At 37.8% G+C, this 72,089-nt stretch overlaps 2 protein-coding genes across 5 annotated transcripts; both read right to left on the minus strand.

The window, feature by feature from the left end:
- Positions 1-25,333: 25,333 nt before the first annotated feature.
- LOC149178494 (putative disease resistance protein At4g33300) lies at positions 25,334-37,106 on the minus strand. Of its 4 annotated transcripts, none has more exons than XM_089420351.1 (5): positions 36,580-37,106; positions 34,966-35,321; positions 34,612-34,817; positions 32,506-33,905; positions 26,295-26,512 (listed from the first exon to the last, which is right to left on the minus strand). In XM_089420351.1, exons 1-4 carry the CDS (start codon positions 36,595-36,597, stop codon positions 33,850-33,852), a joined length of 636 nt encoding a protein of 211 aa, XP_089276477.1. In that variant the 5' UTR covers positions 36,598-37,106; the 3' UTR covers positions 26,295-26,512; positions 32,506-33,849. The 4 variants fall into 4 exon arrangements, with proteins under 4 accessions (XP_089276478.1, XP_089276477.1, XP_089276476.1 ...); XM_089420350.1 differs by having other exon boundaries at positions 34,612-34,820; XM_089420349.1 differs by lacking the exons at positions 34,612-34,817; positions 34,966-35,321.
- LOC149178495 (ACT domain-containing protein ACR3-like) lies at positions 29,625-31,896 on the minus strand. The gene is made up of 5 exons (XM_089423880.1): positions 31,584-31,896; positions 31,213-31,419; positions 30,352-30,975; positions 29,868-29,972; positions 29,625-29,732 (listed from the first exon to the last, which is right to left on the minus strand). Exons 1-5 carry the CDS (start codon positions 31,584-31,586, stop codon positions 29,625-29,627), a joined length of 1,047 nt encoding a protein of 348 aa, XP_089280006.1. The 5' UTR covers positions 31,587-31,896.
- Positions 37,107-72,089: the final 34,983 nt, after the last annotated feature.

Consider the following 72,089-nt stretch of genomic DNA (forward strand, 5'->3'; position numbering starts at 1 on the left):
ACAAAAATGAAAAGAAACATAGAGACAATGATGCCAATGAAAATTCTTAAACAAGGACTTGACTGGACCCCTACTATCCATGACAGGAATTTCGTAAAACATATCACAAATATGCATTCTACAGGTTTAAACAATAGGTCTGAGCATGGGGGTCTCATACTTATCTAAGAATCACTAAGAAGCATTGGTGCCTTATCACATTAGTTGCATTATCATCTATTAGGTCATATATTCATTGCTCATTCATTCACAAATCAAAACATGATGACAACCATACATTTTCACTGTCATAAAACATATTCATAACCAACATATAAACAACATAAATAATGAGGATACAATTACCATTAATTCCACATATAATTCAGTACATTTGCTCATAAAATAACAAGGAAAGAAACTCTTATTAATGAATGAAAAATCCAACCCTGTATGGGACTACCACAGTTCCACCCGACCGTAGATTGGCTGAGCCAAGTCTCTCTTCATCCAATCATCCCCGTGCCATATTCCAAGCATGAACGTGGGACTCAAACCAAAAGAACCAATCAGGTCTTCCCAAGGCTAAACCACCTCACCCTCATCAATAGAATCAATCTTTACCATAATCCTCACTGGATCACTAGGCCATAAACAGGCATGGATGCCACCAGATTTTCCCACCTACACCGTGAGTAATTTTCATGTCTCCTAGTCTCTGGGCTTTACCGCAACCCACAATTCGATCCAAGGGTTACTAGGCCATAATTGAGACACCACCCTCCAGGCTTTACTGTATATCCTACAATTCACCGGCAAGGATTACTAGGCCTGATCAAGGGCAACCACCTCTAGACTTTATCGTATATTCTGCCATTCACCAGTCGAGGATCCCTAGGGCCACCGAGGCACACAATACCTGAATTTACCACAACCCATAGTCTGGTTCAAGGGTCACTAATCCAGTGGATTTACCGTGATCCACGGTCCGATTTAGGCATCACTAGGCCATGGGTTCTTTAATTTAGAGATCCACCTCACTTAGCTTAGAATCCATCTGAAAATCTAGCTCAACCAAAACATGAGAACCCCATCTCACCATGGCTATCTGGAAATGGAAAGGCAAGGCTAAAGAACATTGTAACACCTAGAAAAATCCATGCCCATGACAGAAAGAGAACCAATAACACACATGCATAACCATGCATGCCAAATCTAGCAATGAAATCACACATGCAAATTGATGCCTGCAAGTAAACCCATTGTAGCTGCTTGATCCTGCTTTTCCTTGCTTGATATTTTATTCCTCTTTGCCTTCTTTGCCTTTCTTGATCCAATGTTGAAGTGCTCCAAGAAAACTCAAAGTGTCCAAGAGTGTGATAGAGAGAGAATAGAGAGAGAGCTCCAAAACTAAACAGACAAAAGGTACCAACTATTCCTCAAAAGCCTTTTTATTAATGTGGCCTCTATTTTCTTCATTTTCTATTATTTCCTTCATTTTCCTCCTCACATGCAACCTATGACCTTTTACCTTCCTTTTCTCCTAATTTCCGTTATTTACATAAATAAATCGCCAAAAATGCCATTTTGCCTTTCCAAAGCCTTTGCTATTTCCTTTTGCATAATAAACCAAATGAATGCCCACACTAGGATGTTTTTCCCAACATTCAGCTTGGAATAAGTGTCCCATAATTATGGTTATTATTTTTCCTTTATTAAATTTATTTACATGGAATTTTCACCAGCGCTGTTACATAGACCTTCTATTAGAATAATTTTTTTTTTGCAGGAAATAAAGATACATAAAACTTATAGAAATATGAGATGACTCTTCCATCCACCTTGTCTCTCCTTTGATGAGTCTGTTGCCATCAAACAAGTCATATTCTTGAACTCACTGAATGATGAATCAAAGGGAAAATTATGACAACTCTAAAATTTATGCATACCTCTCCTCACAAAATATTCTCCTCTTCCTTCATAGGCTCCTTTCCTTTTTGTATCCATTCAAAGCAATTAGGGAGGCTAACTATCTAAGATTTTTTTTTTTAGCATCTTTTGTTATCATTTGGTAAATGAGAATTCTAAAGGAAATATTAAAATTTAATTTAATTTTTAATTAAATTTGGTACATGGGGGACCCTCATATACTTTATAAAATTAATCATTCACTTGTGACTCCCGACATATCATGTGCTCATAATAAAAATAATAATATAAAATATACAATATGGAATATATTGTTCCTCCCATGTATATCATCAATCAAAAGTGTGTGTGTGTGTGTGTGTAATAGTAAAACATCCAGATAATATAATTTTGTGCCTCATAAAAGTAGCCACCATATACAACTGTACTATAAAAATAATCCTTGTGCCTCCCATCCTATGGACTGCAAAAGAAAATGTATGCATCATGAAAAATATCCATCATACATAATGTTTCCTTGAAAATCCCTTGTATTTCCCATCAAAATATGCATGTGAATGACCATAAAGCTCAACATATAAATATAACTACTTAGCCATTATATATCAACACATATCTCCATTAAATTGCATGTCATCTACCATAAATATATCAATATATAGTGTTGTCATTAAAAAAAACATCATGCTGAAACTATACTATGAAGTAGTGCTTAAAGTGTGCCAAAATTTGGAACTATTGTGCTGATAGTGCATCATATACATATGCTGGGAGAAAAATTAAAAATTTGTCACTATGAAACACATGCTAAAAAGAAAATTGTATGCATCTCAAACCATGTAAACTATGAGAGCTCAAGATCCTTGTGTATCTCCTTGCCTTTGTTGTTCTCTCCCTTACCCCAAGAATGTATTTCGAGGGACATATTACTTATAGAATTTTCGCTCTTTTCACTTTTCTTTGCAGTGGAGGTATGTGAGTGGGATGACGTGGCTCCATATGAAGAGTGAGCAAGGGTTGCAAGAGGGGGATGAAGCTTATCAATGACAAACTCAAGTGATGGTTGCAGAGCTTGATTATGTGGTAATATCATAGCTCGTGAAGCTACAGAGGGCGCATGTTGTGCAGAAGGTGAGTGTGAATATGAGTGATGGGAAATGGAGGACCATATTGCATATCTTGAGGGATGCCCAATTGGATTTGCGTCCCATCCATTAAAGGTAAGATCTTACATTGTGGAGCTAAAGGCTATTTTAGAGGCAACTCTATAATGTTTGGATGCAGAAGAGGAATATTTTGTCAAGGTTGTGCGGATGGTTGGGGTTACAGACCTCCCAAATACAAATGTCGAGTTTGTGTAAGTTGATTGAATTCCTCAGAATCAACACCAAGTGAATGGAGAGATCAATCCTCTTGTTACGTTATTGTTTCCACATAACATTTCCCAATATTCCTTGGCCCCTTTTGTTATTATAACACCTCCTTCTATGAAATCTCATGATGCATGTATAGTATCCCACAATAATATGCATGTAAATGGTTCTGTCCATGTAAATGCATATACTAGCAAAGTATGTCAGTTTTTAGATATCATTTTTTTTTGTAGATGTTAGATACATAAAAAAAAAATGCTCACAAGCAAATGATGAAAAGAAGGGAAGGTAAAAAAACTCATGCATGTTGGAAAAAAAGAAATAAATAGAGGTGTGTCATATCATGAAAAGGAAAATGGAATATGCTTTTGAAATTCTGATTCACAAAGGCTACTTTAGGAATAGATACTTCATAATAGTTTTCTGCATGTCATCATGTCCCCTTTCATGTAATGAATCAAGAAACATATATCTCATTAAACATATACATCTTATATATATATATATGATTCTATTAATTTTTACCAATAATTTCATCTATATAATTATTCTAACTATTATAAACAACTATTTAATTTATATAATTACTTTAATTATATAATTATTATAAACAACTTAAATTAAATTAACTAACTATTATAAACAACTATTTAATTTATATAATTACTTTAATTATATAATTATTATAAACAACTTAAATTAAATTAATAAAAATTATTAATTTTTCACTTCACTACAATTTAGTGGATTTCCCAAAAAAAAAAAAAAAATGACCTTAACTTTCATTAAATTTTAGTTAAAATTTATTTTGCATACATAAAATGTGTTGAGAAGCTGATAATTATTATAAACCACTTAAATTAAGTGAATAAAAATTATTAATTTTTCACTTCACTACAATTTAGTGGATTTCTCAAAAAGAAAATGACCTTAACTTTCATTAACTTAAAATTTATTTTGCATACATAAAATGGGTTGAGAAGCTGAAAGGTATATTAAGTATTTTAATGTTAATATATGTGTAAATTGTATTTTATATATGTTTTTACGTTTATATGGCCAAATTTGTTTTTATAATGCTGTAAAGGTGTTATAAAAATAAAATATATGAAAATGTAAAATTTATCATGCAATTTTGAAAATATTTAATAAAAATACTGATAATTATAATTTAGATTTCATTTGAGTTAAAGTAAAAAACAAAAAAAATAGGGTTGGGATGCTCTCCACATTTTCTACTCTTTACATTTGGGTAGGGGTGTGGTGAGACCTTTGGAAAATGTTTTCATAAATTTTTTTAGAGGATATTTAAGGAAATGTTTTTGTAGAGGATATTTAAGGAAATATTTTTGTAGTATGGGGGACACGTTTTGGGTATGGATGTGATGAGATCTTGGGAAAATGTTTTCATACATCTTTTTTTGGGATATTTAAGGAAATATTTTTGTAGTATGGGGGACATGTTTCCTTAAAAATGAAGCATCTTAGCATCCTTTGATTTTTGGTCCAAATCAAACTAAGATACAATGAAAATAAGGATAAAGCTTTCAAAGTGTTGACTTTGCTATTAAATTGTAGTATTAATTTTTTAACAAAACAATATTCACATTTATCTTACTTTTCATATTTTTTGAATTCAATTTTTAGAGTTTGAGAGTCGTTCCAACTTTAGGGAACTTCATATGGATAAAGTAGAATTTGATATTCCTTTTTAAGAGATTTAAGAGTATCAAGATTTTAGGATTGGTAGAATTATAATGTTTTATTTAATTGGATAATGATGAATTAATATTGGCATATAAAAACAAAAAAACCATCGAAAATGTCAAGTGGATTAAATTTTAAGTAAAAAACAATATCGTACAAATTTAAAAAAAAAAATATCTAAAATATAATTTAACTTTTGGTAAAAAAAGAGTACAAGATCACAATATAAATTAACATTGGCATATAAAAACCAAAAAAAACCATCGAAAATGTAAAGTAGATTAAATTTTAAGTAAAAATACAATATCATACAAATTTAAAAAAAAATATTTAAAATATAATTTTAACTTTTGGTAAAAAAGTACAAGATTGCAAGTTAATTTTAATTTTAAAATATATTAATAAATTTTTTTAAGTTTGGTAGGATTACATCTTTATCATGTCTAATATACTACCTTAATTATGGCAGGGAATTAAACTAGAGACTTTACATCAAGAAGTACTTTACATAGCATCTCATCACCATCTATCCAAAACCCCATAAACAAATACATAATTAATTTAAATAACATAAATAATTTAAATAAAACCAAAATATTAACTTTATTAATTAAAATATAATATGCTAAACACATGTACCATAATTGATTTCAAATAACTGCCTTAAGACCAATTCAAAGAGAAAAATGAACTATAGCTACATAAACTATCTACTTAGTAGATAAACATTAAAATGATTAAAATTTACATATATTACTATAATAAATTTGCATATGAATTTTACTATTCTAACAAAAAAATATTTAACTAACTAGCTGTTCCTACCTTTGAATGTAAATTTTATTATCATTATCAGCGTTCAAGTGGCATGCCATATTCTTGTCATTTAATAGACAGAGTGGCGGTAATCAAATTGACAATTATAAATCGGCTTACTTGATCTTTAGGGATATACGGTAGAGTTCAGATTGAGTTTACGTGGGACCATTGAAAACAAGTAGCTTGTTTATGGATATTAAATGAACCAAATTGTATATATTTATTATTAGATTTTAACATATTAATTAATAAATATATACAACCTCCTATTAACCAATTGTATATTTGTTTTTTATTTTTTTTTACAACATGGTGAATCGGTAACTGTCTGGCCTAATCTAAGGGAGACCTCAACGCTGCCACTATAACACCAAGAGCATAACCAACCACCTGCAAGTCGGGTATACTAAGTCTCTATGATTTTAGCAAGAGCAGACTCACGGGATTTTGGCAATTGTATATTTGTTGCCATGACTTTCCAACATGACGTGATGGACGGTGCCTCTCCCTGTATGAATGGTTGGTCCTGGAGCCTATAATAAGATACCAACTTTATGAAAACAGTGGCAAAAATGAATTCTTGGCAATAGACTAAATTGTAATGTTGTTTTGATTGTTTGACGTGGTGACAATTAGGTTGATGGTACTACGTTATTGTGAACTGACACTTCGTAAACAAAGACAAAAATTCTTAGCCACTACCTGAGTGGGGAGGTAGTTTCTGTAATGCCTCCTTCCACATTATCTATTTTTACAAAATCTTTAGGGTATCACTGTGATATGACCTGACCTCCAAGTTTCAGTTATGGAAGTGGGACCTATAATCCAGAAACTTACTAACATCCCTTAGAGACTACAGATCACTCAGGAGCCTACCAACCACCACAGGTGATTAATCCCTAAGATAGAACTCTTTTTCATTAGGTTTACTCCCCAACCGCACCCTTGACACATTGTGCATGTGGTTATGAGGCTCCAACTGCACCCTTGACACACTATGCACGCAGTTATGAGGCTCTAATCGCACGCTTGACACATTGTGCATGCAGTTATGAGGTTCTAACTGCACACTTGACACACTATGCATACGGTTATGAGTCTCCAACCGCACCTTTGACATACTTTGCATGCAATTATGAGGCTCCAACCGCACCCATAAACCTGCCTTCTTGCAGTTATGACTCAAATTTTCTTGTTCAGTGCATGCGTTCCCGAGATCTGTGCCACTTTTTCAAACTAGCCCCCAAATCACTGCCTAGAACTACCTATAACTTTCCATAATCATGACAATGATGATAACAATACTAGACAATCAAAACTTGAGCAAGAGTTTTACCAATACATTCTTGATACAAGATAAACATTTCATCGAACATATGAAAAACATATAAGCTCTAGGTCATGGATTCATATCTAATCATAAACTTCTAAACTTCATCTGAGAATCACCAATAAGGCTCAATGCCCTCTCAAACTAGTTGCATCAACACTTGTTAGCCCATGCATTCATCAACCAAGATTCATGGTTAAAGAACATCATAAAACCATGCATATAACTTGAATAGAAACTATGAAAAATCATCAATAAGATCGCCATAATAACCAATACAAGTGCTCATAGATCAAAATAAGAAAATAACTCATATTAACATATGAAATTTCCAACCAAGTCAAGGAATTCCACATACCACCCAACCATAGATTGGGCTGAACCAAATCTTTCTTTTAGCCAATCACTCCCGTGCCATATTCCAAGCATGAATGTGGGATCATAAGGGTTAAAGCAAAATAGAACCAACCAAGGCTTCTAGAGGCCAAACCACCTCAACCCTCAAACACTGTGATCTCACCTATATGGCCCAGAAACCACTAACATCAACTAAATCGGTCTCTTCCCAAACTCTCCAAGGCTCTAGGAACTAGTAACTCAACCCACAACCTCCAGGGAACCTGAGTTGTTTCACGGCTACAGAGAATTTGTCCCAACCTATATGCTCTAGGGACTAGTAACTCAACCAATATCCTCTAGAAATCCCATTTCGTTTCAAAGCTCCAAATAATTTGTTCCAAACCACAAACATAGGAAACGTGAGAACCCATTGGAAAACCAAATGGGAAAACCCACTACATCATGGCTATCCAGGAAATGGCAAGGCAAGGCTGAAACCATTGTCAATCCTGGCAAATCTCCATTCCAATGACAACACATAACCAAGGAACCACATGCATATACCATGCATCCAAAAACTAACAAGGAGATCACACATGCAACTTGTTACCTGCAAAGTAAGCTTGATGTAATTGTTGATCCAACTGTCTCCTTGTGCTACCTTGCTTTCCTTTGCTTGGTTTCTCCAAATCCAAGTGAATGCTAGAGTGCTCTAAGAATGCTCTAAGTGTGCAAGAGTATGAGAGAATGAGAATGTGGAAGGAGGGAACCAAAAATTAATTGACTAAAGTTGTAATGATCAAAGGCCAAGCCAAAAGCTTTGAACGATTTCTCTTATGCCTTTTTATCATTGATGTCCCATTTTTTTTTCGTTTTCCTTCATTTTTCCTCTAATTTCCCTTGCATGCAAATTTGTGTCTCTTCACCTTCCTTTTCTCCTATTTTCCTTTATTTTCATTATTAAATGGCATTTATTGTCTCTTTTCATTTACCAATGCCTTTGCCATTTTTAGCCATTATTAAACCAAAAGTGATGCCCACTATAATGTTTTCCCACCATTCAACTTGGAATATGTGTCCCATAACCTTGGTCTTATTTTATTTACATAGAAAGTCAACCAGGGGTTGTTATAGTTTCATTTGGGTGCGATAGTGAATACAATTTTGGAGCTAAACATTAGAAAAACCTTGGGAAAATTTGTTGCAAAGAAAGGTCGTCTCAGTTGTGGTAACTACCTAGAACTACCTCTCATCATCATTTTAAAGGATTGAGAAAATGTATGCCTCTGTCTCCATTGCACGTGGAAAGCATACGCAGTAATCAAGCATGTTAGTATATGTCAATAAGGGTTAATCCCTCGATCCTTTTCCCCTTCCATTTCATTGTGTCTTTTCATGCTTTGTAAGTCTAAAACAAGAGATATGGTGCATGTTGCCAACCTTCAACTTTTATATTATTTACTAAAGCTAGCATGAAAAGTATATATATCGTTATTTTCTTATACCATTAACCACTAATAGCTCAGGTCTTTTATCGTACACATGAAGTGAGTATTTGTCTTTGCAACATTGTTTCTAGAATGGTTAGTATTTAAAACGTCCAACCTCCAATATATGCACAATTCTGAAGATTAAGCCATGTCTCCTTGCAGATATACAAATATTTAGACTCGTTTTTAGTCAAATTTTGTAGCTCCTTTTGCAATGCCTTGCCAAAAAATTATGACCATGCAATGTTTCCTCCTACTCGTCCTAACTCATCTGCCTTTTTTATTGATCAGAAACCCACTCATCATATAATAAATCATGAATATTCATCTATATATCGAATGTGGCATGATAAATATCTCTTAAGCTCTAATTAAACATAATTATATATATATATCTATCTTAGGCTCTAACTAAACAAAATAATATATATATATATATGAAGAACATGTTTATTTAAAGCCCCATTATAATATATACATGTCCCAGTGATCTTAGCACTATTGAAAGTCCAAGTTTCTTTCATAAATAAGTGGCATTTCATCTCAGTTTATGAATCTTTAGTTAGCTGATGAACTCTATTATTATTTTTTTGTATTACTATGATATTCCCACACTTGATGTTGCTTCTCCCCTACTCCTTTGCAAAAACACAAAAGGGGCTTATTCCATCCAAACATTGTTATTTTAAATTAATGGTATAATAATCATTTTCCCATAGTTGACATCATCTACTTCTTAACATATGATTATGCTTCCCTCTCATCTCGAGTCCACTAATGATAATGATGTCATAAAGTTTTGGAAGTCACCACTAACTCATCATCAAGTTGTGAATTACAACCTAACCACCCCACAACTCTATCTAGATATTATGGCTTCCACCCATGATGTACATTTTATCTTTTTGCAGTCTTCATTCTCACATATGAAGCTCCCGTTGTTGCACAAAACTGATGTGAATCCAATATATGATGACAAAGGAAACTACTTTTCCCGTGTTTTCTGTATAAATTATTCTAACAATTGATACATAGTTTCGAATAATATAGTAAGCATTTCAAAACAATGGTCTATAGCTTTCATAAGGCCCTTTCATAGTATGACACATTGTATCTCAAAATCAATCAATTCTTCTTGGCATATAAGAGAATCCCCCCATTTCAGTATCACATTAATTCAAATCTCATAGCATGTATAAAAGGAATCATTTTTCGAGCTCAAAAAACATCATTGACTTGTCATCGGTGTTGAGATAAAACTTTGTGGCTCTACGATAATATCCTCGTTGTCACATATGGCATATATTTATCTATTTTCCATGTTTGTTCGAGGTCATATTGTCATATGCGTAGCAAAATCATTAATGCATGGTCAAAATAAGATGTATATGTTTAATGAGATATATGTTTCTTGATTCGTTACATAAAGGTGATGACATGCGTAAAACCATTATGAAGTATCTATTCCTAAAGTAGCCTTTGTAAATCAGAATTTCAAAAGCATATTCCATTTTCCTTTTCATGATATGGCACACTCTGTTTATTTCTTTTTTTCCAACATGTATAAGTTTTTTTTACCTTCCCTTCTTTTCATCATTTCCTTGTGAGTGTTTTTCTTTTACGTATCTAACATCTACAAAAAAAAAAAAAAATGATTCTAAAAACTGACATACTTTGCTGGTATATGCATTTACATGGACAGAACCATTTACATGCATATTATTGTGGGATACTATACATGCATCATGAGATTTCGTAGAAGGAGGTGTTATAATAACAAAAGTGGCCAAGATTGGGAAACGTTATGTGGAAATAATAACATAACAAGAGGATTGATCTCTCCATTCACTTGGTGTTGATTCTGAGGAATTCAATCAACTTACACAAACTAGAAATTTGTATTTGGGAGGCCTGTAACCCCAACCATCCGCACAACCTTCACAAAATATTCCTCTTCTGCATCCAAACATTATAGAGTTGCCTCTAAAATAGCCTTTAGCTCCACAATGTAACATCTTACCTTTAATGGGTGGGATGCAAATCCAATTGGGCATCCCTCAGGATATGCACTATGGTCCTCCATTTCCCATCACTCATATTCACACTCACCTTCTGCACAACATGCGCCCTTTGTAGCTTCACGGGCTATGATATTACCACATAATCAACCTCTGCAACCATCACTTGAGTTTGTCATTGATAAGCTTCATCCCCCTCTTGCAACCCTTGCTCACTCTTCATACGGAGCCACGTCATCCCACTCGCATACCTCCACTGCAAAGAAAAGTGAAAAGAGCAAAATTCTATAAGTAATATGTCCCTCGAAATGCATTCTTGGGGTAAGAGAGAGAACAACAAAGGCAAGGAGATACACAAGGATCTTGAGCTTTCATAGTTTACATGGTTTGAGATGCATACAATTTTCTTTTTAGCATGTGTTTCATAGTGACAAATTTTTAATTTTTCTCCTAGCATATGTATAGGATGCGCTATCAGCACAATAGTTTCGGATTTTGGCACACTTTAAGCACTACTTCATAGTATAGTTTCAACATAATGTTTTTTTTCAATGACAACACTATATATTGATATATTTATGGTAGATGACATGCAATTTAATGGAGATATGTGTTGATATATAATGGCTAAGTTGTTATATTTATATGTTGAGCTTTATGGTCATTCACATGCATATTTTGATGGGAAATACAAGGGATTTTCAAGGAAACATTATGTATGATGGATATTTTTCATGATGCATACATTTTCTTTTACAGTTCATAGGATGGGAGGCACAAGGATTATTTTTATAGTACAGTTGTATATGATGGCTACTTTTATGAGGCACAAAATTATATTATCTAGATGTTTTACTATCAATCACTCACACACACGCACACAAGCATATTTGATTGATGATATACATGGGAGGAACAATATATTCCATATTGTATACTTTATATTATTATTTTTATTATGAGCACATGATATGTCAGGAGTCACAAGTGAATGATTAATTTTATAAAGTATATGAGGGTCCGCCATGTACCAAATTTAATTAAAAATTAAATTAAATTTTAATATTTCCTTTAGAATTCTCATTTACCAAATGATAACAAAAGATGCTAAAACAAAAAAAAATTCTTAGATAGTTAGCCTCCCTAATTGTTCTGAATGGATACAAAAAGGAAAGGAGCCTATGAAGGAAGAAGAGAATACCTTGTGAGGAGAGGTATGCATAAATTTTAGAGTTGTCATAATTTTCCCTCTGATTCATCATTCAGTGAGTTCAAGAAGATGACTTGTTTGATAGCAACAAACTCATTCAAAGGAGAGACAAGGTGGATGGAAGAGTCATCTCATATTTTGATAAGTTTTATTTATCTTTATTTCCTACAAAAAAAATTATTTTGATAGAAGGTATGTGCAACAACCCTCGTGAAAATTCCATGTAAATAAATTTAATAAAGGAAAAATAATAACCACGATTATGGGACACTTATTCCAAGCTGAATGTTGGGCAAAACATCCTAGTGTGGGCATTCATTTGGTTTATTATGCAAAAGGAAATAGCAAAGGCTTTGGAAAATAATGGAAATTAGGAGAAAAGGAAGGTGAAAGATAGTTGCATGTGAAGAGGAAAATGAAGGAAATAATGGAAAATGAAGAAAATAGAGGCCATATTAATAAAAAGGCTTCTAAGGAACAGTTGGTACGTTTTGTCTGTTTAGTTTTGGAGCTCTCTCTCTATTCTCTCTCTATCACACTCTTGGACACTTTGATTTTTCTTGGAGCACTTCAACATTGGATCAAGAAAGGCAAAGAACACAAAGAGGAAGAAAATATCAAGCAAGGAAAAGCATGATCAAGCAGCTACAATGGGTTCTTGCAGGTATCAATTTGCATGTGTGATTTGCTTGCTAGATTTGGCATGCATGGTTATGCATGTGCGTTCTTGGTTCTCTTTCTGTCATGGGCATGGGTTTTTCTAGGTGTGACAATGTTCTTCAACCTTGCTTTTCCATTTCCGGATAGCCATGGTGAGATGGGGTTCTCATGTTTTGGTTGAGTTGGATTTTCAGATGGATTCTAAGCTAAGTGAGGTGGATCTCTAAATTAAAGAACCCATGGCCTAGTGATCCCTAAACCAGACCATGCATTGCGGTAAATCCACTGGATTAGTGACCCCTGAACCGGACTATGGGTTGTGGTAAAGTCAGGTATTGTGTGCTTCGGTGGGCCTAGGGATCCTAGACCAGTGAATCGCATAATATACGGTAAAGCCTAGAGGTAGTTTCCCTTGATCAGGCCTAGGAATCCTTACCGGTGAATTGCAGGATATACGGTAAAGCCTGAGGCCGGTGTCTCAATTATGTCCTAGTAACCCTTGGATCAGATTGTGGGTTGCAGTAAAGCCTAGAGACTAGGAGACATGAAAATTACTCACGATGTAGGTGGGAAAATCCAGTGGCATCCATGCTTTTTTATGGCCTAGTGATCCAGTGAGGATTATGGTAAATCTTGATTATATTAATGAGGGTGAGGTGGTTTAGCCTTAGGAAGCCCTGATTGGTTCTTTTGGTTTGAGTCCCACATTCATGCTTGGAATATGGCATGGGGATGATTGGATGAAGAGAGACTTGGCTCAGCCAATCTACAGTTGAGTGGAACTGTGGTAGTCCCATACTAGGTTGGATTTTTCATTCATTAATAAGAGTTTCTTTCCTTGGTATTTTATGAGTAAATGTACTAGATTATATGTGGAATTAATGGTTATTGTATCCTCATTATTTATGTTGTTTATATGTTGGTTATGAATATGTTTTATGACAGTGAAAAGGTATGGTTGTCATCATGTTTTGATTTGTGAATGAATGAGAAATGAATATATGACCTAATAGATGATAATGCAACTAATGTGATAAGGCACCAATGCTTCTTAGTGATTCTTAGATAAGTATGAGACCCCTATGCTCAGACCTGTTGTTTAAACCTGTAGAATGCATATTTGTGATATGTTTGACGAAATGCCTGTCATGGATAGTAGGGGTCTAGTCAAGTCCTTGTTAAAGAATTTTCATTGGCATCATTGTCTCTATGTTTCTTCTCATTTCTGTGAATTGCATGAAGTTCTTGGCAGTGACCAGGTCATCGCCCTAGAATTTAGCCTTAAATCGCGCAGTCATTGGCATAACATTGGCATAAAAAGGCTACAGTTGCACTCAAGCAAGCTCACGGGAGCGACCGGGACCCTCAGTCTCTTGGAGGTCTTGGCAAGGGAGCGACTGGGGCTATAGGTCCTTGAACTACTGAGTTTCCTCAGTAGTTTTTCACTTGGAAAGGTCGCGTAGCTCTTGGAGGTTATGTAGGATGGTCTGATTGGTTATGTTTTGTTGGTTCCGCTTCCTTAAGATGACCTAGGAGGTTGAATCAGATCATAGTAACCTATCATCACATGTTTACCCTGGTTGGATGATTACTTGGGTAGATGTGGGAGGAGGGTGTTATAGAGTGGTATCAGAGCATGGTTCACCCTTTGGACTAGATTGGCAGTGCATTGGTCATGAATTCATGTCGGTTTCATATGTGTTCTCATGCTTGTGGTCTACGTGCTTGTTGCATATGCATAATGTTGGTTATGGTTGCAGTGATGTCACCATGTGAAGGTTGATGGTGTTGTTGTGGAATGTGTCGTCATGAGTGTATGATTGCTTGTGTGTTGTTTATGCATGTCAAGTGCCTACATGTTGTTATGCATACATTGATATGGGTGTAGTTGTCATGCATGAGGTCATGATGTGTGGTTAATATGGTCATGCATTGATGACTGTACTATGGTTAGGATGATATCTACATGTTGTTATGATTATGTTTATACATGTATTGTGTTAATCTGGTTGGTCTTGCAGATGAGATATCCTCCCCGAGTTATACTAAGGTACGTTTGTTTGTTTATGATTTCGTTTAGATGACATAAGATGCTTTGCAAGAAAGAGATCAAGATGAATAGCAGGATGGTAGACTACAAATATTCTCCCTATGAATCAGATGAGCAGCATGGTGTTGGGTACTCCTCTGACTTAGTAGACACATTGAGGAGTTTGAAGGAAGAAATAAGGAGTTCCAAAGTAGATAATGACAGAATCATGTAGGCACAGGAGAAACAAGAAAAAGTCAATGCAGTAATCCTTCAGAGTTTGTTAGACTTGCAGAGACAGGGACCACTTTGGATCAGCCATGGGTAGAAAGACGAAACTAATGGTGAATATGGAAGTAGGTCTCCTGGTGGGTACAGGTCAGATAGAGATGACACGATCAGAGATGGCAGGTTCTTGGACACTCCGGATAGGAGAGATGATAGACACAGGTACCATTCTAGTTTTGGTTCTGACAGGAACTATGATTGTCATCATTATCACCCTTACAAGAGGAGTGATAGAGGGTACTTATCAGATGAGTTTAAGATAGTGAAGCCATCGAATTTTAATGGAGAGTTGAAGAAGCCTGAGGATGCAAAGGCTTGGTTACTTGGTATGAATAATTTTTTTGAACTGCATGAGTATACAGAGAATATGAAGGCCAGAATAGTTATCCTCAGCCTAAAAGTTAAAGCAGACATCTAGTGGGAAGACATAAAATGGGTCAAAGACATCAAGATAAAGGAGTTGAGTTGGCATGAATTCAAGGGCATCTTCAGAAATAAGTATTTGTCTAAAAGATACTATGACAACAAAGTCAAGGAATTCTATGAGCTCAAAATGGGATCGATGACTGATGAGGAGTGTACGACCAAGCTCTTGGAGCTATTGAGGTATGTATTATATATTACATATGAAAAGGATAAATTTCATAGATTTGTCAGTGGATTGTCATTAGAATTTAGAGATCGGAATGAATATGATGAGCCTTGATCACTTGAGGAGGTTATTGGGAAACTAAAGCATTGTTATGAACAGTCAAAGTGTAAGAAAGAATATCAACAAGGATGGAAAGGGAAAGATACAAGTAAAGGTAAATGGAAGTCGAAAATAACAAGGCCTTAGAATGCAAAAGAGAAAGAGAATGTTGCACAACATAAGAAGTTCAATGCAGCTAGATAGGGAGATGGGTCACAATAGCAAAATAGAGGTGATGGTACAAAGTAGTTGGAGTGTTGTACATGTGGTACGAAGCATCTTAAGAGGGATTTTCTGCGAAATCAGGGTGGTAGGCCTCAGATCTATAGTGCACAGTAGGCACAGGATGTAGGGGATTTTGGGCAAAGCATTCCTCGTATCAATGCAACGCTGGTTAATAGGCAGGAAGATCATTAGGCATCTATCATTGAGATGGACAGTAAGCTTTGTGATCAAGTTGTTTCTATTTTGATTGACCCTGGATCTAATTATAGTTATATTAGTTCTGAATTGGTGGATAAGTGTGGTTTAAATAAATAAGTGCATGTATAATCTTGGTTAATATAGTTGGCTATAGGTACAAAGAAGAGAGTTCATCATTGGGTAAGAGCTTGTGCATTCGAACTAAATGGTATGCCTACAACAACACATCTGAATGGATTACCATTAGGGTCATATAGTATGCTTTTGGGTATGGAGTTCCTATATCTTCATAGGACCAAAGCGGATTGGTATGACAAAGTCATTGAGTGCTTATATGACAATGGGGAGCAAATACTCTTGCAAGGTAAGATGAAAAAAACATCAGTTAGAATGGTGACAGCTATGTAGGAAAAACACAGTCGCAGAAAAGGGTGTGTGTTATTTGCAGTACACATTTCTAGTGATAAAGGTAAGGAGGATGATGATGCAAATATATTGAGCAGGTACCCGATCTTGCAGCAGTTTCAGGGTGTGTTTCTAGCAGAGATTTTAGAGTTATTGCCTCACAGGGATGTATACTTTTCTATTGAGTTGGTACTAGGAGAAACACTAGCATCAAAGTCACTGTACAGAATGAGCACTCCAAAGCCAGTAGAGTTAAAGTTGCGGTTGAAGGAAATGCTTGACAAGGGATACATTAGGCCAAGTGTATCACCTTGGGGTGCACAAATATTGTTTGTGAAGAAGAAATATGGTACTCTCAGGTTCTGCATTTATTACAGGCAAACAAGGTGACCATCAAGAACAAGTACCAGTTGCCGAGGATTGATGACTTATTTGATCAACTAAAGGGAGAAACGTTGTTCTCAAAGATTGATTTGAGATCTGGATATCATTAGCTACGCATCAAGGAAGAGGACATTTACAAGAAAAAAATTTGGACCAGATATGGGCATCATGATTTTGTTGTAGTTCCATTCGGTTTCACTAATTTCCTAGCTACCTTTATGTGCTTCATGAATAGTGTGTTGCATCCTAGCAGTAGTGTTGAGATTGTTGAGAGAGAATTAGTTGTATGCTAAGCTCAGTAAATGCATCTTCTTTCAAACATAGGTACATTACTTATGACATGTGCTCTCCAAGGAATGCATAATAGTCGATCCAGAGAATATAAGAGATATCATGGAGTGGTTAGCTCCTAGAAATGTGGATGAGGTAAGATAATACATGGGACTAGCAGGATATTATAGGAGGTTCATCAGAAACTTCTCTCGGATTGCATATCCTATTACGTCATTGTAGAGGAAAGGTAATAAATTTGAATGGACAAAGGAATGTGCAACAAGTTTCAAACAGTTAAAGCAGTTGTTGACAAACACTCCAGTGTTAAACATTACAGACCCAGACAAAGAGTTTGTAGAGTGTACACATTCCTGTAAGAGAGGACTTGGTGGATTCCTCATGCAGGAGGTACATGTAGGATTCTATTAGTCACGAAAAATGAATGAGCACGAGTAGGACTATCCAACACATGATCTTGAGTTGGCAGCGATCATTCATGCATTGAAGATGTGGAGGCGCTATTTTCTTGGCAGGAGGCTTGTATTGATGAGTGATCATAGTGGGTTGAGATACTTGTTTGACCAGTCGAAGTTGAATATCAGTCAAGCTAGATGGTTGGCCGCGATTAGTGAGCTTGACTTTGAGATCATGTATATCAAGGGTAAAGAGAACAGGGTTGTAGATGCTCTTAGTAGGAGAATACATGTAAACCACATTGCAGCTATGAGTTCTTATCGGACAGACTTACATGATTGAATTTTATAGGCAGGTCAACATGATGACATGTATAGAGAGCTTATGCAAAGTTTATAACAGAGTAAAGGTACAGGTACATGTAGTGGTACAGATATAGGTATAGGTGCACAGGATTTGGACTATCATACCTCAGCAGATGGCTTGATTAGATTTAGGGACATGATATATGTACCAGACAACAGTGAGCTCAAGAATATTTTCTTGAGGGAGTTTTATGCGAAACTATATTCAGGTCACCCGAGTTACCAAAAGACATTGACAACAGTAAAGAAGTTTTACTATTGGCCGAATCTGAAGAAGGATGTGGCAAAATTTGTGAATAGATGTTTGAGCTGTCAACAGGTATAGGCAGAATGTAAGGATCCAGGTGGACTACTGCAACCAATTGTGATTCCAGAATGGAAATGGGAGGTCATTTCCATGGATTTTATCATAGGTTTGTCAAGGACATCTAGACAATATTATTCTATAATGGTGGTGGTGGACAGGTTGACTAAGGTGGCACACTTCATTCCAGTGAAGACTAAGTATTTAGCTAGTGATGTGGCACAAGTGTTCATTAGAGATGTGGTCATATTGCATGGTGTTTCGAAGAATATTGTGTCAGACAGGGATGAAAAGTTCACTTCCAAGTCTTGGAAGGAGTTTTTTGCAGGTTTGGGTATAGAGTTGGCCTCCAGCGCAACTTATCATCCATAGACATATGGACAGATAGAGAGGGTCAAAAAAATATTGGAGGATATGTTGAGGATGTATGTGATGCATCAACAGTGAAAGTGGGAAGAGTATCTTCCACTAGTAGAGTTTGCTTACAAAAATGGGTACCAGGAGTCTTTAAGGATGAGTCCGTTTGACGCAATCTATGGGCAGAGTTACAATACTCCCATCAGTTGGAGTGATCCAATGAATAGGGTGTTGATTGTATTAGATATGTTAGAAGAAATGGAATAGGAAATGCGGGTGATAAAAAAAAATCTAAAGGCAACATAGGACAAACACAAAATCTATGCAGATCAAAACATGTTGTTTAAGGAGTTTCAAGTTGGGGAACAAGTGTACTTGTCTATCAAGCCCAAGAAGAGCTCCCTACGAATTGGGCCATGTGCCAAGCTGGCACCTCATTTTTGTGGACCTTTCAAGATCCCTAAAAGAATTGGACCAATAGCCTATCGACTTGCACTTCCTCCGACAGTGAAAGTCCATGATGTTTTCCATGTGGCAGGTGCAGCCAGATGGAGAATTCCAGTCGGAACCTCGGTGTATATTGCATAAAATGGTTCTCATGCTCCAGAAATGAGAAATAGAGCAAGTTAAAGTGCAGTGGAAGAACTTTGGGCCCAATGAAGCTACATGGGAGATGGCGGATTAGATGCAGGCTATGTATCATTTTTTATTCGTTGGTTGAGGAAATGTCCTTGATATATGTTTTGGGTATATGTACATATGTATATGGATGCAAATACCGCCATGAGTTGTCTTATAAAGCTCCAATAAGCGGTATGGGTGTCATGTTGTTATGTTGTCATGTTGGTTTTCTTCTAAGGAGGTTGATCATTGTAAATACAGCAATGAGTTAAGCCATAAAGCTCCATGACCAGTATGTTTTTCTTTCAACAGTCTTGTTGGTTATAGGTGTCGTTGAACATTGAGGACGTTGCTCCCCCAAGGGGGAAGGTTCTATAACAGCCATGGTGAAAATTCGATGTAAATGAAGTTAATAAAGGCAAAATAATAACCACAGTTATGGGACACTTATTCCAAGTTGAATGTCAGGAAAAACATCCTAGTGTGAGTGTTCATTTGGTTTATTATGGCTAAGGAAATTGGTAATTGCAAAGGCTTTGGAAAGGTAAAATGGCATTTTTGGTAATTTATTTATGAAAATAACGGAAATTAGGAGAAAATGAAGGTGAAAGGTCACAGGTTGCATGTGAGGAGGAAATGAAGGAAATAAGGAAATAATGGAAAATGAAGAAAATAAAGGCCACATTAATAAAAGGGATTTTGAGGATTAGTTGGTACCTTTTGTCAGTTCGGTTTTGAAGCTCTCTCTCTATTTTCTCTCTCTCTCACTCTTGGAAACTTAATTTTTTCTTGGAGCTCTTCAACATTGGATCAAGAAAGGCAAAGAAGGCACAAAGGAAGAAAAAATCAAGAAAGGAAGAGTAGGATCAAGCAACTACAACGGGTTTACTTGCAGGTATCGATTTGCATGTGTGATTTCCTTGCTAGATTTGGAATGCATGGTTATGGATGTGTGTTCATGGCTTTCTTTTTGTCATGGGCATGGGTTTTTCTAGGTGTGAGCGTGTTCTTCAACCTTCCCTTTCCATTTCCGAATAGCCATGGTGAGATGGGGTTCTCATGTTTTGGCTGATCTAGATTTCTGGATGGATTCGAAGCTAAGTGAGGTGGATCTCTAAATAATTCTTGGGGCCACTTATAGAAGAATTCCCTTCGGTGAAGCCAAGTGGCTTTGGCGACGGTTTGGTTTTAGGGATCCCGAACTTCTAGTTCTTCTTGTGCGCAACTAAGATGTGTCCTTCTATATTTTTTAGGCGAGGGGTTTTCTGCAAGTTCTAAAATGGATTTGTGATTCTTTCACGATGATTTTGGGTCGAGATGAACAACGACACTGACTTACCTTGCCTTTTTTTTTTGTGTGGAATGCTAGGTTTCTGGTGGAGGGTGGCTAATTGGTAGTGTGCGTCCTTTATGGGTGTGTGGTGTTAGGTTTGATTAGGTGGTCCTTGGTGTGGATTGGGGTTAGCCTTGGGGTTTTGGGTTTCAACACGGCCACCAGCATAAATCCAAGTCCACGATCCTTGCATGCCCCTGCTTAGGCGAAGGCGGAAGCATCCCATCTTGGGGAGGGGTCAATTGTGTCGAATGGAGTCTCGGGTGGTGGTGTGAGAGAAGATGGTGATAGCAACAACTAAGGTGCCAAAATTTTGCACAACTTTGTGCGTGGGGGTTGTCGAGCACGTGGTGGGTGAAGGTCTTCGATCGGTCTTGTGGTTTGTAGGGGTAGCAGGATCCTGGATTAGAGCGGCTATGGAGTAGGAAGCAAGCGTAGGGGAACAGGTCGTGGCCGAGTCTCGAGCAACGGGGGCAGAGCAACAATCTGGGTGGTGTGGGGTCAGTTGGACGCACATCTCCTAGGCATGCTGGGAGAACTACGACGCTCTAGGAAATGGTCCACTCTATCATAGACATGTTGGAATTTCATGATAAGGTTCGGAGGGAGGAACACGAGGAATTTATGGCCAAGCTGGAGAAAATCCATTATTTTCAATGACATGTCCACGAAAGAATTGTGGTTGTCTGGCATGAGCAGAATTTGTTGACTAAGAATATCGAAAAGATGAAAGCTTGACTTGCTCACTTTGAGAAACATGCCAAATACATGTACCCTCCTCCTCCTCCTCCTCTAGGAACGGTGCCAGATAATCCCGCTTCAATCATTTCTGATGACTGATTATGGTAACCATTGTCTTTCTAGTTCTTTTTGTTTTCTAGTATGTAAGGCCTATAAGCTTGTGGATCTCTTCGTTGGAAATTTTTCTTTTTGTATGTAGCATGGTATTAGAATTCGCAAACAAACCTGGTTGGGGTAAAACCACATGCATTTTGACATCTTTTTATATGTTTTTTGAGTAATGAAAAAAAATTGACTTACCAAATATATATATATATATATATATATATATATATATATATATATGGAAATATCTAGTTTAAATGAAATTGATTTATTTAGTTGATGTGATAATTTTTCCATCACTTGAATGTTAACATTGCTAATAATTTTTCCCTGATTGGGGTGTGAGCATGATTGAGCAGGCCCCGCCCTTGCCAGCCAATTAACTTAATGATGTTGACATGGTACTCCACCACCATCCACACGCACGAGGCACATGGAGCGGTGGCTTCTCGCACGCCTCTTATCAATTACATTAATGAAGGTGGAAACAACAACTTTGAAAGGAATGTTGCGGGTTTTGATTCTGATAAGTTTGGTCATTTTTCTGTGTTATGCAACCAGCTCATAAAATAGAAGAAAAGATAGATCAACGACTTCAAAATCAACCTCTTCAAGGGGGAAACCTCCTTTACATTACACAAATGAATAATTCTTGGATGACACAAATGACAAAACCTCCTTTCTATATATAGGAGTCTAAGGGGTCACAATATAATCAAAGCAAAAATAACAATAATAATATAAGGGCACAACAATAACAATAGTGGGCTTCTATGGGGCACACTAATAACAATATGGGGACAATAGGGGCACAATAATAATAATAATAAGCGATACAATGAAAATAGTAATGAGGGAATCACTAGTATTATAGGGACCTAACATGCCCCTCTCCTTCAAAATAATGTTGTTCTCAACGATTGAGTAGTTTTGGATGCTTCTGTATAAAATTCTCATCCTCCCATGTGGGATCTTCAATAAGTAAGTTCTTCCACTTGATGAGATACTTTGAAATTGATCGATTTCGTTTATGTCAAGTTCTAATTTTTGTGACTGCTTCAGGTTCCAATATGATTTTTCCTTCCTCGTCAAGTTCTGGAAATATTATTTGAACTGGGAGCTTGTCATCTATAACTTGATTTAAACATGAAACATGGAAAACTGGGTGCACTTGGGAAGCTACAGGAAGCTCCAATTTGTATGCCATAGTATCAATCTTTTGCGACACCTTGTACGGACCATAACACTTTGGTGATTATTTATTATCCTTCTTAGCTTGCTTGAGGGAAATTTTTTTATATGGTTGTAGCCGTAGAAATACCTAGTCACCTACATAAAAGCTTCTTTTCCTACGATGTTGATCTACCTGTTGTTTCATTATATTTTGCGCCAAAGTGAGGTTATCCTTTAAGAGTTGGAGAACTTGTTGTTGATGCTCGATGTGATCTTCCACTGCTTAAACCTTAAAATCTCCTCTTAAATATGATGTGATGGATGGTGGATGATATCCAGAAAGTGCCATAAATGGGGTCATTTTTGTTGCAATATGGAAGGAAGTGTTATACCAACATTGAGCCAGAGGCAACCATTTGACCCATTATGTCTATTTATTAGATACAAAGCAACGAAGATATCATTCCAAACATTTTTTTACAATCTCAGCTTTCCCATCATATTGAGGATGATAAGATGAGCTATGAGCTAACTGAGTACCCAGACACTACAACAAAACCAGCGATTTGCGCCAGATTTAGCGCCAGATTTTAGTGCATTTTTTTTGTAATTGTGATGAGAAACCTGGCGCTAAATCTGTCTCTATTGTACAATTTTTAAAGCGTCCTTTTTTGCACCTGATTTTGCATCCTTTTTCACGCTAGATTTTGCATCATTTTTTACACCAAACTATGCATCATTTTTTGCGTCAAATTTTGAACCAAAATTTGCATCTTATTTTATGACAGGTTTTACTTCTAGTTTTGTGTCATTTTTTGCATCTATTTTTCATTCTCTTTTGCTTCCTATTTTGTGTCATTCTTTGCTTCCATTTTTGCACCATCATTTGCATCAAGTTTACACTATATTTTGAATCCAATTTAACGTCTTTTTATGCATCCATTTTGTGTCAGTTTTTGCATCTAGTCTTACGCCAGGTTTTGTATCTAGTCTTACACTAGTTTTTGCTTCTATTTTTGCACCAGCTTTGGTGCCTATCTTTGCACCATGTGTTGAATTTGATTTAGCACCAAATTTTGCATCCATTTTTGTGCCCATTTTTGCATCTTTTTTTGGACCATTTTTTACATCCACATTTATGTTTGATTTGTCTCCATTTTTCCCATCTCATTTTGCACCATATTTTGCGTCATTTGTTTCATCCAATTTTGCATCATTTTTAACACCATCTCTTGCATCTAATGTTACATCATTTTGAGCATCCAAATTTGCATTTATATTTGCATCTTATGTTGAGTCATGTGTTGTGTCCACCTTTGTATCTTATTTTGTGTCTAATGGTACATTCAATTTAGAGCCATTTTTTACGTTTACTTTTGTATTTGTTTTTGCACCAAATTTTGCATCCAATTTTAAGCTATTTTATGCCCCTTTTTGCACCATTTTTTTATGTCTACTTGTGTCCAATGTTGCACCATTATTTACACCGACTTTTTCATCCAATTTTGCATTTTTTTGGTGTCTAGTTTTACATCGTTTTCACCATCCAAATTTGCATCTTTTTTTGCCTCATTTTGTGTCCACATTTGCATATAATTTTGTGTCTGAGTTCGAGCCTAAATTTGCATGTGATTAGGAATCATTTTTTACATCCAATATGGCATCCTTGGTTTCACCTTTTTTCAGCCCCATTTTGCATCTTGTTTTTTGTCTTTTCTTACATCCTTTTTTTTTCTTTTTTTGCACCCAAGTTTGCATCCCAAATTTACACCATTATTTGCAGGAGTAGTCTACCTAGGCGGTAGAATGGCCCGTTTTCCCAGGGGAGGGTGGCGGAGAAGGAGGGTGGCGGAGCTAGGGGAGGGTGGCGGAGGACGGAGACATTCCTGGTGGCCGGAGCCGGACGATTTTCCGGCCGGTGACGGAAAACGGGCCATTCTACCGCCTAGGTAGACTACTCCATTGATCAATTATATCATTACTAGATTCAATGACTAATTATATCATTATTTAGCATAGTGAACTTTCATATATACTAAGTCAAATGATCAATTATATCATTGTTTAGTATGGTGAATAATTTTAAATTTATGGAAAAAATAAATTTTTAAATTAAACAAGCACTGCTATTTATGATATTAAAATAAATAAAACACATGAACCTTTTCTTGCTGGTAAAAAAAAAACGATAAAACACACTTTAAATACAAAAAGCTGGGTATTTTTTACCCATCAAAAAAATCTTGGAAATTTTCATTAAAAATCGTTACCCAGCAAAGCTTTTTAATATAAAAGTTTTCGGAATTTCGTTTAAAACTTTGTACAGATCCTTTTAGAAGTAAAAAAAACTTTAAATTCCCTGGAAGAAATGCACATTTTGTGCATCGAACGGAAGTAACCACAAAACCAAATTTGGGTCATGTTTAACCTCTCATAACTTATGGGTTAGATAGGTTAGCTTTCTGTGAGCCTCACTTTAACTAAAAATAAAATATTCTGAATTGTTACGCTGGTTAAACGTGATTGTTGGTGATTTAAAAAAAAAGGTCACCACAAACCAAAGAACACTCGTTGCAACACCGGTGAAGATTGTATGATGATTTTTTTCATTTCAGCCTCCATTTAATTTTGGTTGTTAACTAAACCAACTTCATCATCTGTGAAATAGGAGGAGAAGAGCCTAACATTATATTAAATACAGAAAAGCCCCCTCTCTCCCTGTCACAATTATCAGATTAACTATATGCAGAGTGGGATTTGCTGCCCTTCTTAGAATCTTCCATAGAGCTCCAAGAACGAGCCCGCAAAGAAAAGTATATCGATGATCTCGAGTAATGATCACAGATAAATGCTTATAACTGGCAGCAGCACCACGTACAATTCACAATAACATGTGGTAAACTGAACAGCAGCAAACAAACAAACAATATGCTTTTGTGTTTGTGGAAAAATCTCAAAGCCCAAATGCAGAAAACATGGTGCTATCCCATGACAAAATCAAAATAAGGATCAAAACTTGTTTATACAACGTCTGACACAACTAAAAAATCCCATCTTCCTGACACAGTTCCTTTCTCAGCGTCCGTGAGACTAGCTGGCAAGCATCCATACTCAGATCTACTGCTGCTGCCAAGGCCACAAAGACTGCAGCATCTTCCATACAATTAACATGTCTCATGGCTATTTGTACAACGGGCTTGTTGCATTGACGTTCTCCCTGAACAGTAGAACTCATCACAAAGCCTTTATAAACAGGATAGGGGAACTGGCTGAAAGAAAAATCTCCACTGCTGTGAGGACTTGCAACAGGAGAATTGAGGGATGAACATCCTGACCGTCCATTACCCATGTCAATCAGAAACTTCCCTCCCTTCTGGGAACTGATCACTGATTCTGCAAGCAATATCCCATTATTCATGCCAACCAATCCACAGCCCTCTGCCACAAGCTCAAATCTGCAGCCCAAACCGTCACTACCGCCGCGTTCTTTCCAAGCTTCCAGTCGACCCCATGGCGTCCAACTGCCTTCTCCCATATGTCTAAGAATAAGCCAAGCTCCAGGGTTAGAGCGGCTAACCCTATCTGTACCAACTGAAGGAACAAAAGGAGTTACCATTGATGCAGCTGCAACTGGAGACCCAGAAAGATCATGTATCATAACCAACCATCCTTTCCGTACCCTTATATCTCTCTCCCGACTACTACTGCAGGAGCTTAACCAGCCCCTATTACTTGAGTCACATTGGATCGATCTGTGACAGATAAAAAGCTGTAATCAGAATCAAAAGAAATCAACAAATACAAAAACAGTCTCTAAACCCCTGCTAATAAAACAGAACAAGAACATGCAACCATCCACAGAAACATCTACATACAAAGGAAAAACAAAAAACAGACAACAATCCCTTCATACAATCCAAAACATGACAATCTCTTTCCACAACAGAAACGCACTCTCATGGTACAAAACCTTAAAATCTGCTAAAGCAGTTCAACTTTCAAATTTCAAATTTCAAACAAACCACCTCCAATATCCTCCACAAATTTTACATAAAAAAAACATATAAGACATCACCAGGTTTGCTACGGTGGTTAGCTCTTAGAATTTAATCTAAACTGCAGGACAGTCTGACATTAAATATCATAATGGGCACTCTCAACAACCCATTTCCTTAAAATCTGCTAAAGCAACTAAAATTTCAAATTTCAAACAAACCACCTACAATAGCCTACACAAATTTAAAAAAAAAAGGACGACATCACCGGGCTTTGCTATGGTGGTTAGCTCTTAGAATTCAATCTAAACTGCAGGACAGTCTGACATTAATTTTGATAGCATATATACAAATTTTGCATGGGTTTTGATAATGGGTACTCTAAACACCCCATAACTCACAATCTACGCCAGAAGACAGCCAACATTCCACCTGATCCACTCATTTATTCAAATTTTAAATTTATGGTTTGATTGGGAGTGGACCACTGGATTTATAGATCAGAAAAGTCACTGGAAATGGGGGCATTTGAGTGTCTAGTATAAGGGCTCGGTTAGATGGTGAAGTGGGAGTGCTTCATATCCCTGTCAAGGTTCACATCCGAGTCAATGTCATCCCTCATGCGCTGTCTTGCTCAAGAAAGCAGGCTGCTTCGAGTGGTTAAGACCAGTTGCATGTATGGATGACTTTGGCAGAATAAGATACCCACCTAGGTGAAGAATTTCTAAGCCATCTACATTCAATTGGAATATTGTCAGATTGGGAAAATGCACACTTGCCACACATTGATACCAATAATAATAGAAAGTCAATTGTAATATTGCCAAACTGGGAAAGGTGCTCTTGCCACATATTGATGGCAACAATAATAGAAAGCATATTGTGATAACAAATAAGGGATTTAAATTTCACACTAGCGTTCTTTTTCATTCAATTCAAAAGGAAATCCTGTATACCAATCTCTAGCTACATACAAAGGAAAAACAAAAAACAAACAACAATCCCTTCATACGATCCAAAACATGACAAACTATTTCGACAACAGAAACACACTCTAATGATACAAATCCTTAAAATCTGCTAAAGCAGTTCAAACTTCAAATTTCAAACAAACCACGCACAATAGCCTCCACAAATTTTTATGTAAAGCAGTTCAAATTTCAAACAAACCACCTACAATAGCCTTCACAGATTTTACATAAATAATATATAAGACATCACCGGGGTTTGCTATGGTGGTTAGCTTTTAGAATTTAATCTTAACTGCAGGACAGGTTGACATTAAATATGATAGCATATATAGAAATTTCGCATGGGGTTTGATAATGGGCACTCTAAACACCCCATTTCTTTAAAATCTGCTAAAGAAATTCAAATTTCTAAGTTCAAACAAACAACCTACAATAGCATACACAAATTTTACATTAAAAAAAAATATAGCAAAATAACAAACAGAAAAAAGACACCACCGGGTTTGTTATGGTGCTTAGCTCTTAAAATATAATCTAAACTGCAGGACAGTCTGACATTAAATATGATAGCATATATACCAATTTTGCATGAAGTTTGATAATGGGCACTCTAAACACCCCATTACCCGCAATCTATGCCAGAAGACAGCCAACATTCAACCTGATCCAGTAGTTTATTCAAATTTTAAAGTTATGGGTTGACTGGGAGAGGACCACCGAATTTATAGATCAGAAAATTCACTGGAAATGGGGACATTTGTGTGTCTAATATAAGGGCTTGGTTAGAGATGTTGAAGTGGGAATGCTTCATATCCCTGTCATCCGACTCAATGTCATCCCTCATGGGCTGTCTTGCTCAAGTAAGCAGGCTGCTTCAAGTGGTTAAGACCAGTTGCATGTTTGGGTGACTTTGGCAGAATAAGATACCCACCTAGGTGAAGAATTTCTAAGCCATCTATATTCAATTGAAATATTGCCAGAATTGGGAAAATGCACACTTGCCACACAATGACACAATGATAACAATAGACACAATGATAACAATAGAAAGTCATTTGTAATATTGCCAAACTGGTAAAGGCACGGTTGCCACACATTAATGGTTGATAATAGAAAGCATATTGTGAAAACAAATAAGGGATTTAAATTTCACGGTAGCGTCCTTTTTCATTCAATTCAAAAGAAAATCCTGTATACCAAGCTCTAGAGATTCTGCACAATGTAGTTGAGAGTAAATAATGCGTAGCTAAGAATCAGAGCACCAACCGTGATCTAGAATTCCTGTCGCGGCTAAACTTGTAGCTGAAAATTGGTTGCCGAATATTGCCCTGAATCTGCAAGACCTGCGGACTGCACTCGGGCTCGCCGTCAAACTGGAAAACAAACCTTGGCTCAGGCTCTGCCCGGACGTTCAAGTGAAGCTGAGGTCCCGCTTTCGAATCTCCGGCTGAGCTTTTTCCCAATAGACACCCGCTTTCGGAAAACCTATAATTTTTTTAAAGTAACTGCTACTTACGAATCATAAGTTTTTTAAAATAAATTCTACTTAGTTTCAGATTTTTAGATTTTTAAGGGGTTTTACCGACCCAGAAATAGAGATTCAATAAATGGAAGAGAAGCTTACTGATGGTGACATCGCCGTCGGGGCTCTGGAGCATCTTGTCCATTCCCTTGGGGCCGAGTGAGGTGCGGAGGATTCTCGCAACGGACCTGGCGGCCGCAATGTTGGCCTTCTGAGCATCTAAGCCTCTGATTCGGGTCTTCTGCTCCTGCTCCTTTATTATGATAAATGGCCTCCCGTACTCATCAAATGCCAGCACCATCCCTGCATGAAAGATTATATATTTTTAATGCTTTATAGAACATGAAAAAATAGTATTGTTTGTAATGTTTTATTTTTACGTTACATCTGCTCTTGTCACTGAGAGACCATTTTCACGGAACATGCGAGTGACATCCGAAAGAAGGCCTACTCTATCGCTTGCACACAGCTCAAGACTCAGGCCCTGTTCAGCAGGAGCTAGAGGTTATTAGATTCAGCAGCAGAAGTAGAGATTCAGATCTTCAGATCAACATCTCAGTGAGCAATTAGTTGGATAAAACTTGAAAGATTTAAAATATGGAAGGCAAAATCCACTGACCTCAGATGCCCTGCGTTCTATTGCAGCCTCCAAGCACTTGACAACTCTGTGTTTCTCATCTTCTGTGTCTAGGGTACAACCATCCATATGCCGAATGTAATATTCCTGTAAGTGCAAATTTTTTTATTTAATTAGAATTTATTTTTTTGGGTTAAGACAGATGAGAAGATGAGTTTTGAACTAATAACCTTAATATTAAGAAATGCCTTAACAGCACACCTAATCACAATATATACAAATCACAGTATATACCCACTAGCCCAATCAGAAAGACTGAACACATTATTGCCACACATTAATTAAGGACATGTTTATGTGTTCAGTTCTTGAGGGAAAACAATTTTGGGAGGGTCAAACACCTTCCCTCACATACAAAGGGCAACTAAGATTTGAATTTGAACAGTTTGCATGCTGGCTCCCATCTCAATCACTAAGCCACAGCCTAATGGAAGAAAATGCATATATTTTTACCTCTTTAACTTACCTGCAATGCATAAGGTAAATTGCAAGTGATTGAAGCATGAAAGACAACATACTGCATGTCTGTCAGAGTACAGACTGTATCAAACAGCAACTTTGGCCTGTCTCTACACTGGATATTAACCACAGAATAGCCTTTTTCATTGCAGTTCTCGATGGTAATGACAGGCTTCTTGTTTTCATCCAACAAAGTGGGGTCTGAGGAATCAGAAGAACACTCATAGTCCCTGTCAGCAAACATCAGCTGGTGCAGACGCCTCTCTCGGTGAGTTAAGCCCGTGGAAAAATCTGTCTTGACTCCTTTGGTGCCATTGTCATTCCCTTTAAGCACGTTTGAAAGTCGTTCCTTAATGGTAGACAGACGAACTTCATCCTCTATAGGCCGGTTTGATAATTCATCAGTTACATATACAACACATGCTACTCTCATATTATGGGTCCAAGATTCTGCTGCTACTACATTGCAACCAAAGCTTGTAAGCACTGCAGAAATTTCTGAAAGAAGACCAGGGCGATCTGTCCCAGTCAATTCTATTGTTGTGTATTCTCCAATGGATTGTACACCTACAATCGTGCCTAAACAAGTCTTCACCTCTCTACTGGAAGTGACACGCTTTGGTCCCAAGGACTGCAGCAAGAAAGTCAACAAATATTAATGAGTAAATTCTCATAAACAATTCCAACAAATCCAATATACCAACAATCTGCACAGCATCCTCTTGTTAAAATAATTTAATTTCCAACGTCAAGCTAAAGCTACCTGCTGTATGTATTCAATTATGCTTTCATCTGTAAGTTTATCCCCTAGCTGGTCTGTCACATGAAACGCTAACACAAAAGTAAAACTTGAATCATTCAATCAAACAATTGGCTGAGTCCCCTGCAATGTCCACACAGCAGCATTTGCAGAGATGAAAAGGGAAATGTTCAATGATAGATCTAAAGGAGCGAGCTTACCATCCATAAACCATCCACCATCTGAAGAAATATATGCTTTCGAAATGGTTAGATCTAGATCAGTCAAAAGTTGGACCACTTCAAGAAGTATGCCATGCTTGTTCCTACTATCCACCTGCACAGAGATCATCCACAACCCCAACTACTGAGAGAGAAGCACATCATCATGACAAAATTACTAATAGCCTGCAGTTGCACAGGATTTTCTTCAGCCTTGGGCTGAAGCCAGCAATCCTTCCATCCCCATGAGGACAAGCATAGGTGGGAGGGGTTTCTTACCATGATTGGAAATAGCCATTGTAACACTAGCAATGCCTTGCCATGGCAATGGCCTCCATGATCTAGTTAACCAGCACAATAATGAACTCGAAAGAAATTTCAAATGTGAAGATCAGACGGAAACCCCAATAGAAGGAAATTTCAAATGTGAAGATCAGGCGGAAACCCCAATAGAGAAGAAACATTTTTTGAAGTTTAAAAAGAAAAAAAAGGAAACTCACCCGTAAACCTACAAATGGAAGGCCCTGGAGAAGCAATGAAAAACCCTTACCTGAAAAGGGGATCTCTTTCAAAACCAATTTATCATTAAGAATGAGCGGAAACCCTGACGATGGTTATTACCTCTACAAATGTACCATGGAGATAGAATGAGTGCAGAGATTTTTACAAGATCTGGATTTCATTCTAAAAAGGTGCGCAAATGGCGGTGTTTTCGCTGCTTCCCGTGGGTCGTTACCCTAACCATGCCTCAACAATCCTGAGTCGTCATCTTGCAGCAAAGAAGGGATTCCCTCACTCCCATCCGCGGCCCTCCTCATCCTCCTGCGGCAAAGAAAAACACGAGCGGCCCTCTTCATCCTCCTGCGGCAAAGAAAAACACGACGGACGAGGCTGGTAGGTAACATAATTAATTAAATTTTTAATTAACCAATTTTATTTTAAAAGTTTTTTTAATGTTTTTTAATTAAATTGGACGGCATCCGATTGTTGAATCGTCTAACAATGCATCTGACGGTTAGCATTAAGACAGAAAGGCAATTAGGGGAGTTGATTTCAGAGGGAAACGCCTTACGGCGTAAATATCCATATAATTTTTATTTCTTGAGTTCATTCACACATAGACAAGGCCATAACAAAAATAACTATTTTAATTATTTATAAAAATAAATATATATTACCAAAATAGAGATGAAGAATTTACCAGAGCTGTTGATAATTAGGGCTGTTGTGCACACACATACGGGAAATTTTCATAGGACTTCTACGTCCTCCCGAGAATATCTGCATGGAGGATGGTGACAACCGCAACAGTAGCTGATCACTTCATAGAACTTGCTCCGATTGGAATCTGTGACCTCCCTAATAACCAGACTCTAATCTTAAATAGACTATAACCAGAGACTTCACGGTGAATTCTGCCTCAAACCCATTGGGTTGACCGTGTAAGTATGTCTGGCTGGATGGCTTGGCGCTAATAACTAGCAAAATTACAACATTCTGACAGTACGAGAATCAAGGTTTCTGTTATTTACTTCCCCAGGCAATTGAATTTGTCACTATCAATAGTTATTGAAGAGGGTTGCTATCGGTTATCTTATATTTGGCATACACAGCACATCAAAGGATAATTAGAATGAAACTACCTACAGTTTGAACATCATCTGAGAACGAAGTTTTCATAATAGGAAAATACAAGCTTGTCTTGATCTCTTATCAGTATAAGCTGAAACTCCTTACATCTGCATTCTGTCTAGGTAGGATGTCAACCATCCAGCCAATCCAAGCTGAAGTGTGCTTCTACAACTTCAACTCTCAGCTCCATGAGAGCAGAGCTCTTGACCTGCATCCATTGCTGCCCAATCTGCTCGTCACAGAGAACATGCTTTAGAGATTTCAGTCCTCCAACTGACTCAGGCAGCTTCCTCAAGTGAGAACATTCTCTCATGTCAAGCTCCTTGAGTTTCTTTAGTTGCCCTATTTCCTCTGGAAGTTCTTCTAAGCACTCACATAGCGAAATGTCGAGATATTCCAGCTTCCCAAGTTTTCCAATAGATGCTGGAAGCTCTTTCAGACCTAGACAAGCCAATAACCTTAACATTCTTAAATATATGAGCTTTCCCAAGTCATCAGGTAACTTTTCAAGGAGGTGACAGTTAGTGATAGAAATTTTTTGAAGTGAAGTCATGTCACAAATTCCAGCAGGAAACTCCTCCAAATCACAGCAATGGTCCAAGTTAAAATCTAGTATCAGGGGAAGCTCTAGGCTTGACTGGGCACTGTTGAACCTGGACATATTTCCAAGCCCTTCACATAAGCTCAAAGATAGCTTCTCTAAGTTCAGTAAGGCTTGACTGTGCTCTTGAAGTGGTGCAACAATTAACCTCTCTAAGTGGATAGTCTTAAGCTGAGTGAGAGAAGATAATGCTGGTAGACCATTCACTATGGCTCTCTTGGACCCATAATTTAATACTATGAGAACCTTCAGTTTTCTCATAGAACTGAAAAACAGTGGAAGAAAGTATTCGCTTGCAGAAAAGTGTAAAATTTAAGCCTCTGCCTCAGAGAAATTCATATTGCACCACTGAGTCTCTTCCATGGCACCTACATAGATAAACCACACATGCAAAGTTCAATTAGAACATATGGGTTATTGAACATACTATGAAATCACTTTCTAAGATTTTTGACATAATGGCCAACACCTAGAAATTTGTTTGTGATCACTAGATGTAGATCACGCAGTGATCAGCTATTGATTATAAGGTAAGATTCGCAAGTGACATGGACATGTAATCTTGAGCACAAACTAAATATTGTATGTGAATGCAGGTCGTTTATATGCTGGTAGATCAACAGCAATAAATGTTTTACCCTGAATTTAATTGCTTGACACTGCTAGGTAGTGTTTTGCGTAAAAGGAAAGCAGATAATACAAGTATCCAAGGTACATTATTAATTGGTTCATATATATTTTTTCGAAAACATAAAAAACTGTTATTAAACGTAAAAATATTAGCAGAAGCTTTTAGAGAATTTGGTGATTGGATAGTGCAGTTTGGTAGGAAATGCTTAGAAAATAAAAACTTCATTATAAACAGCCCCAAAATATTTTATTCACAAGGTTCTCTGGTTTCTAGGCCTGGCCCATGACAGCCTGCCTGCATCCTTTGTTGGTTCAACTTCTTGCTTAGCAGGAAACACAAGGGCTAGGGAAAAGAAACAGAAATTCCGAATGCAGTGCTTTTGGCTCCAAATGCTTCAAACAAATAAATACATACACTTTAAGCAGGCTGCTAGAATCACCCACCTGTGGAAACGGAAACTATTTGAGCATCAAATGCTTGATCCTCAGGCAGCTTACATTTTCTTGGCAAACTGTGCCCCTGACTAGGCATAAGCAACCTCTTCCTATGAACTATACTGTCTCGGGAAGCCAAATATATGGCCAAATGTCGCATTACATTGTGCTGAGAAAAGTACAGCTCAGAGGCACTTCCATAATTGATGGCTGGTCTGCTATTACATCCAATTAAGAAGAAAACACAATGTATAAGATAAAGGAAGCCATGATCAAAGAGCCTAGCACAACAAATAGTCGAGAAGGAACTTACCCGAGATTGCTTATCAAATTCAACAGATTTCTACTTGCAAAGGCACTTACCTGAGATTGCTTGTCAAATTCAACAGATTTCTACTTGCAAGTTCTAACAAGATGACGAAAGCATCTTGCCAGTCCATTTTTCGCACATAAACCCAAATGTCCAATAATGATTCAGCACAAATTTTTCTATCCTCTGGAAATGATCCCAAGTCTAAGAAGCAAACCCTTGTTTCCTCATCGAGGACATCAATACTAGTTTCCAAGACTCTAAGAAGCCCTTGTTTGTGATAATCTGAGATTGGTTCCCCATTTAAGAGCTTGTTCTTGGCTCTCTCCCATGCCGGGAGAGGCTGACCATGCAAAGAGCTTCCGATTACCTTCAAAGCAAGTGGAAGGCCTTTACATTCTGCTTGCACCTGTGGTTCATACATTAACAACTATAAGTGGAAATTCTATAGATGGACCTTACCAAGTACGGCATTGTCTTACAGGACTCGACCAAGTTGCATATAAACTTGTCGAGTTATACCAATTTTGACCAATCTGACTGATTCTTTCAGTGGCTAGTTTGACTTGGCTCTTTTTTGGTCAAGAGAAGTCAAACTTAGGAGAGTTTGGAAGACTCAGTGGAGTTTTGTATCTATATGGACTCTTGGTAACAACAAATATAAATACCACAACAAACTGCAAGCCATTTGGGATACCCAGGTTTCCGTAGTCTCAACTGAAGAAAGGCTTCATAAAAGAGGCTTTACAGAAGTTGCATCTATTATGGGGATTCGGAAGATGTTGGCTATGTTTCTTGTACGTGCCAATTTGTTAAGAAGGTCTGGTCTTGGTTAGAAAGAGTTTTTACATGTATATTATGCCACAATTTTACTGGTAGAGCGTTCTTCCGGAGATCCTGGATGTTACCACAACCCTGTCTGGAGTGCTTCACAGGTAAGGATGTTCACTCTCTACTACCTATGGCGTAAAATGTGTGTCAAAACGTTTGAAGATTCGTCAAAGATAGAATAACTAAAATTCGTAAATTCTTCATTTTGAACTCAAAAGTGATTCAATGTTCAACGCATCTGATTGCCATAAGAAATTACTGTGAAAAGCCACATTAAGGAGCAAGATCTCAAGGATTTGCTCTACTAGAATCAATAGCGAGATCTCATGGACTTGCTCTACTTGCATTGATGGGTAGGAGGAAGGCTTATTTGATGTGAAGATAACTAATTATGTACTCTTACAGGGATAGCAATCATATCCCTTTTAGTTGCAGGGACAAAAGAGAGGTGCATTCTACAGTTTGGGTAGGGGTAAGGGTGATCCATCAACTTTTGCATGTGTCTGTGTGATAGTATAATGAATTTAGACAGAGCATTGGTTGTATTGAACATGGACACTAACACAAACCTATCTAAACACAGGTCTGAGGTTGTGAAGGATGCATTTCTCAACGTAGAGACATGCAACTTCCGACTTCACAACCTCTAGGTGCATCTCAGACCTGGTTGGATCTGCTTCTGTTAGTAATATAAGTATCAGATTTTAGCAAAAACGAGAGTAAAAGAAAATATAAACAAGATATTGGCTTTTGTAGCAGCTACCCTGGAACCAAAGGAAAAACGAAGTACCTTTTAGGAGAGAAAAATGGTTTCAAAAGATGGAAACCCTAGTTACCTTTAATTTCTTGATCATTGAAGAGAGCTAACGCCAGAGTTGTTTTGCCAAGCCCTCCCATACCTTGCACCCCAACAACTGACACCTCTTGCTGGAGCAGTATTCTCTTCAAATTCGAAATGCTTTTCTCCAACCCCAGTACAAAATCAGACTTTATTGATAATTTATAACTACAGGGAGCCTCATCAACAGCTCCATCAAACAGGTCTTCTACTCCCATTTGTTGAAGCATCATGATATTCTCATGGGGATCATTGCTGACCTTGGCCACATATTTGCACATTCTTTCAGTCATCTCGCTCTCATCCACTGACCCCACCTCGTACAAATGGTGAAAACTCTTGAGCTCTGTTATGAGATTCTTCAAATCAAGCAATATATGGGGAGGCATTTGGCACTGAACGAAGCCACAAATCTCCTTCTCCAGCTGCTGAATTCGAGAAGTATATCTGAGGTTGTGAAAAGTAATAAAATGGCTGGTTTTCTCACACTCTTTTACCAGCTCAACGCCAGGCTTCTTGTTTCAAGCTTTACCTTTTTTCAAAAATGCTAATTTCATAGTGAAAAACAGTAAATACATTTTTTTATTTTCACATCACTAGTTAAGTGGCTATATAATGTTTTTGGTTCTTGGTTAGGTTGGAAAATATTTATAATAATATAATTTTATGGTTGTTGTTTAAGTTTATTAGGTGTTATTAAAACAATAAATACTTTTTTTTTATTTTCACATCACTAAAGAAGTAACTATATAATGTTTTTGGTTATTGGTTAGGTTAGAAAATATTTATAATAATAATAATATAATTTTATGGTTGTTGTTTAAGTTTATTAGGTGTAATTTTTTTTAATTTCAATTTAATAATTTTTAAATGGAAAAATATGATTTTAATTTGGTTGTATTGAAAATATTTATATGTTTTTACATATAAGGTGGGTGCAAACAAAGGAGAATATATAGTAAGTCTATTTAATAGTTAATAACAAGTGTTAATTTCTTAAAATTATATGATAAATTTGAAAGGAGTAGGGTATGTATCTTTTTTCGGGTGAAATATATTAAAATTATTGTGTGAATGGGGTTGTAAGACCCTATATTTTCATCCTGGGAAAATATAGTCCTCTCTTAGCCACTTGCATAGTTTAGATTGTCATAAGCAAAGTAGGTACATTGTCTTAAGATGTAAACATTTCATTTTAAGCAGTGTCATAATGTGGTTTCAGCGAAGCATTAAAAGATGGAATGAGCATGCACATTTGGGATGCTAGTGTTATATTCAGCTTGAGGCATGATTGCACGTCTAAGAAGACTCTAACAAGGGTTGCAGAGGAGAGGTTGGAGGATTGTAGTCTCACTTAGAAGTGTATACAAGCAAGTTAAGCCCTATGAGAAGTTGTGAAACAAAATTAAGGGATTTGACAAGTTGCACGAAGGCAACTTAGTAGTGGTACTAAGTGAGCAATCCTTGATTCAACTTGATACTCTCTCCTTGGCACTACCACTTTGTAAGATGGAGAAGAAATGTGAAATAGATGTGCAACCCACTAAAGAAGTTGAAGGTTGTTGTAATGTATATCGGTGGTTATGTCATGATGTGAAAGGAAGTGTTGGAACTTGGAAGGTGACCATTAGAGTAGATTTACCATGGAGTGCAAGGAGGTGCAAGGATCTGATAAGGAGGGAACTACACAAATCTAACAAGTAGGCCATATTGGGTTAGGATATTACTATTTTGGGACATCCAAAGTTGAAGGTGCATTTTATGGAGGTGCAGTCGAAGTGCTTGGGTGCGTGCCACAGCGTAAGGGTATCTAGGACTTTTAGTGTGTGTTAGTGGTGTTAGTGCATTGTGTTTGATCAACACTAGCTAGAATGTGTTCCATGAAGGAAAAAATCCCACAAATTTGGGATGACTTAACCATTTGGCATTTAAGGTGTGTTATGTCCTAGTTTTGAGGAGACAATTAGAACCATCTTAGAGTGTGATGGGTTGTGCCATGGACTTAGGTCCACTTATATGGGTTGAGGTGTAAAGGTACCGTGTGAGTTGAAGAAAATGATTACAATGCTTACCTATATAAAGTGTTTATGATATAAGATTAATAAGTTTTTGTTGGAGAATGGAAGAGGAGGATAAGAAAAGAGGGGCATTAAGGTTTGTTGTAAATCAATCAAAAGGAACGAACTTGTTAATCTTATTAGCAAGATTGTTCAAGTTGTCTCTTCAATAGGAGTGAATTTTGGCTAGGACTAGGGAGTTAAGCATTGATTGGGTACTCTGGAAATCCAAGACCTAACATATCCAAGCTAGTCCATTAAATAGATTCATCTTGGGCAAGGGTTGTTAAGGCTAAGGTGCAAATATCCCCTCTGCTCAAACTATTTAACATGCAAAGTTGGATCTGATTCTTCAACTTGTCTTGACGATGAACCACACTGGTTGGTTCGAAAGGCCTAAACAAATGATATATCTTGTGATTTACGCTGGAAAAATTTCTCGTAAACTACACATTAAGAAAGTTTGTGCACTCCTATATGGATAAACATGCTTATTATCTTTCATGAGTTTCATCAAATATTTAACATATTATTCATCAACTTTATTTAGATATTCATCATCTCCAATTAACAAATATACATTAAGCAAGTTCATGCACTCTTATATCGATAACATGCTTATTATTTTTCATGAGTTTCATTAAATATTTAACATATTAATCATCAACTTTGGATTTGGCGAGGATGAATTCTAGTATATTACCAAGTGTGTTTTTTTCAATTGTAGTTCTTACTTTCATGATTAATTTGGTTGTAATTTTTACTTCCACGATTAATTTAGTCTAAGTTCTCTAGGTAGTCATTAATGATCTATTCAGTGCTATGTGGGGGTTTTACTTTTCAACAAATATGAAGTATCTATGTTACATTGGGACCTAGTGACCTTGTTGAAAAACCCTAGCAAACATCTTTGAAACCATTTACTAGCACTAGTTGAACTTGAGATATCTCAAAAACTAAAAGGAACAAATAAGGGTTGCTTTGCCAATCCACTCATAACCTAATCCACTTTGGTGTACTTATATTCTCAAAGTGAATCAAATACCAAGAATGATCTATGTCTGCTAAAACCTATAATCACATTGTTTCCCTAATAGCAACTAAAAACTTCTATACCCAGTTGTTGAACTTTTGCAACCAATTATAAACCTTCAACAAGAAGTAGTTTTCTAACGAGAATTATTGCCATATCTTCCTTGGTTTTACGAGGAAAAAGAAATAAAATTTCATTTGTTATCAAAGGTAAACCAAATTCATTATTTGCATACTTCCAAACCTAGGGTTTCGTATCCAAAGTAGATCCTAACCACATCAATGAAACAAACTTTGTTTTTATGTATCATCCAAACATTATGTACAATTACAGACTCACCTCTAATCCATTGTTTATAAAAATGTTGAATATTTTCATACATGATATACTGAACAATTGGACAATGAAAATAGTTGTCATCGCTATTCTTCCATTTATATGCTTTTTGCAACTTATTTGAAAGAGCAATTTTGTCCCAACAATTAGACTTGTAGCATAAAGAACATGGTTAATACATATGATTAGACCAAAAACTAGTTACTACCAAAATTCAACCAAAAAAAATATTACTACATAAAAATAGAATTAAAAACAAAAAATATAAAAACAAAAATTTCCCAAATTAAAAATAAATAAATGATAAACTTTTTTTTACCAAAATTTAGTGATTTTTTTGGTGCTAATACTAACATCACCATTACAACAAGATATTTTTCAAGTGCTAATACTGCCATTACAACAAGATATAAGAGGGATATAATGCAAAAAGTTTAATAATAATATGTATGTAGAAGATGGTCTTCAGACTGGTGAATTCATGATAATCAATGGGACTACAGTCAAAATAATTGGATGTTATTTACTTTTTTACATAGATTGTCAAAATAATTGCATAAATCGGTTTTTTTTAACCAAAATTTAACAAAAACTTTGCTAGTGCTAACATTAGAACCACCATTACAACAAGATATCTTTCTAGTGTTGACAACACCATTATAGTAAGATACCTCAAGAGAGACAGAAAATCTAAAAAGTATGATAGTAATACGTATCCAGAAGATGGTATTGAAACTAGTAATTGTTCACGAATCCATAAGATTGTAAGGTCATTCTCATTATCATAATCATTGTCATCATCATCACATCCTTGTCATTGTTATTGCCATCATTACATTATCATCATAATCACCATTCATGCCATCATCATCATCATTATGGACATTGTTTGCAATTGTTCATAATTGTAGATGTTGTAAGAAATATCATCAACCCAAAAAATGTGATCAGTGCTAGAAAAGGGTTGTTTAGGACACATTGATATACGTAAGAGAAATAACAACTCTATTTTTGAGAGATGATCGATGATGATCATCATCACCACCATTATCATCGTCATTGTCATTTTTATCATCCCCATCATCATCATTAATGTAATTTCTATCGACATTGTTGTAATCATCATCATCATTCATGCCATTATAGTTTTTGATGATGACCTAGATGAAAATGATGATGATGACACCAAAGATAATGCTTATGATTATGACAATGACAACATCTAAAATTGGGAAGATTCGCCAACGTCATTAGCATCGTCATCATCATAATCATTGCCATCATCATCATTGTCATTGTAACCACTATCGTCTTTATCATCATAATCACAATTCATGTCATCGCCATCATCTTCATTTTCATCATTGTCAATATTATTGACATTGTCATCAATTGTTCATAATTGTCAATGCCATAAGGAATATCATCAATGCAGAAAATATGATGAGTGTTGGAAAAGGGATGCAAAAGCGAACATAGAAATGGGGGCAACAATAGAAGTAAAATTGGATGAAAAGTGGATACAACATAAGTAGATGCACAACAACATGAAAAACCTGACACAAAAGTGGATGCAAAAGTAGATGCAGTTGTCAATGCAAACTTGGATGCAAACATGAAGGCAAAAGTGGAAGCAAACATGGGTCCAATGGTAGGTGTAAAACTTGGCACAAATTGTGGTGAAACAAATGTGGATGCAACAACGGAAACAAAAGTATATGCAAAAATGGATGAAACAAAAGTGGATGCAATAGGGGATGCAAACGTGGAAGCAAATGTGGTTGCAATGGTAGGCGCAAGATATGGTGCAACAAAAGTGGATGTAACAATAGACAAAAAATATGCAAAATAAGATGCAAAAATGGATGTAAAAGTGGAAGCAAACATTGATGCAACAGGCAAAACAAAATTGGATGCAAAAAATGGATATAATGTAAGTAGATAATGCAAAAGTAGATACAAAACGAGATGCAAAACCCAATGCATAAACCTGACATAAAAGTGGATGCAAAAATAGATGCAATATTTGATGCAAAAGAGGATGTGAACATGGATGCAAAATTGGAAGCAAACGTGGATACAACAGTGAGTGCAAAACATGGTGCAAATTGTGGCATAACAAAAGTGGATGTAATGATAGATGCAAAAAAAGAATCAAAGTATGATGCAAATGAAGATGTAAAAAGGGATGCAAAAAGTGAAATTTAAAATGGGTGCAATAGTGGATGCAAAATTGTGTGCAAAAGTGGATGCAATAGAAGTCGATGCAAAAGTAGATGCAAAACGAGACACAAAACCCGATGCAAATCCCGGTCCAAAATTGGATACAAAAAGGGATGCAAAAATAGATTTAGTAGTTGATGAAAACCTAGACGCAAATGAGGATGCAAACGTGGATGCAAAATTATAATCAAAAGTGGGTGCAAAAGGAGGTGCCAAACTAGGCGCTAATTGTGGCACAAAAATATTAGATGCAATAGTGGGTACAATAATAGATGCAAAAGAGGATGTAAATATGGATGCCAAACAAGAGGGAAAAGTGGATGCAACAAAAGTAGATGCAAAATTTTATGCAAAACTAGACACAAAACACGATGTAAAACTTGGCGCAAAAGGGATGCACAAATGGATGCAAAAAATGATTTAAAAAAGGATGCAAAAGTCGATGCAAAAGTTGATGCAAGTGTAGGTGCAAAAAGTGGATGCAAATGAGGATGCAAAAGTATGTCAAACAAAATTAGGTGCCAAACTTGATGCAAAACCTGGAACAAAACCTGGTGTAAAGGATGACACAAAACTTGGCATAAAATTTGGTGCAAAACGTGGTGCAAAACCTATTGCAATACCTGGTGCTAAACTTGGTGTAAGATTTGGTGCAAAACTTGATGCAAATTTTGTGTCAAGTTTTGCACCATATTTGATAAATGGATGCAAATAGCACCAAAAATGGGCTCTAGATGCAAAAAAAGAAGTAAAAAGGGACGCTAATCGCTGGTTTTGTTGTAGTGAGACGAGAAAATAATTTTGTCCAAAAATTTCCAGTGAAAATGGGATCTCTATCTCTTACAATAATCTTTGGGTTTCCATGTAGCTTTTGAATTGTTTCCATAAATTCAGTAGAAACTGTACTGGATTTAAATGGATGAGATAATGCACAAAAGTATGCGTACTTGGTAAGTCTATCAATGACCACCATGATGACACTCTTTTCTTCAGATTTGGGTAAACCTGTGATAGAATCCATTGAAACCTCCTCCCAACGTTGAATTGGAATGGATAAAGGTTGTAATAGCCCCTGTGTCTTAATTGTTTCAACTTTATTTTGTTTGAAAACCAAAACATTTCGCCACAAACTTTTGAATATCATATTTAAGGCCATCCCAAAAAAATCATTCTTAACCCTGTGGTAAGTTTTTAAAAATCCTGAGTGCCCTCCTAAGGGAGAGGTGTGCAATTCCATAAGAACCTTTTATTTGAGTTGGGAATTCTTATAGAGGTATAAGTGATATTTGTACCATAACGAATAATTTTTCTAGCTAAATGTATCAGATGTACTAGGATCTTGTTGTAAATTTTTAATGAGTGCCCACACTTCTTCGTCATTCTTCCATTCATCCCTTTCTTCGTTTATCCAATCTGGTTGGATAATAGAAATGGCGCAAAGCAATGCTTCCACATCCTCATCCTTTCTTGAGAGTGCATTTGCAACAACATTTTGCTTCCCTTTTTTGTAGATGATTTCAAAGTCATAGCCCAACATATTTGTGACCCATTTTTGTTGCTCTTCTGAAGATAATATTTGTTCTAAGAAGTGTTTAAGACTATCATGATCGGTGTTTACCTTGAAGTGTCTTCCCATTAGGTAGGGTCGTCATTTCCTAAGTGCATGTAGTATTGCCAACATTTCCTTCTCATAAATAGATTTTTGTAAATACTTTCCTTTGATTGGACGACTTTTGAAAGAAATGTGTCTTTCTTCTTGCATTAAAACAACACCAATTCCATTTCCTGAGGCATCACATTCCTCAATAAAGGTTTTTGTGAAGTCTGGTGTAGCTAAGACTAGTGCTTGGCACATTGCCACTTTAAGATGTTCAAAGGCCTTCGTTGCTTTTGGAGTCTATGAAAATGAATCTTTATTCAATAATGTTGTTAGAGGTGCTTCTATTCTCCCATAATTCTTAACAAACTTGCGATAATACCCTGTCAACCCGAGAAATCCTCTCATATTCTTTATGGATGTGGGGATTTTCAATTCCTTAATGGATTTAATTTTGTTAGGGTCTACCTTAACACCTTCATGAGATACAATATGACCCAGATATTCTACCTCTTATACTCCAAAGAAACATTTGGAGCTTTTTATATATTATTGTTTCTCCTCCAATAGTTTGAGCACCCTGTTAACATGTTGAACATGATCCTTCCAAGACTTGTTGTAGATTAGTATATCATCAAAAAATACTAACACAAATTTTCTAAGGAATGGTTTGAAAATGGAATTCATCAAACCTTGAATGTAGAAGGTGCATTGGTAAGAGTGTTGTGCGAGAGAGAGGTGTTCTGAAGAAGGGAGGTTTGAGCGCAGGTGGAGCTAGGGTTCGTGTCAGCTCTGGTTCTACTGCTACGCCTGCGGCGGCTGGGCTTGCCCCAGGTGGGGCTTCCGTCGCCCTTTGCTTGGTGACTCTCCTTTGCTGGGGTTGCTGCGTCGGAGGGGTTGTAAACGGTTCCGGTTGCCGGTGGTGCGGACGGTCTTCAGTCTTTGCTACTTTTCACTCAGGCTCCTCTCTTCTCCACTGCGCGGATTTGTTCTTTGTCTGCTGTCCCCGGTTTGGTGAGCCTGCCCTGCTTTTATTATAAGCAGAGTTCCGGTTACGTGCTCTGTTTTTGGGAGGAGGCGGAGTTTCTTTCTTTCACTTCTGGGCTTCGGCAGATTTCGGCTCTTTCCGGACTCTCGGTTTGAAGGACCTTCCTAGTCTGTGCTGAACCTTGGTGCGGGGGCGGGGGCTTGCTTGGCCTAGTGGGGGCGAGGTGGCTGCCCCAGCCGCCTCTGCCCCCGGAACAGAAACGCCTCTGCTCTAGTTGGGCCCTGATGGGCTCCCCTGCTGAGCTGTGGGTTTCTTTTTTTGGTTTTTCGATGGCTTACCTGGACAGTTATTGGAAGCGTTGAGGGATCTGTGGTGTGGAGTTTGTCTCTGCACCGATTCGTGCCGTCTCTTCAATGGCTGTTTCTGGTTGGTTTTTCTATGGCTACTCTGGACATGGGCGGTATCTTCCTCTGGCTTCTACACAGCAGGAGAGTTGAGGGGGTGGGGGGTGTGGCTACCTTGGCTGCCCCTTCCCATTTCGTGCCTCTCCTATTGTCCTAGCGGTCATTCCGAACTTTCTGCACATTCTCCAGATGCCATTGTTATTTTTCTGTTTTATTTTCTGTTTATTTTTGCTTGAGATGGGTTGGGGTATCCTCCTGTTGGGGTTTACGATCCATTCTTCTTGCTGCCCTGTTTGAGGGTTTTTGAACTACCGTTTATATACTGTTTTTATTAGCTTGTTTAGAGTAGGAGTTTACTCCTGTTGGGGTTTACATACCCTGTTTCTGGATGCCCTGTCTGAGGGCTTTATCTGCATACTTCCCTGAAGTATTGGTTATTGTAAGTGGTTTTTTGCCACACTACTGCATATGCCTACGGCATCTACAACATGTAATCTCTATTTTCTTTTTAATAGAAATTACGCGCTCCATTTTCCTCGGAAAAAAAGAAGGTGCATTGGTAAGGCCAAAAGGCATGACTAAAAATTCATAATGACCCTCATGAGTTCTAAAATTTGTTTTCAGAATGTCTTCAGTTTTCATTCTGATTTGATGATATTGTGAACGAAGATCCAACTTGGTGAAGTAAATTGATCCATGTAATTCATCCAATAATACAGCAATGACAGGAATGGAAAAATTATCTTTAATAGTGAGCTTGTTGAGCTCCCTATAATTCGGACACATGCGCCATGATCCATCCTTCTTGTGCACCAATACTACTGGAGTAGAAAGAACTTTGACTAGGTTGAATTATACCAACCTCTAGCATTTTTGCAACCATACATTCAATTTCACTCTTTGGGAATAAGGATATCTGTAAGGCCAATTGTTTGGAGGAACACTTCCTGGAATCAAAGGAATAACATGATCATGGTCATGAATAGGTGGGAGGCCTTTGGGAGTCTCAAATACCTTGGAATGATTGTCCAAGAGTTTTTGGAGATTTGGAGAAATAGATGATTTCGATGTGGGAACCTATTGTAGCAGTGACAACCACCCTCTAAAATTTTTCCTTATCTTCGTTTTGGAGCCTCCCTACCGATCATCCTCAGCAGCATGTTTTGCACTGTCAAGCACATCAACTTCAGCTGGTTCATAGAGTCTTATTAGCTTTTGCATGCAATTTTGTTCCACCCCCTTCACAGGATGCTTTCCGGACTTAGTGTCAGTTGCTGGTTGAACAACTCCCACTGGGAATTGTGCAATTCTGGAGGGGAACCAACCTTTCCTCTAGAAATTGTGCAAACCCAGCTAGAATTCAGAATTGCACAATTCTTCCTAATAGTCTTCCTCTCAAAAATTGTGCAATTCATCACAAGATAGTTGCTCATCCCAAAAATTGTGCAATTCTGGGCAGAAGTCACCTGCTGCTCCCAGAAATTGCGTAATCCCTCTGGGACAACCAATGCAACAACCAGAAAAAATTGTGCAAATCCAACCAGGAAGCCTGTTGGGCTCAGAAATTGCACAATACAGTCAGACAGGCTTCCTTGAGAAAAATGATCAGTCTGACCCAAGACAGTTGCTCAACCTAGAAATTGTGCAATCCTGGGAGAAAATCACTTGCTCCTCACAGAAATTACACAATCCCTTTGGGACAATCATCTCTGCTCAGCCCAGAAACTGCGCATATTTTCATCCCAGGCTCACAGACCAATGCACGTGCCTTTAGGTTGACCGGTTCCCTCGGGGAGCGAGAAAAACTAATTTTGCATGCATGGACTGATTTTCCCAAGGCATCATGCAAAGGCATCCCTTGATTTAGGGATATATTTTTAGCAGCTAGAGGTTACATGCAAGGATCATTTCAGAAACCTCCCGCCAAGTGTCACTTTTCCTAGATTTGTGGCATGCGCGTCACAACCTCGATTTTATGAAAACCCATTTTTCGGACGCTACAAAGCTCATTCCTCGCATCAATCTTGTAGCTCTTACATCCCACATCACATCTAGGAGTCATCAGCACATTCAGCTCAGTTGTTTCGGGGTAAGCTCGCTTCGCATGTCTTACACTGCGTTTCTGTCGCTTTTTATGTTTCAGCTTGTGTGAATGTTGTATGCTTGATTTCTTTGAATGCTTGTTGTCATTTACATGCATGTTATCTTGTACAAGTGTTGTTTTAGTTTTCGTTTGCATCTCATTGCTATCACATGCATGACACTGTTTTTGCATCGACGGTCGTCGTCACGGTGACTCGCTTCAATTGCATGCATTTTGTCCTGTTTTCTAAATCTTGCACTCACTGTTTGCATGAATGATCATTCACTCTTGTTTGCACTCGGCCTCACCATGCATTCAAACTTCTCATGTTTTCAATCGCCCGTAGGCGGATCTGGGTTGCCTCGGCCCAGACCTTGCCTTGCCCGGATAGCACTACGCATTTGCGGAAGGGAAGGCTCTGCCTTCCCTCCAGAAATTGCACAAGTATAGTCCAGCACTGACCTCTAGGCTTTTATTGTGCAATTCTTGGTGGCAGTGCCCTGTTGCCCCGAGAAATTGTGCAATGTAGTTTTCTGGTTGCAACTCACTGTTGACTGAAATTGTGCATTGCGCAATTTCAGTCCTCAGCAGGCCAGGTTGGACTGTCCATTGCACAGTTCCAGCAGTCAGTCAGTCTCCCAGCAGCCCAGATTGTGTCTCCTGTAGTCTCGACAGTCAGTCTCATGACCTTCCAGTGAAAATTGCGCAATCTTCACGGACAGTCACACAGGTATGTTGCATGTCAGTCTAGTTTGTTTTGGTTTTCGACTAAAAGATTTCTTGCCATGAGTGTTGCTATGTCTCTAGGTATCATAGGTGTCGCCCACCTCCCATCAGCATAAGTACAATGGCCTTCAGGGGAGCAGAGCCAAAAGACACCATTAAGAGCGCAATTGGGGATGCAGTCAATCAAGTGTTTATGAACTTGCCTATCCATGAAGACATTAAGTTGTTCATGGACAAGGATATCGAGATGAATGGAAACAACATCATAGCAAGCAACACCATCAGCAGGAGCAGAAGGCAACACACCTGCACGCGATGAATGCAAGAGGAAGGTTGTCAACACTATAGAGGCGAAGCAAAGTTGCAAGTTCAAAGCAGATCCACTCGTGACGAAAGCAGCTTTGGAGATTGAGGCTATGAGGTGATGGGGTGACAAGACGATCGCGCGAGGGCAGAGAAAGAGTTGCAGGTGATGAAGCAGCAACAAAACAAGAGTTGTACAGATGAGAGAATGAGTTACAACAAGAATAGGTACAACAGGGGGCGCAACCTGTATAGACGAATGAAACTGCGCCCATATAATTTATAGATCCATTCTAACAGCTGGCACGAAGTAGATATGGTGAGTAGTGTTGGTGATCGCATGCAAGGGAATTTAACATCATGCATGCCATTGTGCGCACGCATGAGATCCCACCCATTTGGTACATTTACCGAGACAAAGACAAGAACTAAGTCTGACAGGGGCTGAACATGCAATTTGACAATTGATGCACATGACCACCAGCACACACTTGAAGATCAGCACATACACTATGCATCAATGTGTTGTCTGTTCAGTTGCACCCAAGACAACCATGCACATGCTATTAGATGAGTTGGACAGAGGATCCATATCAGTGCACCTAGATGCAACAGAGGCAAGAGTTTTCTTTTAGTAGGATGTCACCATTGAGTGCGCGAACACCACCACAGACCACCAAGCTTGGCATTAGTCTGTCACGGTCGACCACCATGAGGATGTCGAAGAGTTGTTCATCCCACATATGTCTAAATCTTAGTGATTTCTTGCATGGTTTGCTCAAGCCTATGCCCTCCCACATGGGAACATGTGCATTGTAATGTAACATCATGTAAAGTGAAAGTCCAAGTGTCGATAGTTGGACGTAATAGTCATGTAGTAGGTGAAGAGTCATGAGGGTAGATGAAGAGTCACAAAGGGGAATGTCAAGGGTAACCCTACCCTTTGCTATAAATAGAACCTCATAACTCATTGTAAAGGTGTTTGGTCAGCCAAGCTTCCGATAGGATTATCTTAAAGAGAGCTTGGACATTATTGTAACGATCCTTGGCTTATCCATTGTGCAGAGCTAGCATATCTCTTTGGAGGAGTAGGCGGCAGTGACTGTAACGTTCCACTGTCAGAACTAGTGGTTGGTTATGGTTGTATTGTATGATTGGGACTTATACTTCTTAATATAATAGAGCCAACACGTTTCATGCATATGTCGTATTGTATTTCAGCTATCTTGTTTAGTCTAAATGGTATATGTAGCTATTTTTTGTATATGTATGTATGAATCTTATTGAAATGTGTTGTTGGTTTAACCATCACTTTGGATTGCTAGCTCACTTGCCTTCCAGTTTGTGATGCATCTTAGCTCGTGTGTTCCCTTCTTAACTCTGTGCTTTAACAGGTTTCCATGGGGCTCACTCACCCCACCCTCTGTGTGTTAGAACCACTCATGCACCTTCCTTGACATGTTGCATATGTCACACTCTTTTACCAACAGGGACATCTTACTTGCCTCTGTGCAAAACCGTGGTCAAGGCGATACCGTACGACCCACTACTGGGACTCCTACACCAAATGGTCTAAGGTCTAGTTGGGACTTCTTACCGAGGAGATCCCTGACATGTTGGCGGGTCCAGCACTGTCAACATTTCTGGCGCTAGAAGGAGGGCCAAATGACAAGTTGTGTCCTCTCATCCTATTTTGAACCTTTGCACATCTATCATGGATTCTGTCACACTCACCCCTCCACGATGTTTTTCGCATGCTGAACCTCTCAACATCATGAGGGATTTTTTTTATCTCTTTTCCGAATTCACGTATGATGGTGAAGGCGAAGTGGCCTGACTTGAGTACTTAGAAGACTTCTATGCATTCCTTGAGAATGTAGACGAGTTCTATGTAGAATAGGTCAGTTTGTTGCTTGCATACACACTTCATGAATCCCCACTATGGTGGTGGTGCAGTCTGCCACCCAATAACGTGCACTCACTTGAGCAGTTCTGTGATCTCATTGAATCTATTTTCCATCATTTTCATCCAGAACCTCTTAACAAAAAACTGTTAGTTAAACGGAAGGCCCCTCAAGAATCACCTGATGATTTTTGGCAATGCATCCGTGTTTTGCAGTTTCAAGCTCCAAAAAGCCAAATGACATTCCAATATCTCATTGACAGATACAAATATTGTCTTATCAAATTTTTCAATCCCAAGAATAAGTTCAAGCTTAAACCCCGCTCAACATACTTCGGTGATGGAGCTGTGCAATCACGGACAAACACGGTCGCTGTCACAAGTGACTTTCCACCATCCTCTCATCAAACAGCTCCACCACCACAAAGTGATGTGGGACAACATGCACACACATCTGTTGAACTGTCAAGTCCTCCCGACATCACTCCTTCCTATTTTCGTACAGACTTGGTTGTGAGTCCCATACATCGTCACATGTATTTTTTACCTCAACCTCCATCTTCGAACTAGGATGATCCTCCTGATGACATTGTCTTGTGTTTTTCCATTCTAGACTCTACACTGCTTGTGAACGAGGATTAAGACATCGATGGAGTTGGTGTTGCACAACAACATGCGATGTCATTCACAAAGAGTATGACTGGTTGCTTGAACATCCACTGACAACAGAGGAACATCCCTGTCTATCCGTACCTCCTCCATTTTTTCCTGAACTCCTTGGTGATCCTGCCATCCTGGATTTTTCATGTGTATCTCCATCCACAGATGCACCCATTGTTGATCATTCGTAGGACACACTAGATGTTAGTCCATCATTTGAAAACGTAGAGGACCAATCATTCTTTGAACATCCACTTTATTTTTCATCTATCTTTTCTGGAAATGCAGAGGATGAACATTCTTGCTTCTCATCTACCCCTCTGTGCAATTCATCAAATCATGAGGATGCCGACCAACATCCTGAGTTTTCTGATCTTGGCTATCGTGATCTCTTTACCCCATCATCCGATCACGATGTTGATTTACTCGTTAATCCGTCTAAGCCATTGGTCTACGATGATCCATCTTTCAACGAATTTGAAACCCCACAAACTGTCGAGGAACTTCAGCCTGAGCTGATGGTTATGTCAAGCCCTCATTGTCCTGAGGTTGGTTTCACTTCTGATCACGAATTGTTCAAACATGCAAGGATCCTCATCACTAATTTGTATGCATTGAAGATCAATCTAACACTCAGATTTCACTTCCTCCACTCAAACTACACGATCCCATCGCTCATGCATTGGAGGAATCTTACACAGCAAGCACACTTGTGCAACGTAGCGGTCTACCTTTCTCGCGTTTATTTGCATGTCACGGTCAAGGGAATGCATACACTCAACATCTGCACGCAGTGTAACATAGAACCATGGCGAGTCCACATGGTGCATGTCATGCACTTTCACTAATTTTTGTTCTTTGAATGCTTCTAATCTCGAAGTGTGTCTGTATTCATCGTTATATCTTTCATACTTGCTGGTTCGTGCAACTACGATGTTCGCAAACCATTCCTTCACCAACATGGGTCGACCAATGCACCGATGACTACATTGGAAGAATCACTTCACGTGAGATGACCCATGCACTATTAGTTTAGAGGTAGGAGTAGTGTTTGCTTTTGATTTGTTTGCTTGCATGCATGTTTGCTTCTTTTTTTGTGTGTTTTCTTTCTTGCTTGTTTTTTTCTTATCTGCTTTGCATACACATTTTCTTCTGCTTCTTTCTTTTATTTTTGGTTTTTTTGCTTGTTTATGTCCGTAGGTTAGTTTCGCATGGACTGTGTGCGACTCTTGAAACAAGATGGGTAAAGTACAAGAGGACTTGTACAGCTATCAACATTTGGTTTCTATTGTTTTCTCTCTTATTTAAGAACTTGTTGTCTTTAGTCCATGATACATCAGTGGAAAATACATACTATTCAAAGTGAACCTTGGTGAAAACACAAATCTTGTGTGCTAACTAGTATCACCTACTATATTTGGTTGTTTTTGGGTTAATTCTTGTTAGCTCGGTCAAGTAGAGTAAGGTGAGGGGGAAAACCTTAACAAGCACGTCGGAGGTATATATAAACTATTTCTCTAAAGGAACAACCTCTTCTGCTCTCAATAAGTCGGTATCCCTCTTCTGCCTTTGAAATGAATAAGTGCTATGCAAATTTATGAAAATGGAAAATGAAAAAATGAAAAAGTGAAAAATTTAGAAAAAAATGAAAAATGAATAAGACGAAAGAAGAGAAAGGCTTCCTATGCAGAGAGGTGATGCAAGTAACTCAGCTGGGGTATTGACCAGGCTCACTGGTAGCGGAGTGATGCTTGTGTTCTTGCGTGACTTTGCTAGGGTAATGTCTAGGCCTACTGGCAGCAGAGCAACACCAGAGATGAAACTAAAACTCTGACGACTATACTGCTTGTGCACCAATATACCCCTCATCCCCAATCGGAAAAACTGCATTGCCTTGGCTTGGAATGTGTGTCGACCAACCAAGGGCTTGGCAGATGCTACATATTACAATAAAGCAAGTGTGGAAACCAAGATGACCAGAGAACCAAACAATACTTCCGGAGGTGTTAGACTTGCTTTTCACGAACAAGGTCCATTTAGAGAGTTGGAGTTCTACTAGTGTGTCGCCAAGTGTTGTAGTGGTTACAACCACCCTCCAAAACTTTGCCTTAGTTTCGTTTTGGAGCCTTCCTACCGACATCCTCAGCATCATGTCTTGCACTGTCAAGCACATCAACTTCAGTTATTTCATAGAGTCTTGTCAATCTATGCATGCAAGTTTGTTCCACCCTCTTCACAGGTTGCTTTCCACGTTAGGGTCCTATAATAATAGGATTCATAATTTTGAATTGGCTATGGTTAGTCTTGTAATATTGTACATACTTTTGCTTTTTGCAAAATGTTTTCCATATTAAAAGTTAAAAAATGTAAAGAGGGTATGTCCTAAAATAAATATCAAAGGACAAAAAAAATAAGAAAAGTAAAAAAATATGAACCCCAAACAAAAACAGATCATGAAAGTGTGCAAATTCAAGTGCCACTACTTTTTACTTTACTGTGCAAAATAATGGTTGTGTGCAACTTGTCATAAATGCCACAGCCCATGATAGTCAAAAAGTTTAATCTTGACTAGTTCATGCTTTAAATTTCATGTTTATAGATAGAGAATAAAGATCTAGCCAAACTGTTTAACCTTGGCAGATCAGTAGTTAGATAGAGAAATAAAATGTGCTCAATAGCTTAATCTGAGCCATTGGAAGTTATAAGGTTAGAATTAGATAGTTTGTTTGACAAAAGAAAAGGAAATGAAGGGTCTGCTAGCTTAAATGCACCTAATGAAGTGAAGAAAAAATGTTAGAATAAGTAAAGGGTAGGTAGAAGAAACATTGCAGAAGTACAAGGTTGTTAAAGCATAAGCACATTTATCATGCTTAATCATATGTTTCAGTGTGGAGGAGCAGTTATGAGAGTAAAAGGATGTTCACAAGATTATTTGATTAACATCCCCTCATTTCATTTCACCCCCACTACATATTTACTAATTTCTCCATTATCCCATCATTTCTTATGAAAATACCATTTTCCTTTCATTTTGACCCTTACTCCTTGGTTTCACACATTTTCCTGGAAAATATCCCTCCAAAACTCATTCCCCTACCTAAAACCCCTTTTCCCTAGTGGGAAACCCACTCCCCATTGGAAAATATCACATTCCCCTTTATTAATTTCCCTAAAAACCCATAAAAACCCTTTATCCTAAGTTTTATTCCCCCTAACTTATTTTATTAACTCCTCAAAGTTATATTTCCTCGACATAAACCTTTTAACCCACCAACCCAGGTACAGCTAAGAAAACCCCGCCACAATCAAACCCTGGTTCCACTCCATAAACCCACTCATTACATTTTTTCCCCACCTTATTCATTAATTAATTACAATTAATTGTAATTAATCCCCTGGGCCCCACAAATATTCACCCCTATTCCCTCCATGAATCTTGACCGCGCGACAGCTGTTAGATCTTTCAACCCCAGATTTGACGGCACGCATCCATATCGCGCTCATTCCCTCTCTGACCTTTACTAGCCCAAGAGCACGCGAGATTCGCGGTTTTGCTTGGGCCCCATTCTACTACGTGGCAGCTCTAAGCGAAATCACGTGCTCTCAAGGAAATACCGCCCGCCTGCCAAAAGTGGTGTGATGGCCTTGAACCCGCCTCCCTGCCAAAAGCCAAAACCACTCAATGTTCATTTATGAACTTCACGCCAAATTCTAACCGTTCCGATTTAAAAGGCCGAAGAAGCCCATTTCGACTCTTTTTGCTCGTTTGCACTGTGAATGCTACCTAAGCCTTCCTGTGCCACCCTGAGCCTCTGCAACTGAAATTGACTGTCGTTTATCTCTTGAACATGCTCCGGATGCCCAATTCAAGCATCCAGTGCATAGCTAAAGCAGTTGTACCCTCTACAGTCACCATTGAAACCAGTTTGTAGCTTGAACCACCAATTTCCAGGTATTTTGAGAAAAAACCAGAACGACCCTCTCAATTTGAAAACATACAATTAATTTAAAGATTAATTAATTGAAATTAATTGATACATTTGCCTAATTGAGGGTATTTCCACCTGAATACCCAAACCCCTCTTTTGCAAACTGCAAATTACCCTCTCTCAGTACCAGACTTACTCAAACCTCACTTCCACAGCCTGTATAAGCCTAATTCACACCTTTCCCCCTAAAAATGGCTGCTCAGACCTCTTTGGACGTGAGACCTATGTCAACCCCTCACCTGGACATTGACCATCTAGCACTAACAGACATGGATTTCGAAATAAGAGACACTGCTACTCTAGCCCACCTTCTGAAGCTCCACTATTGGAGTAAGGACAAATTTCTAAACCATACAAATGACATCCACCTTTGGGAATCCAAATTACCCAAATACCTATTCCCAAAATTTCACCCATTCCTTGATATTGTACATTTTTGTCATGTCTGTTATATCCCTAGCCAAAGGGATATTGTTTCCCCAAACCAACAGTTGTTATTCACCATTACACCAGAGTCCATCAACCAAATGCTACAAGTCCAACCTAGCCCTAATCAAACCCCTATATCCATTGGAGACCTATTGGACTTATACATCACACTAGACCTGGTTAAGATAAGGAAAATCTTCTAGACTTTCATCATTGAAGACCGCCATACTCCTACAGATACTCCACCCTATGCTGCCACCATTTTTTCAGAGACTGGAAGACACATAATCACCATGCTCTCATGCATCTTAGGATACACCTCAAATGAGCATGTGGATGAGGTCATCCTGGAATTCTTGTCCATTTTCACCCCAGGCAAGCCTCCTGCTATCATGTACAATTATGTTCAGTTCATTGTAGACAGAATGCATGAGAAATTCACCAGACTGCCCATTGAAAGAGTTTTCAAATACTCTTCAGTGTTGTTTCATATGTTTTCATATTACCAAGCAGACAAGTTCCCTGTAAGTATCCAAAAGTTGGATACCAAGGGAAAAGAGTGACACCCTTGGTCCAGAAATTTTCCACAGCATTTACCTACAAAGAATTCATAGACTCATTTGTATACCCAGTCATGGACATGCTGACTGGTAACACTCAACCTAGGATCAACCAAGAAATCAAGAGAGTGATACAGTTGACTAAGAACAACAAGGTGGGAGACTGGTACCTGTACCAGAAACACATTGAAATCAGAGTTTATGGCTTCCAATTACCTCCTTATAAGTTTCCCAAATACCTCCCTATGAGGATATTTTCACTTGAGTATTTCAGAAAAATCATCATCTCTCATGAGGTCCACTTCCTATCTGCTAGGAAGAAAACTCAATTTAAGATGAAGAACCAATTGGGCCCATTCATTTGAAATAACAGAGAGGCCGGACCAGAGGATAACAAGATACTACAACAAATGAAATTCAGCAACAGCTTCATGTGGTATTATGACCCTCATGGTGTTATAAATAAGCTAAGACTCAGGGTCAAGTTGGGACCATACATCCACCACCCAAGACCTGACATTGAACAGTTTTCCAACCAATCTGAGTGGTTGGAAAACACATTGATTGATATGGATAGCACAGTTGTGGATGTTGAAAACACATTGATTGATGTAGAAAAGAAAATTGACCAGAGTTCTTTCCTGCAGGTTTCAGAACTAGGGGAACCAATGAATATTCCTCATGTGTTACAGACCCCAGCCAATGAAGAGAAGAATCCAAAGAGGAACAAGGAAGAGGCATCCATCTCTGCCATAGAGACTACAAATGAGCTGTTTGAGCTCAAAAAAAGGCCAATGTTGAATCCTGTGTCTGAACAGGAGGAGAACATTGAATCAGATGAAATAACTAACACTGAAATAATGGGGCATAGAAGCAAAGACACAGTTTCATCAGGTGAAGCACAACAACCTGTTTGGTCAGTTTAGTGTCCTAAATTGTTCTACATAAATTATCAATTTGGGTATCGTAAACTGATGAAGTGTAGTGCACTGATTGTGCTAGATAACCTTTCTTACTTCGTTGTTTTTGTGTTTTATGTTATTTTGGGGGGTTTTTGGTCTTTGAATACCTAATGATTTACAATGTAATTATCTAAAACTTAAATCTAACTTTTGTAAGGACTACTCAAAATTATAAAAATGAAAACAAGGCTTCTAAGAAAAAACAGAGCTGAGATAGACTTGGAAGCAAAGCTTAAGCAAGAAATGAAAACAGAGTTTCTATTCTTGTGTTACCATTATTTCCAAATCATGATTTAAGAACTGAAAGTGAAATTTGTAACTGATGCCTAACTAATTACAGAAATAAAACTAAATGAAATACTTAGTTACTCTGCCTCTCAATTTTGGGAGAAAGTCTCCTTGGGATGACATTTGAGAAATTATGTACTTCATTAATCTAAAAGAAAGCAAATACAGAGATGCAGCAAAGACTCATTGCATAAATGAAATGCTCAACCACTTAGTTTAGGATGAATTATCAACTTGAAGGGTTTTTTAGAGACATTCATTAACACCATGAGTTAGTAAACTTAAAAATAAAATGGCAAAGACAGTAAATGGCATTGATCAGTCTAATTGAGAATTTAAAGACTAGTAAAACAGTGAATGAAGAAAACTAGATTACATTACTGAACTTCATCTTCTAACTACCGATAAAAACTAGAAAGAGATCAAGCAAATGGAAGCTATTCTAAATTATGAACATTGTTAATAAGAAAATGATGGAAACTGCATTATAGACATTGTTAGCAAGAAAGTGATTATGAACACTGTGAAAAAATGATAAATTTACAGTTAACAAAAAGAAGAAAACAAAATTAAATGAAACCTTTTTCAGTGCAAGGGCCCTCTGCAACTGATTAGGCTACACTTTCTTAATCAACTCCAAGGAAACTCCTTTAGATTCTCATAAAACATGCGGTCTTCATATTAAAAACAGGGGCACAAAATGCCCAGAAATTACAGAGTTCAGAACTTGATTTCACAATAAAACTATCACTATCACCACTAACTTCTATGGTCCTTTACATAGGCATTTATAAGAAAAACCATGTAACTATTTATGGAGAAAAACATGCTACAATCAAACACGTAGGAGACAGGTATGCAGAATTTCTTCCTCGGCTGTTGGAGACATAAATCCAAAACATGGTGGCTGTTGGATTTGGTTGTACAGGTGGATGTTGGAGTCCATATGTACAGGTAGTTGTTTTAGACATCGCTTCCCATCACTGTGAAACGTGTTAATTACCATGAAACGGAGTCCTGTAACCTTTGGTCTCTATGTTTGACTTATCCATTGACCGTAGTATTTTGCCATTTCCTTTGTCGACCTGGGCTAAGTGAATAGGACAGGGTCCATGTCACGATGATTTCCAAGCTACCCATGTAGCTAGTTTCTCCTTCTAACACCTGGAACCTGTTAAAGCATGAAGGTAGCTGCAGAATAGCCGATTAGCTGCAGAATAGGCTGCGTTCCGTAGCTAATATATAAAAACTTATTCAAATAGCAAAACATAAAAGCATAATATGTAAATCAATAAATGTCCTCCTTAAGATAGTATATATTGGTCATTGGTGATGAGAATGCATCTTTCTCATGAAAAAAGCAAGGAAAAGCATGAAAAGTGTTGCTATGGAAAGAGCAGTTTTGAGGCTCAGCATACCCCCACTGCAAAATCATTGCATGTCCCCATGAAATATTGCCAAAACTGTGAACTTTTTCCTTTATTGCATCTGCTCAGATACCTCTGCCAATACATCTAACTTTCTTCTCTTGCTTTTCTTTGAAGTAACAGCCATCCTTGGTTTCTTCATGAGAAGTTTGTACTTGAGGTTGATCACTGTTTTATTCAAGTTTCTATTCTTCCTCTTCAACTTCCTATTTTTCTTGTACCATAGGCCCAAGTGCAATATGGTATTGTCATGAATGGCTTTATCCAATTTGCTTTGTTCCTTTAGGGCTTCATTTTCTTTCTTAATATGCCTGTTCAATATCTCCAACTCATAGATTTCTTGTTTGAGTGAGTCAGTCAGAGGTTCTTGTGGATTGACAGGTTGTTCTGGATTGGTTGAGGAACTTGGATCCATTGAAGTATTCATTTTCTCTAATGACTCTATGTAGTCATAGATTTGCTGTTGTATTGGATCTATGCTAGGAGAAGCTCTGCTTGGGCTGCCTTCAAAATTCTGTGGAGGGGAGTCTTGTGGACTGTGTTCAGATGGAATACTGTCAGGAGACTAAACTGGGGTTTCTTCTTCTAAGTTTATAAACTGGGCTTCTTTTGATGTTACCTTCCTAACCTTACCTCAGAGTCTAGAGCTCCTTCTCAGGTTTTGGAAGCTTATGGTTTCTTCCCTTGTGTCCTTCTTCCTCTTTCCTATCCCCTTACTTTTCTTGATTTGCTCCTTAATCTTAGTCAATATTTCAGAGAGTAACTGTTCATCTTCTCATGGTGATGAAGGTTCAGGAATGTCTTCATCGATTTCTTCAACTTTCTCTTTCATTTTTCCTTTCTGTTTCCTATCCTCTGGTTTAGAAGTTGTCTCTACATCATTCTTTTGTGAGGAGGTTTAAATGTTGATCTTTTTACTCCTACTTTTCTTGCCATGATTCTTCTCAGGTGACTCTGGAGCATCCTAGAAAAAATTTCTTACCAAGAAATCTTCCCATGTATCCCCTATACTTCTCAAATGGAATTGAACTAGTATTTTCACTAATCCATGATGATACATAGTTGTTTCTATGGATTCAATTTTCTTTTGAACATTTGTAGCCATCCTTCTCAGACTGTTTAGAAGGAAGAAAGGAAGGTTGATGGTTCCAATTTCTAAAAATTTCATTAATAAGCGTATATGGTAAACATACATAGACCCAAATATTCCTTCACATGTAATGAATTTTTTCAATATTAACAACATTTTACTCCATTTTTTATTGAGTGTTGAAATAGGAATTTCCTTTCTAAATATTGTAACATCCATACTTGGGTTTCTAAGGATCACCTTCCAAGATTCGCCATGAAATTCCTTATTTTTAAACCATATTTCTCCTTGTCTTAGCAACTTTGTTGCTTCTGCTGTGAAGGATTCTATGACTGCAAATTTGATATCTCATATCTCCACTTATGTGCCATCAAATGACCTTGCAAAAGACTTGGTAATTTCCTTGTGGTAACCGTCAAATTTTTCAGTAAAATTTAACCATCCGGCCTTCTGTAGCATTACCTTAAGCTGTGGATACCCCTCCATATACTTTACCCCTATGGGCTCTGTTCTAACAATAAGCCCCATATCCCCTGTTCTCGGTTATCCCCCCTGTTCTCGGTTATCCTTCAAAGTTACTGTCACTGTCTATAAAATGAGTGTTGTGTGTAAGGAAACGAAATGACTATGTAAATATGAATGGAAAGACTATATGTATATGAAATGGCTGTGTGGATATGAGAGAAAAACTTAAGAGTTGGCATGTAATAAATAGACAGTAAGGGTTTAGAGAGTCGTAGATAGGTAGGTCACATCGTCATCTTGACCATTAACATGTGTAGTTGTGGAGGACCGTTTGAGTACAGGTTATGAAAGAATCGTTGAGTCGTTTGTTATTAAAGTTGGAAGATATGGCGGAGACATCGTGGCGGTCAAATCAAATGATGGTGGTTAAGGAGACATGTGATTATACATGCTATACAAACTTATGTTTTCAAATTGCTTTTTGAAATAAATTTTTGCATTTACCTTTGGAACCTTTACCTTTCACTTGCTAAATTTTTTATGTTGATCCATAGGTACCTTGGGCATGATTGGTCTTCAAAATTGATTTTTCTTCAATTCCCCGCATACATGATTTTATTATGAGTTGTATACTTGTGCCTGAACTGATAAACAAATTGTAGCTACAGAATCAGATTAGCTGCAGAACAGAATCAACTGCAGAACGTGAAACAAAAAGAAAAATATGGCTTATGGATCACGAATGAAATGGAAATGGCTATGTAGGAGAAATGAAATGAAATGAAATGTAAGACAAGATGATAAATGAAATGGAGATAGAATGAATACTGAAAAAGGAGAAATTTATTGATGAAATATGATATTGGGATGAAGTGAGACTGTAAAATAAAACAGAGTGGGGTGAGGTGAAATGATGAATTTTGCAGAATCTAAACTACAAAGTGACTGTGGCTTCTTGTCACTACTTATTCAGAAAGAAAATGGAAAATATAGAGTGTCAGAAACCTCTAATTTTCACTCTGTATTTTCTGTATAAGTATGTCAATCAATGATTGGTTTTCAACCTTATACAATTTTGTTTTTATTTTTATTTTTTGAGGGAAAAAAAAAATATTAAGTTAGTGGACAAGAAGAATTCTTCTTCACTAGCTTCATTTTAGAGTTGTCTTGGAAAATCTTAATAAACTCCTCTTTTGAAATGGGTTTCTAATATATTTTTAATCTATGACCATTCACAAGAAGAGGAGTTTTGCTTTCATCTATTGTTCTGATCCTCACTACTCCATTACTAAAGACTTTTTCAATCTCATATGGCCCAAGCCAATGAGTTTGAAACTTCCCTTGAAAATCTTTAAACTTTGAATCAAATAACAACGCCCAATCTCCCTCCTGAAATTTCTTGTCCTTGATATATTTGTCATGACATTTAGCCCTCTATTGTTGGACTATACCAGTCCTTTGAACTGCTTCTTGCCTGATTTCGTCAAGTTCATTTAATTTCTCCAGCCTATGCTTTTGTGCCTATGATAAGTCTAGTCCCAATTGGACTGCCATCTTGAAAGTTTTGATTTGGAACTCTATAGGGAACATAACTTGTTTCCCATAAACAAGTTCATAGGGTGTATGTCCTGTTATGTTCCTCCATGTAGTTCTATAGGCCCATAAGGCTTCAGGAAGCATTTTTGCCCAATCTCTTCTATGTAGATGCACAGTCTTTGTGAGGATACCTTCAATCACTTTATTTGTAGATTCCACTTGACCATTTGTTTGTGGATGATAGGGAGTAGATTTCCTATGCTTGATCTTGTATTATTCCACAAGCCCTTCCACCAGGTTAGATGTGAATTGAGATCCCTGATTTGTCACAATTTCTCTTGGAACACCAAAATGAGTGAAGATGTCCTCAAAAAGAAAATTAGCTACGGATTTTTAATTAGCAAAAGGTAATGCTTTGGCTTCTACCCATTTAGTGACATAATCAGTGCATACTAATATATACTTTTTCTGCTTAGATGGAGGATTAATTGGTCCAACAAAATCTAAGGCCCACTTTTCAAAAGGTTCGATGAGTGCCTGAGTTTGTAATGGAATTTCATTTGAGGGAGCAGGTTTCCCTACCCTTTGGTATTTGTCACGTCTCCTAACATATTCTTTAGTATCTTTGAAGATGGATGGCCAATAATATCCTAAAGAAAGGATTTTATAGGTTGTCCTCTTGTCAGCAAAGTGTCCACCACACAGCTCATCATGACATGCCTTAAGAATCTCGGGCATTTCATCTTCCCTGACACATCTTCTAATCATAAGATCTGGCCCTATTTTATACAATTCGTTAGTGATCCATGAATATCTTGCACTTTCCTGAATAATTTTTCTTTTCTCTCTAGGAAACAAATGTGAAGGTAACTTTCCTGTGGCCAAGTAGTTAGCAATATCTGCAAACCAAGGAGTTTGAGTAGTTACTGCAAAAAGATATTCATCAGGAAACTTATCTTCAACCAGAGAATCTTCTTTGATATTCTGAATCCTGGACAAGAAATCAGCAACTGTGTTTTGTTTTCCTGGTCTATCTAGCATAGTAATGTTGAATTCTTGCAAAAGTAAAAGCCATCTTGTAACTCTGCCATTAGTAATAGGTTTATTCATCAAATATATAATTGCAGAGTGATCTATATGAACAAAGGTTTCATAGCCTGTTATATAGTGTCTGAACTTGTTAATTGCATGAACGACAACTAAAAATTCCTTTTCAGTCACAGTATAATTCAACTCAGTGGGAGTCAAATTCTTACTTATAGGTTGTCCTCTTGTCAGCAAAGTGTCCACCACACAGCTCATCATGACTGTTGGCTACTTGAATTGTTTATTGATTAAATAGTCGAGTACCACATTAATTTGTCAACCCGGGAAAGTCCTTTTATTTCAAAGGTGACCTCGTACTGTATGTACTTAATTCTAAAAGCATTAAACGCTGTAGTATACACAATTTTATCTTCTGTCAACTCCTTACTCTATGTTATAGTAGTTAAAATATATTGCAGAGATGGAATGAAAGCAGTTAACTAAGAATACAAATCTGCAAAGAAAAATAATGGCTGCTCTGTTAGCAGAGGATCAGGACCCTATCCTTAGGGTAAGGATGTTCAGCACCTGCCCCTGTAACTAAATTGCCAATACACACTGCAGTTTCTAATCACCGGTGAAGTATTAACAAAACAGAGTATCAGCAAAAGGAAATTATCAGAGGTAGTGCTACAGAAACCAAACAGAGTATCAGCAAAAGAGATAATGCTACAGAATTCAAACACACTCACACACTAACAGAAAATAAATGGGTGAATCTTGTGAAGAAGGTGGGCCCTGTCCCTCTCACAAGATTCCCCAGAACACAGACGCTGGATTAGATGTTCAGAACAACTTTTTATTCATCTGCCAAAATGTCCAGTTACAATAAAGATTCAGACTTGCTTTTGTTTTTCAAAATTTCCCTTACAACTGGTTTCTCCCCCCCTTCTAATGTAGATGTCTCCTCTTTATAGAGGAGACATCTATTACAATAGACCGTCATGGTTCATTCAGTTTAACCTTTTTGTCAAAAATAAGAAATCCATCCTTGTTACAGGATGCCATTACAACAGTGTGACGGTGTATTCTTTCTTGGGTCTCTTACTGTTACACAGCTGGTAAACAAACCTCAACCGTCTTCTTGGAATCCTCGTACTATCCTTTGCCGCTTTACCATTGTTGCTGATTTAGTAAACTCATGTTGTTCCTGGTGTTTCAGCAACTGTAACTGTGTTTTACCCTTTTTGGACAGTTGTTGATCGTGGAACTCTGCCAATCTTCTAATAGTTGTTGTTTTGTCCTTTCCGGTATTCCAATTGTTGCAAAATAACGTTTTCCCTGCTTTAGATAGTTGTTGTTGCTGGTGTTGCAGCAACTGCGTAGTTTCTGTTTCTGGTGTTGCAGCAACTACGAACTATAATTTCTGCAGACTTTAGACAGTTCAACGGTTACTTAGCAACTTGGTTAACTTCTCCAAAGATTAATTATAAAGATAACATGAATATGTAATGAATGATTAAACATATAGTAATGAGGAGAGTTGCTTCATACCTTGGAATGATTAGGTCATTATATAATCAAAAGCTTTCAACTTATGGACTGAAGAGGGTAATATTATAGCAAAAATACAAGGTCAAAAGTGGTCAATTCGGAGTCCTAACATCCCCCCCAACTGAAAGGGTTGCATGTCCTCATGCAATGCTTACTCTGAATCTGAGTCGGAGTACTGGGATGAACAGTGTAAATTACTGATACAGTAGCTATGGAAGGTATTATCAAACCTGTCTCTGAACCCACAGACAGTCTCTAGTTGCGTCCATGTTGCCACCTCTTCCTTTTTGGATGATCTAAACTGACCCTTGTATTGCTGACCAGATAACCATAAGAGGGGAAATTTAAATCTGTAGCCAATCCATTTCTCAGCACATTGTTCCATACATCTAACATAGTAAGGTACCCTTGAAATTGTTGCCTATAGATTAGGAGGATTGTAGGGATGATACTCCTGTCTTTCCTTGGGACAGTTTTCCCAGAATAGGTTGTTGGCTTTAATAGCCAAAGGTGCCTTTGTTTTCACATAGTGTTGGCAATCTCGCAAGACCACTGCTTGTAGTTGCCTAATGTGATCAGTCATTCCAGGTTCACTTAACATTCTTTGGTGCTGTGCAATGAAAGTAGCTGCATTTTGGGGTTCAGCCCTAATCCAAAGGAGGCAGTTCTGTTCATTGTGTTGTGCTGAGATGAAAGCGTTTTGCCAAGTGAGTTGGTTGGCTAGAAAGGAAATGAAAGCTCTGAGTTGTATGTCGCCAACAAGAGGGAGTATATTCATTTTTCTGTCTTCAGACATAGCTTCGTTGTGGAGATAAAGCTCGCACAACAAATTCTGATCATTCTTGGGTGCTTCTGCAAAGGTTTCAATAAATTGTTCTGATGTAATCACCTGATGAGGTCTGCCATCTCTAACTGCCTTTATCTGTAAGAATGTTAGTCGTTCCCTAAAAAATGCTGCATAGTTGAAGGAAGGTTTTCTTGTAGCAAGTATTCTTTGAACCAAATCAAAGATCTGGGACAGTCTGGCTTTTAGTTCCTTAATTTCTTTGTACTGAGCTCTAGACTGCTCAAGTGCTTCCCAATTCTTATATGCATAATTGAACCAGATTCCCTTTTGCTGTTGGAATGCTTTCCCTTGTGACAGCTCATATTATTTCCACCATATTCCCTTTAATTCCTGAAAACTAGCGGTCTCTATGCATGCATCACTGACAGAGGGAGATTCAGTTTGTGTAAAGGCATCAACAAGAATTTTCTGTTTTGTGATAATTGGAGTAGGCCGGGGTGGTTCGATGTCTTCTTCTCCATTTTTTGTTGATTCCTGTGCAACAGCCAATGCTTCTTCTTCTTGATCCATAACAGTTAGGGTATGCCGGGGTGATTTTATGTCTTCTTCTCCATTTCCTGCTGATTCCTGTGTAACAACCAATGCTTCTTCTTTTTCTTGTTCTGTAATTTTTGGGGAGCCTGCTGGTTCTTGTGTTACAGCAAGTTCTTCTTCTTCCTTCTTTAAACTTTTTGGAGATCCTGCTGGTTCTTGTGTTACAGCAAGTTCTTCTTCTTCTTTCTTTACACTTTTTGGAGATCCTGCTGGTTCTTGTGTTATAGCAGGTTGCTCTGTTTCCACCTGCACTGTTTTTGGAGAGCCTGCTGGTTCTTGTGTTACAGCAGGTTGCTCTGTTTCCCCCTGCACAGTTTTTGGAGAGCCTGCTGGTTCTTGTGTTGCAGCAGGTTCTTTCATTTCAACTACAACAGCAGAAGGTTCTGGAATGACTCCAGTCACTGGTACTGCAACTATCTTGTATCCTGCTTCAGTGTAGAGCTCACCACACTCGGCGCACATATACTCACTCTCTTTACTTCTCTCCGCTGCAGATGCTACCTGTGCTAAAATGTGCAGGTTGCTCTCATTTTGATAAGCTTCTTTGACCCTTATTATTTCCTCCTGATAATCCTGAATTTGGGATTTCAGAAATTCAATTTCTTCTTGCAGGGCAGATATGGTAGGCTGAGCTTGTGAAACTACAGGTTCCAGTGGAGGCAGAGGTTGTGTTTCAGCATTCGTTTGAACATTTATACCCCCAACAGGTGGTTCTTGTGTGTCACCTGGTGAGGTAGTGGTTGTTTCTTGTGTTGCAGTCACTTGGCCAATATTACCTTGGGTGTCGGCAGTTGGTTCTTGTGTGACAGCTGCCTCAAAAGATAATGTCACGAAACTGTGAACACTCTACATCTCAGCCCCAGAGGGTGAGGAAGGGGAGTTTTCAGGGCTGGTGGGAGTACGGGTTCTTAACATGATGGGTGGAGAGCTAGGGATAGTGGAGCTAGGGGATTTAGCTGTTACAGATGACCGAGTCCTTTTTTTGGGTAGAGAAGCAGGGAATTCAAATATTTTTCTTTTTCGGCTAGTGTAGAGCCTTGAACCTGTACCTTCCCATACACCTCTCAGCCTCCTTTTCCCACTCATTTCATCCACCAAGTTGATTAAATCATTGTATTTTAAGACTTTTTACATGGTTTTCTAACTACGCAGATGACTGTTGTTTGGTTTAGAATTTTGGTTCAGAGTGCTGCGTTTCCGCAGCCAACATAGGTTTCCGCAGCTGATCCAAGTTTCTACAGCCAGCACAGGATTCCGCAGCTGTTTTATTAAATGATATGTTACAGGTGTCCTCCAAGAAGATGAGCCACATGGGCAAGTTTCAGGAGTCAAGGACATGGGACGTGTCCCTCCAGATCACCCAGAACAGCCATAAAAGCCCGCGGTCAACGAGGAGGCAAATACCGGTCAACAGAAGTGTTCAGCGGTGGCACGGCTCTGCGTTGCTCTGTTTTTGGGCACGTGAAGCTAGGTGGCATCATCCTCAGCCACGGAGACAATCTAGAAGCACGAATCCAACAGCCATACTCTCCAGATTGAATGAACACGATGACAGTTACCTAGATCCGGGGACGCAGAGGATTCACGTGTTTTTAAACAGCTGGTTGAATATCATAGATCTCATTAAATTAGTTTGTTTTCTCCTTATAAATAAAGCGTCCTTGAACGCTGTAGAGTTAATCGTTTTTTGTAATCGTTTTGTATGTAATTTTGAGCTCCCCACTGTACTTTACATTTGATGTTCAATACATGAGAAGACTGTTTTGCATTTAAGCGTATAACTGCTCCTTGAACCGTCTGAAGTAGGCAGAGGGCCCCTGTTTGCTGAAGCTATGTACAGTAACCTTTAATTTCTTGCATTTCTTTTTCTTGTTTCATGTATATTAGCTGTACAAATGTCTTTTAAATTGCTGCGTTTTTATTTCTTTTCAACATGTATATTAGCTGTACATATGTCTTTTAAATTGCTGCGTTTTTATTTCTTTTCAATATGTATATTAGCTGTACATAAACTTTGATTTCTGTTGATTTACATTTCTGCACTTTTATGTTCATGACTGATCAGTGTGTTGTGCAGGTTTCTTAGCCAAGCCCGGGACAGTTTTCCTTCTTTTCTTTTCATAACTAGTGGCATGCGTGATCATCTTGTCTATGTTGCTGACCTTCATTGTTTTGCAGTTTTGATTTTCCTTACTGTCATTTCTTTAACTTGCATATTTACTTTCTGCTCTTAGATATCAAGTTGTTCATCTATTGATGGTTCCTTTTCCATAATCAAATAACTTTATTGGGAGCCAAAATATCACTTAGTATAGCTTGATTTAGTTTGCTTTAGAACTCACATTACTTGACTTATTCATAACTGTTTCTTACATGATAAATTCAGCTAAAAGGCAAAAGGTTAAGAGGAACTTAAAGTATTGTGACTAGTCTCTTTTATGTAGTTTCACTTAGATTTCACATTGCTTAACATTTCATGATATCTTTTCATAGAGAAGATTAAGTTGAAGAGTTGACATAGTGTGAGATAGTTGTTCTTACTTTTAGTTGAATTTAATATAGATTTCATTTTCATTTTCATTCAGCAGCAGAGATATTGGGCCGATGTCATTAGTCCTTTATTTGGTGTCTTTATTTTCCTTTAAGAGTTGATTTTATTGCAGTTGTTGTTCAAGCTTTCTTGTAGAATACTTTTTAAGTTTTGAGAAATCACTTAGAGATCACCACAATCATCCACATTTCACTTGCTTTATTACATTTCCATCACATCACAGTAGGAAAGATACATTTGAAAACAAACTTAAAAAAAGCTAAAAACGACAAAAGACTAAGAAAACGGTTACCTAAGTACATATAGTACACCTCACTTCATCATCTTACGAGCCCCGGGTTGACATTTAAAAGTTGCAATTTAGACATCACTAAATTGACCAAACATTTTGGCGCCGTTGCCGGGGAAGTGAAATTAGGTAGCCAATTTCTAAAAAAAATTAAGAAAATTTCAAGGAAGGAAAAGTTGATAACCTCTCAAATTATGCTCTCCTCTTGCACCTAGAGTGATCTGGAGGATCAGAAAAGAGAAAGTTATTGGTTTAATAGTTTCTTGAGTATGCTCTCTTCTTGCACCTAGAGTGACCTGGAAGATCAGAAAGAGAATTATTAGCCCGACTTGAAGAAAAATAAAAAAAATGACATGCATAGAGCAAGAGATTCTAGGGGAAGGTTTTTAGCTAGAGCCAAGAGTTCGATTTTTACAAGTCCATCTACTTCAAGGAATAGACAAGAGACACCTCCATCATCTCCAACTTACACTCCTAGCCCTAGGATTCCTGGAATTCAAGAGGCAGGAGTCGACTCTCCCACACCTTCCATCGAATTTGAATTAGAAATAGATCCTTTCCTTCCTTCTACAAAAAGACAAATTGTAATTGAAGAAGTAGAATCATCTGAAGAAGAAGAGGGAGAAATTCCTTCTCGTTCACCCTTTGTAGAAGAACCAGAAGACTCTGAAGTCTCTAGGGAAACTACCATGACAGAGGAAGGAGCAACTGGATTTGGTAGAGGTAGAGGTAGAGGAGGAGGAGGAAACAATGGAGGAGGTAGAGGTAACATTGGGGGAAATAGGGATGGAGATAACTCATTTGGATTTCCTATAGTCGATGAGGACTCCCGAGCCACCATGAAAAACATCTCACCATCTGTCCTCCCAAACTTCCATGGGTTAAGGAATGAGGACCCTGAAACATTTCTATTTGAGTTTGAAGTCATGTGTCGAACTTATGATTATCTGGAAGACTCTCAAAAACTAAAATTGTTTCCTTCAACATTGAAAGGAGCAGCCTTGAAATGGTTCATGGGATTACTCACTCAATCCATTAGGTCTTGGAATGATATGAAACAAGAATTTTTGGATAGGTACCTGGACTATTGTATGCCCACCAATCACAAGGATGAGGTATTCAAAATGATGCAAAAAGAAGATGAAAACTTGGAGGAGTTACTTGAAAGATTTCAATACAACCTGAAAAGAGCAAAAATGAGTAACTTGGATGAGGAGACCTTGAAAGCCCTTCTATTAAAATCCATTAGAGACGAATGGATAGATATTTTGAACATGATGGGGAAGGGAGATATATCTCAACTTTCACTCAATGATATAGCAGAGCTATGTGTCCATCTCTCAAGGGGGAAATCTAAAACTCAAAAAGGGCCTAGAGATCCTTCTCTCATCAGAGCAAACAAATCTGCAACTGGATCAGTAAGTAGGGCTGAGATTGGCAACATGCTTGATGAATTCAAAACTGACATCTTAGGGAGTCTTAGTGAGCAACTAGACACCCTTAAGATTCACAATAAGCAGAAAGCAGAAGCTGAGGCTTTGGCCATGTTTTGCCCAAAGTGTAGGAAGAAACATGCTCTAAGGGAATGTCCCTTGGATGCAAAAGTTGTAGAAACATGTGTAATTTGTTCAGAGAATCATGAGACCAAGGATTGTCCTTCAATTCCTGGGCTCAAAGCTGTCTTTCAAGAATATCCAAATACAATCGAATCTTTCTGTTTTGTTGCAAGGAGACCTTGGCAGGGGCAACAAAATCAAGGGTTTAGAAACTCTATGAATTTTCAACCCCCACCAAATTGGAATCCTTGGCAACAACCTTGGTCCCAACCTCAAAATCCTTTTCAATCATGGGTACAAGGTATGCAAAATCCTTATGGGAGATTTGCTCAATTTTATCAATATCCCCCATCTTTTCAAAACCAACAAGCTCCACAACTTCCAAATCAAAATCCACAACTATCATTGCCATTTTCACAACAACCTTCTCAACAAAATCCAAATTCTCAACTCTTGCTTCCATTCCAACAGAAGTCAAATCAACTTCCCTCTCAGCCATTGCCAAACCCCAATAATAAAAACCCTCAAAATTCTTATATGATGGAAGGTCAACAATTTCCTACCTATATGATTGTTCCTCTCAATGATGTACAACTCAGATCAGGTAGAGTCCTAGATAAGCCTTCTACAAATGCTCAAAAGCAAAGCATTTTTGAGGAAGATTCTCTTGAAGCCAATAAGGGTTCTGAAGCATCTCTTCAAAACCCAAGTACTCAAAAAGAAAAAGAAAAAGAATTAACCCCCACAACTCCCATAGTTGAGCAACCTGCATCTTTATCCACACCTCCTTTTCCTGAAAGATTACAAATTGACAAAGGAGTGGAAAAACAAATTTGGTTGCCTGACTATAATTTTCTAGATGAATTGAAGAATGTCTGTATCAAGATTCCCTTGTTACAAGCCATTAAAGAGATTCCTATTCTAGCAAAAACAATAAAGGAGTTGAGTCTTAAAAGACCAGGAAGGAAACCAAGAGATACCAGAAGGATCCACCTGGTAGGGAAAATTGCAGATATCATGATGGGAAAAATTACTATGCAGAAATATGTAGATCTCGGTAGCCCAATTGTTAAAACACATATCAATGGGGTAGAAATACCAAATACTTTGATTGATTTAGGGGCTGTTATCAACATCATGAGTAGAAAGACTATGGAACAGCTAAAACTTCCTAATCTTCTTTTTACACCTACCTTATAGCAACTTGCAGATCGATCAATTATTAAACCAGATGGTGTATTAGAAGACATTCTGGTCTCCTTAGACTCTTGGGAATATCCAGTGGATTTCATGATTTTAACTCCCAAGAGTAATCTAGGAGGACATCCTCTTATTTTAGGAAGACCTTGGCTAGCCACAGCTGATGCTTTCATAAGTTGTAGGTCTGGGGATATGTATATTTCTGATGGTAATTCGACAAAGAAGTTCAATCTGTATCCTCCAGCAAAAACAATTACAGAAATATGAGATAATGAGTGGGTTGATGATGAAGATACTATACAACCTGTCTTTACCATTTCTGAGATTAGTGAAGATAGTCAAATTCTGAACACATTAGAAAACTTTGAACCATCTTCAGAATATGACCACACACAATTTCAGTTGGACTCTGACATTGAGTGTCTATCATCTAGACAAATGTCTCTTTTCTCTATGGAAGAGTTTGGTAGTTCTGCCATTGAGATTTTTCCAGGAAAAACATTGAATATCAACAGAAACTTGGAAAAATCACAACAGGGGGAGCTAACCAAAATCTTGCAAAAACATTCTACTGCATTTGCATGGGAATATATTGATATGAAAGGTATTGACCCTAAGACTTGCATTCATCACATCTACATTGAGGAAAATAGTAGACCAATCAGACAACCTCAAAGAAGGATGAATCCAAACCTTAGAGAGATAGTGAAAGAAGAGCTCCAAAAGTTACTTAATGTAAACTTCATTTACCCCATTTCAGATAGCCGGTGGGTTTCTCCTTTGGTTATAGTACCTAAAAAGAATGGTAAATGGAGGGTTTGCATTGATTATAGGGAATTGAACAAAGCAACTTTGAAGGATCACTTTCCTTTGCCCTTTATTGATCAAGTAT

Source organism: Pinus tabuliformis, chromosome 4_1 (genome assembly GCF_031772625.1).
Source record: "Pinus tabuliformis cultivar Carrire ecotype Pingquan chromosome 4_1, CPIR1, whole genome shotgun sequence".
In the NCBI taxonomy this organism is placed as follows: domain Eukaryota; kingdom Viridiplantae; phylum Streptophyta; class Pinopsida; order Pinales; family Pinaceae; genus Pinus; species Pinus tabuliformis.

What these genes read in the sequence shown, in the direction of transcription:
- LOC149178495 (XM_089423880.1), bottom strand. An exon ending in TGCAGGGGACTCAGCCAATT is followed by an intron (nt 30,976 to 31,212) that starts GTTTGATTGAAT and finishes TTCTTGCTGCAG; the next exon opens with TCCTTGGGACCAAAGCGTGT. An exon ending in ATTTACCTTATGCATTGCAG is followed by an intron (nt 29,973 to 30,351) that starts GTAAGTTAAAGA and finishes TTGCACTTACAG; the next exon opens with GAATATTACATTCGGCATAT.
- LOC149178494 (XM_089420349.1), bottom strand. Translation starts at nt 33,798, where the DNA reads ATGAGAAAACTGAAGGTTCTCATAGTATTAAATTATGGGTCCAAGAGA.